Source organism: Pseudoliparis swirei, chromosome 1 (assembly GCF_029220125.1).
Source record: "Pseudoliparis swirei isolate HS2019 ecotype Mariana Trench chromosome 1, NWPU_hadal_v1, whole genome shotgun sequence".
Lineage (NCBI taxonomy): Eukaryota > Metazoa > Chordata > Actinopteri > Perciformes > Liparidae > Pseudoliparis > Pseudoliparis swirei.
Window position 1 is genome coordinate 7,443,738 of NC_079388.1, and position 72,089 is coordinate 7,515,826.

The 72,089-nt window shown below is 43.2% G+C and overlaps 2 protein-coding genes across 3 annotated transcripts; one reads left to right on the forward strand and one right to left on the reverse strand.

The window, feature by feature from the left end:
- Positions 1-14,530: 14,530 nt before the first annotated feature.
- On the forward strand, positions 14,531-48,595 carry LOC130197376 (sodium-driven chloride bicarbonate exchanger-like). The gene is given in 27 exon segments (XM_056420040.1): positions 14,531-14,609; positions 24,871-24,952; positions 26,363-26,512; positions 28,903-29,041; positions 29,275-29,435; positions 29,606-29,794; positions 30,719-31,090; positions 34,433-34,548; positions 35,230-35,387; positions 36,107-36,194; positions 36,333-36,479; positions 36,816-36,919; positions 38,741-38,915; positions 39,651-39,784; positions 39,932-40,177; positions 40,662-40,785; positions 41,580-41,741; positions 42,902-43,015; positions 43,249-43,410; positions 43,604-43,855; positions 44,071-44,139; positions 44,574-44,747; positions 44,972-45,109; positions 45,938-46,062; positions 46,463-46,521; positions 46,524-46,566; positions 47,278-48,595. Coding segments are annotated over 27 exon segments (3,801 nt in total). The 5' UTR covers positions 14,531-14,573; the 3' UTR covers positions 47,360-48,595.
- A 2,655-nt stretch (positions 48,596-51,250) lies between these two features.
- On the reverse strand, positions 51,251-58,421 carry LOC130197403 (homocysteine-responsive endoplasmic reticulum-resident ubiquitin-like domain member 2 protein). 2 transcript variants are annotated; one of them, XM_056420068.1, is made up of 9 exons: positions 58,343-58,421; positions 57,239-57,577; positions 56,066-56,143; positions 54,681-54,794; positions 54,369-54,499; positions 53,952-54,050; positions 53,596-53,883; positions 53,323-53,437; positions 51,251-52,211 (listed from the first exon to the last, which is right to left on the reverse strand). In XM_056420068.1, exons 2-9 carry the CDS (start codon positions 57,383-57,385, stop codon positions 52,047-52,049), a joined length of 1,137 nt encoding a protein of 378 aa, XP_056276043.1. In that variant the 5' UTR covers positions 57,386-57,577; positions 58,343-58,421; the 3' UTR covers positions 51,251-52,046. The 2 variants fall into 2 exon arrangements, with proteins under 2 accessions (XP_056276043.1, XP_056276053.1); XM_056420078.1 differs by lacking the exon at positions 58,343-58,421 and adding an exon at positions 56,952-57,076 and having other exon boundaries at positions 57,239-57,323.
- Between the last annotated feature and the right edge of the window lie 13,668 nt (positions 58,422-72,089).

Consider the following 72,089-nt stretch of genomic DNA (forward strand, 5'->3'; position numbering starts at 1 on the left):
AAAGTACCTCACACTTAAACTTGGAAAACCATATTAATTCTAATAATTTTCTGGAGATTTTAATAGCTGGGGTCATATTGACCTCAAGGGTAAAATATGTTAGTAAATATAAAGGTAACAGGAGGGTGAAACATTGAATCGGGTCAAATTGACCCGAAGGCAACACAAGGGTTAAATAAGTATGTGTGCAGTTTTTATGATGCTCGAACTAACACAATTCTGGTGCTTTGTATTGACCTAAGAATTTGCATGGGCGATATGTATTTCATACCAATCATTGGAATCCCTGCAGTTTAAGTTCCAAGAAACATATTTGCTTATTTGTCTCTCCAGCACACATACAGTCAAACCCCAGCACACATGCACGCTTCAAAGTGCATCTATGGGTGTAAATGCCTCATCTAATGCATGTTGGCGCTGCATATGTAATGTCTGCCATCCTCCTCCTGGAATGAATCCTCACACCCGGCGACAACATGGCTGACACACACGGTTACAGGGACAGAGTACAAACGTCGGTCTCGGTGGCCACTGCTGCTCTGTCAACAATCCTCTTATTATTTATTTGAAGGATATTGCAGGCGATTCATGGGCGCCCTCGACAACTCCACAATAAAAACCTAGCAACAAGTCGATACGTTGCGTATTACTCAACCCGTTCATGCAAGAAGTACAGTAAACAATAGACACCTCGACAGCATGCTACCACAAATCCAGACCATGTCAACTCGCTGTAAGACCCGAAGAATTGACTTCCCTTGTTGCAACATTGCTCGCTACAATCTCAGTGATTGACTGGGTTTTGCTGCAGTAGCAGTCACACGAGGCCTGGGAGAAACAATCCATCAGTTTGTCGGATTCAAAGCGCTTTGGTAAAACTTCTCCTTGCCGGATGTGTGTGACCAACCTTCCCTCAGGCCGTCCAATGGAGACCACGTTGAGAGTTCATGTAAGAAAGGCCAAGGAGGCTCCGGAGACATTGTACCCAAGGAGGGCTGACATCTAAACACAGATGAAGGCCTGAGGCCGTTTCCTCACCTTCAGTCACACACTATTACTGCTCTCACTGACTAAATGTAGCCACAGGCAGACGTGTGTCTGGGTCAACATTTCTTTTAGATGCCACCCCCATTTAAAAAAAATAAGTACCCTACAGATGAGCACGAGTGAGACGGTGGCGATTATGTTTCCTCTTCACACTACATTTCCCCTTTCGATGTGTTGATAAATGTCACCTCGGTTAAATGCTTATCAAGCCAGTTAGAATTACTGTGGAATTGTTCCCGAGGGACGGTTTGAGCCTCGTGCGGCCACTCTGCTGTACGGTGATCTATTCACGCGTGATCTAGTTAATGGCTTTTATTTGACAAAGACTTTCCTTAACATCTTGAGTTTAATGTCATGAGTCAGATCTTTTTAACTGGAGGAAACGATGGACACTGCAGGCACATGCAGGGCCACACTGGAGCCAGGCGCCAGGTCCAGTGTGCTATATTATATTGTAAAACTAGTCCGACACATACAGTACATGTACGGTACACAATGCCTGTTTCACCTGTAATGAGGACATGTTCTTTGTTTCAAGTAGAGGTTGTGGGCATCAACATACCCTATGATGCTGACAAACGCTCTCCTTTTGGCTCGCCCCAGGTGTCGATGTACACAACACGACGCTATATGCCGTCTCCCTGTCTGCTTTGGACCTGGTTCATCAGCAGTAAATGGGTGTGTGGTGGTCGGTTGGCTGGCGAACTGAAGGATGGGTGCTTGCAGGTCTGATGGAGTGAGACCCTGGTGTGAGCTGAGTCTCAAGTTGGTGGGGCCACAGAAGGGCGCTGAGTGTCGGCAGTGAGCGCCGAGGTGAGAGGAACCGGAGGCAAGGCCGGGCCCTCGTGTCGATGCCCTGAGACGACGCGCAGGCAGCGCCCTGACTCGCTGGTGCATGGATAACGTTGGAGGGAGTATCCCGCGGCTAAGCTGCACTTAACAGCACATTGATTTCAAACCCCCGTGTTCCCTCTTGAGGGCAGTGGGCCGCAACTCAACAGGCCGGACCCCCCCCCCACACACACACACCCTTTTCTTTTCCCCTTCTGACCACCACCATTTATCATCTCCGCAGCCTACCCCTCCCACCATCTACCCATCTCTGTGTCGATTTGGGTACACCATGCTGGTCACTGGCCTCAACCCCACCCCCACGTCCCCATCCCCACCTCCTCTGAGTGTCCCGGAGGACTTGAACAGGTTTCAGGGGCACTAAGGCTCCAGCAAGTCCCATGGTCTTGAAAGCGATGATTTGGATTAGGGCGTGCAGAGGCAGCCGCGTGGAATAGATCTGTGGTCAAAATCAATGCATTGGCACTTTGATGGAGCGCTCCAACAGATTTGGGGATGTCACATTCTGGTCTTTCTCTCCTGGCGCCATCAGAAGGCCTCGCCACTGGAGAAAAAACATCATCCACTAAACCTTCTGGGAGAGAGGGACTCTTCATTTCTACAGCCTGTGGGACAAAACATGACACAGTCAATATTCATTTGGTGGCTCGCACCTAACATGTTACTCTCTCCGAACGGTCGACCTCTTGCTGCTCAAAGCTAAATGAAAAATGTCTGTGTAACCTTTGCACAGATTCTATAGATCTACAGCCATTACTTCTGGATTTTACATTTGACATTAAAAGACAATTATTCCTCTATGTAGGTTCAGTATGACTAGTGCTTTTTTTCTTCTTTTTTTCTTTCTGAAGCTTCGAAACAGAAAACTTTCTCTCTCAGCATCACCACACCTCGCAGTCTGCTTCTCTTTCCTCGAGTCCCCCAGCACAGGTGGAGGCCAATGTGGTGCTTCTTCCACTTGTCTAACTTCTGACTCATCTCCCAGCTTCATTATGCGGATGCATGTTTCAGGAGCAGTACACAGCACTCTTCGGTGTGCGTTAATGGGCTCTCAGCATCTTTAAGACTCAGGGTACAATTAAGAGGTGATAGTTTGATCTCCCACCTCGCAGTTCTATTTTTGAGCTGCCGCGTGATTATGCTGGAGGTTGATGAGGGGGTGAGGAACAGGCCTATATTTAAAGGAAGACATCCAACTCTTCTGAAAGAACAGACTACTTTTTCTGTCTGACCACGTCTGATTACTGTTCTAACTGTACTCCACTGCAATATAATAAACGACAGGATCATAAAGTCATTTTCAAATAATGACCGTAAGGTGGTTCTACAGTTGATTCCTATTGGTCATTAACTTGTAATCGCAAAGACTAAGCACATCACATTGTATCCACTCCAATTTGACCTACCAGATTTTACACTAATGGTCAAAACACTTTCTTATTTTGTATGTTTAGTTTGTGATCATTCACAACTCAATCACAACATATTTATAATATTAAGTATTCTTTCACAGATGGTTTCACCGGACTAATTATTCAGCATTAAAGACCAGAAGTAAAAGATTACAACTGAAAGTGTTGCCTCTGAAGAGTGAATTAAATATATACATGTGCGGTGGCCGACTGCTGTTTTACACAGGAGAAATGGTTAGTACAGCATTGCCCTCTGCTGGGGAAAGTTCAATATTACAAAGTAACCATTATAATACATGATGAGCAAAGGTGGTTTTGTGGAAGATGAATTATAAACATATGCCAGGAGGGTGTAGGACAATAGGAATGATTTGATTTCAAATGTGTGCATATACAACGATTTAGCTTTCAGTCATTTACAAATGTTATATGTAAAATAGCCTGTACTAATTTAAATGAACTGTAATATCAATATCTGAGGATTTGCAGGCACAAAAGGCTATCATAATAACAGTAAATTCTTATATTAAATTCCTTTATAAAGTAGGTATGTGTAGATTTAAAAATCTCCAGTGTTTGAATGTTTAACTATCATCAAACTAAATACAACCTAATTAATCTTGTCTGTCCTGTTATCTTATATTTGTGATTTCATTATTTCAGTGAATAACTTCAGATCATAATTAACATCTTACAACAATGTCATTTTAATATTGGTTATTTCGTTTCTGAATGTTTATATTGCAGGCATATAGTGTATCATTTGTTTACACTAAATTGCGTGTGTTTGTCAACTGTTTGTGTTTGTCACAATTGAGAATAAAGGTATTCTTAATAGTGCTAGTGTAAATATATTTCTACATTATCAAAATAACTAAGGCTGGATACATTTTGATTGATGTCTTAGACCTGTCGGTTGGTAACGGTATTAATTTCCATTGTTTGTGTTACTTTGCCTTTAAGCATCTCTAAAGCTGAAAGACACACAGTTGTGATGGAATAGAAATATAGATCCTGTAGCTGCTTGTTCTAAGTCTTCATTCAGGTTATCGTGCCCACAAAACCAAGATACTGGAGACATGAATCATTTTCATTTGCAGTTAGTTTCGATATGAAATTTGGGGATCTAGACTTCTAAATAAGTTGTATTTATTTCAACAACTCTACTCTTTACAACTTAACCTACACTTCCAATGACCATGGTGGCAAACAGTCCCAGCAAGTTTAACGAAGTAAAAAAAATCACACAGAAAACCGCTTTCAGGAGTCCGCAAAGTAGCCCCGCCCCTCGTCGTGACGTGTTTAGATTTGATTGGCGAAGATCGCCGGGCATTGCACGCGGATTGGCACTCCGTCACTGTCAATCATCTAGAGGCGTGTCGTCACTGTGTCGTTAGGGAACGCATAGTCCGCACTGTTCACGCACTAGTCTTTACCGGCCCGGGACCTTTCCGTTACATCAACTGTTTAAAAATAATACAGGTAGTGGGCAGAAGACCGGCGGCAGGTGAAATGGACGAACCGTCGGAACAAATGAGGCCCCTTTTGAGAACAGTAAGTGCCCGCCCCACACAGTTAACCGTTGGCCCACCATTACATCTGTGCGGCTCTTTGTCTGTGTTTGCCCCGTGTTTGCCAAAGCAGCCGCAGAAGTCACGTTTTCCAGTGATGCTCGGGAATCAGATTCAGCGGGGCACCACCCGGCGGATGGCTACTATTGTTAGCCGGCTTTCTGCTTCTGACACGTGGCATGGATACAAGTTGTGTTCCGGTCTCCCGTTTAATTCAACCAGAGTCGTTCATTCAAACACACTTTTCATATAAACGGGGTTCTCTGCCGCAAGTTGCTTATTATTTGTTTAGTTCCTCTTTGCTTGTTTTCAGACAGCACCTGCTAACGTTACCGGAATAGCCGGGGGCACGAGCGGAGTCCAGCATGTTAGGTGCCGTTATTAACGTTAGTTGTGATTAATAGAGGTCCCGTTTTGACCTTTCGTGTGCCCACGAACTGTGAGCAGCTAAACATAGACATAAGTAGCTCACAGCTAGATTAAAGCCTTTGGTGTCGCCCCAGTGAGTCTGACGACAGGCTAATTAACGTTACGTGTGTCCCAGCTGTGTAGCATCCCCCCACTCGCGTTCAACAGGTCCACCTGTCTGTTACTACGTAATATGCGTCCCAGCTAACGTTAGTCAATCGATACGATCCACTGGTACATTTTACAGAGATACTAGCTTATTTTGCAGATCAAATCTGCCCAAAATAGGAGAGAGGGCGAGTGCAATCACTGGCACCGACAACTCAGTGGCAAGTCTGTGGCAAGTGCTGCTCGGTGCCAGTCCTCAGCGGCGTGTTTGCGACGAGTCGCCGGTGTTACGGTTCAACCTGAGACCCTGTTAACTGGCGACCTTCGGTCGAATGCGTCTGTTGTTGTCGTAGTTACGGCAGATGTTGATAATAGCAAGAGAACACGCAGCTGTCCTCGCGAATGCCGCATTGTTTAGTTCTACAGTTCAATGAGAAAGCTTCTCGTGTCGTGTCTGGTCTGAACATACCGGAGGAGACGATGTGGAAGAGAAAGCGTCCAGCGACTTGAAGCGTCGCGTGTTGTTTATGGGTTGAAACAGGAAGTTAGCAAACTGCCCTTCCTTTGAAATACATTTGGTCAAATAAATAAACACTTAATCAACATACAATTGGGAGTCTGTTTTGTGCAAACATGTATCACGTAGCATAACTCTGTAGTAAAAATAAAAATAAAATATATATAAGGATGTTACGGGATTCGAACTCATGTCTTTGGGAGGAAAAAAGGTTAATTGACGGGGATCTTACCACTAGGACAAGATCGACACATTTACTCTGTTCGCACAATTAAATAACCTGCACTGCGGTCACTGGTCACCACGAAAGGCAGAAAACCACCAGATCAACTTGTGACCAAGCACACCGCCGACCACCATGGAGCATGTTGACGTGAACGAAGGAGCACTCTACAATAGTGATGGCTTCTCAAACAAATATTCAGCTGTTTCAATTCAAAACGTCTTTAAAAGGCTGCACATTAATGACGAAAATGTTTGTGTTGTTGTCATGAGGTAAACATACACAATCTGGACAATAAGACCAGAAATTGTCATACATGTATGAATATCCAAACATTACACCCATATGTGATTGTCCAGATTGTGTATGTTTACCTCATGACAACAACACAAACATTTTCGTTGATCTGGTGGTTTTCTGCCTTTCGTGGTGACCAGTGACCGCAGTGCAGGTTATTTAATTGTGCGAACAGAGTAAATCGTGTCGATCTTGGCCAAGTGGTAAAATCCCCGTCAATTAACCTTCTTTCCTCCCAAAGACATGAGTTCGAATCCCGTAACATCCTTATAATATATATTTGTTGTTTTTGTACTACAGAGTTATGCTACGTGATACATGTTTGCACAAAACAGACTCCCAATTGTATGTTGATTAAGTGTTTATTTATTTGACCAAATGTATTTCAAAGGAAGGGCAGTTTGCTAACTTCCTGTTTCAACCCATAAACAACACGCGACGCTTCAAGTCGCTGGACGCTTTCTCTTCCACATCGTCTCCTCCGGTATGTTCAGACCATACACGACACGAGAAGCTTTCTCATTGAATTATAGAACTAAACAATGCGGCATTCGCGAGGACAGCTGCGTGTTCTCTTGCTATTATCAACATCTGCCGTAACTACGACAACAACGGATGCATTCGACCGAAGGTCGCCAGTTAACAGGGTCTCAGGTTGAACCGTAACACCGGCAGCAACACTTAAGTGGCAGGACGGCAGCAAGCTAACGACACTCGCTAGAAGCTGTAGGTGGAACAACCATTGTTGTTACGACAGATCAGCTGCCGTTAATCAGTTTTATGATCATAGAATGGAGAAGCTGCAGGTTTTTTCTTTTGTCATTGCCTAAGTGTACAAATAGATAGATAATGTATTTTTTTAGACTTACTTACAATATGCAATACGATATTGCTGTACAATACTGCTGTACTATATTGAATATTGTTTTGCTACTACTACGTTTCACTTTGTAATATATAACACTTATATACCATGATATATATAATGTACCCGCCTTTCTTTAATAAAAAATATATATATAATAAAAAAATTTACCATGTCATACTGTTATACCTCCATGAAATTCTACTTTGAGGAGATGCCACTGTTAGTCTAAAGTTTAAGCACTGGCACTCAGTGGCACTTGCCAGCAGTTGCCGCAGCTAGTCAAAAAGTGCCACTACTAGTTAAAAAGTGCCACAACTAGTCAAAAAGTGCCAGCAGACGGAGGGTCGGCCAGGCGCGTCTGTGACATGTCTGCGCAGTGACGAGTCTGCGACGACTCAGTGACAAGCTCCATTAAAGTGCCCGGACAGCAGAAGAAATCACTTTCATGATCACAGAATGGAGGAGCTGCGGTTTAGCTAGATAGATAGCTAAAATAGCTAGCTAGATACACAGATGGATATATATATATATAATTAGTGTCTTTTTGTAGACACTTACTTACAATATGCAATAAGATAGTGCTGTACGTTACTGCTGTACTATATTTAATATTGTTTTGCTGCTACTACGTTTCACTTCGTAATCTATTACACTTATATCCCATGATATTGTAACGTCTCGGATGTTATGGACTGATGACACGGAGACGGGACGACGTTATTAATCCTCCCTTTATTGGGCATCCACCAACACAGACAGCGTGCTCCTCTCAGGTCAGCAGCTCAAACGTCAACAACAACGGTTCCCGTCAACCACCCTTAACTCCCGTTTTCCGACAGGTTAACCCCGCCTCCCCTCTACTCCGCCAATCACAGGCACGCCCCCTCGACCAGCATGCACGGTGCCACACTGTGATTGACAGCCACTTCACAGGGTCGCTACAAAATGTATAATGTACCCGCCTTTCTTTAATAATAATAAAAAATAAAATATATATATTAGTGCTGTGAAAAATAACGCGTTAACTCAGTTAATTCAATTTCAGGTTTAACTAGTTTTGTTTTTTTAACGCATTTAACGCATGCGCAGAATGAGCTTCCAATCCGTCTGTTGTTGGTCGTCGGGACGAAAAAAAAGTCACTTGCAAAATGAGCTTCCAATACACCACTTCAATCTGAACTCTGTCCGCTCTCATGCAGACGGTCTGTTCATCGGTAATGATCCTTCCGCAGGTTCACCTACGGAAACCTTGTTACGACTTTTACTTCCTGTAGATCAGGGTCTCAACACGTCGATCGCGACCTGCCAGTCGATCGCGGCGTAGTGTCGGTAGATCGCATGACATTAAAAAGATTGGCCCGCCCCCTAACCAGTGGCGTCCCTAGGCTAAAAAACCTGGTTTTTAATTAGCCCCGAATGTTAATTTCAACAACAACAACAAAAAAGATTTGGCACACAAGTGGTTAACACCTCCAGGTCGCACGTGACGTCATTCACCCAAAACAGCGGAGTCAGACTGGCAGCAGGCGCACGTAACAGCAAGCTGCTGTCTGAGAGTGTTTCTATGTCTACACATTTCGCTGCTTCACTCCTCTGGGCTAAGCCCAGCGCCGCCGCTCCCATAACGCACATCGCTCTGCCGTGATGCGCGCCGACACATCCGCACACACAGGTGAGCACACTCTCACTAGAAAAACTCACTAGCACCCCCCCCAGCAATTAAAACCTCCAGAAAATTATTAGAATTAATATTGCTTCCCAAGTTTAAGTGTGAGGTACTTTATGTTTGTTTGTTGACTACCTAAATAGCCCTTTAAATAAATAAAAAAGTTGATATTTCTTATATGTTTGACACAGTGAAAAACAGCCTGGGGTCAAATTGACCCCAAAGAACACCGACATTAAACATTGAATGGGGTCAAATTGACCCGAAAGGTAACAGGAGGGTTAAACATTCTGTTTAGGATGAAGATGTATTAATGTTCCATCTGGAAGAAAACTGCTAAATAACTGCTGAGTTGCAGCACCATTGTATAGAAGAATGTATAAATGTATATATCCGTCTTTTGTCATAAATCTCTATGTTCTCACAAAATATACCGAGAATATCGGTAATATGTGATTAATCATGATTAATCCACAAAAACCTGTGATTAACCCGATTAAAATTTTTAATCGTTTCACAGCCCTAATATATATATATAATTTTTTGTTTTACCATGTCATACTGTTATACCGCCATGAAATTCATCTGCTGGCAACTACTGGCAAGTGCCACTGAGTGCCAGCGTCGCTAGGGGGATCTCGCCCCTACTGCAAAATAGAGCAGCCTTCCTGCGTGACATTTCCAAGTGAGGAAACGCTGCTAATTTTACGACAGGGGTTTGTCTAATTTGAGGGGAGAAATAGACGTGAACAATATCAGACACGTCAGGTAAAGTTGGTCACGTCCGCCAAACTCTCCAATTGAGCTATTTTAGTTGTGGGAGTAGAGACTCACATCCTGTTTAGTTATTTTTCCGATGCAACGTTTACCGCCACAGACAGAATGATGAGCATTAGACGCACAGCGGTGTGAGCAAGCCCAAAAGAAGTAACAGGGATTAGAGCTAAGTTTAAAAGGCACACTGGCTGACATCAATGTTGGTGTTGGGTTATCCACTTGTGTGTGTGTGTGTGTGTGTGTGTGTGTGTGCCTTTACACGTGCGTCTGAGGAAATTTGACCCCAGACTGTCCTATGAAAAGGAGTTGCTGGTTTGCTGTGCACTCCTTCCCCAGGCATGGATGGCAATGCATTCACTGACATGGAGCCCTGACATTCAACTGCTTGGTGCCTATGAATGCCAATGTTAAGGTATTGAGTCTGACATTTAGCTAGTGTGTGCATGTTGAACACACAGGAATCTGGTTTCAAAAAGAAACCTTTAATATTCAGACTTGCTGGTTGACCAATGGCACTCCTCTGAACTGAATAGTTAGCCGTTATTGTTTAGTTTGGCCTCAACTTCTGTACTTCTGATTCGTACCAGTTGGCCATGGGGATACTCGGCATGCAATGTCAATGATGTCATTGAGCGGTTGTTGTTTGGCTGCATTTATTCCACCGATTATCATCTCAGGCTGTTTGTGGCATTAATAGAAGACTACGTAGACAGATTTGGCTTTGTATTTAAGTGACCTCTATTAGCCTCAGTGTTGGAGATGATCTTCCATCTCTGCCTGCCTGTGTTTTGCATGTTAAACCTTATGAGTGCTTAGTGGTCAAAGATTAGAGCTATGCGCACCACACCATGTAGTTGAGACTTATACCAGAAAGATAGGTTAGCTATGGAAAAACTGAGGATATAGACACTGAAAGAAAACAAAGATTATAGTAGCGGTTTTATAGCTTGGACCATTTGGTTTCCCTTCCTGGTTGGTCAATGTGCATAATGTGTATAATAATTAAATTTGTCACTGGGACCCCGCAAACTCTGTTTTTCAACCATATGCCATCCATCCCTTATTTATAACCACTGATGTGGTGGAACTTTAATCAATCCCAGGTTACATTGGCCCGCCTTGCAGTGGGCCGACAGTGCCGGTGACCACCCCGCTGCGCAGCCCTCTGACGTCTGATCTCATTGAATTTAAGCTCAGGTGTTAGCCATCTTACCAGGAGCAGAGGGATTTGGGCGGCCTGCTGTTCCACTAGTGAAAGAAGCCAGGGTCGGCTCTATGAGCTGGACTATTATTGGCTCAGCACTTACAGCCGGGGTTAGTGAGTGTTTTATAAAGCTTACTCACCGTATGCCATTGCTTTGAATGGGCAATTACACATAATGAGCCTTTTTTCCAGTCTGATGGCTCTGTGCACTGTTCAGCTGCACTATTACGAGAAAAATACATAATTCTTACCGTACACAACTATAGGCTAATTGGTGTACACAACAGAGAGCCCGTTTGTTTATATTGTCCAAAATGTACTTTCAAAAAGTAGCATGTGATTAAACATACCACAAGCGGTTAAGTGCTTGTTGGAGGCAACGATCGAGAAAGTCCACTCCGTAGATTAGAAAGTGCCACAGCTATGTGTCCTGTACTTTGTTTCTTACTCACAGTAAAAGTCGTATTACATTTTTGGGATTCTTTTGCTTGTCAGGGCCAAATGGCAAGCTTTTCTAACTCCTGTGCCCCACCGTGACACGGTTCAATGCATTTTCAGTACATTGCCATGCTGCTTTGTAGATGAGAAAGAAGCCGTCGAGGTGGGGGAGAGCGTCATGAATTACCTTTTGCCACCCTCTTCTTTTTCTAACTAGCCACGGGATTCAGAGCAGCCTCAAGGATGCTGCTGGTCCAAAAAATGCCATAAAGGCTATTACATGAATGTAAACACAGAAAAGCAGATCAAAGGGCCCAATATTGTACTTATCGAGTTGGTAGGATGGTTTTGTCCACCAGGGGAACAGAGAGGATTTGAAAGTTCATCCAATGATAGGAAAATGTACGAAACCTCATCAACCCCAAGCTGCTAGCTGTACTCTCCAGTCAATCTGGGTTTTTGCTTATTATGTTTTCTTGATCCCAAATACTTTTTCTTGTGCATAATCACTGCATGTACACGTGCAACCCTGTGCCAAACAAACGTCAATGTCTTTCCCTTACGAGAAGCTACATTTACGGCTGTAGGGATTGATATGGTTAGTCGAAGAATTGATTATTTGATTGACAAAAAAAGAAGGATGCAACTTTTATGATTTGATTATTAGATTTACCGTTTCAAACGCATGTCCGATTCTCTTAGTCGCGGTTCTACAATGCAAGGACTTTTTCAGTCTTTTTCCCCCCCATGTTTCATGAAAGTTAGCTGGATATCCATGGGTTTTTGAACTGTTGATCAGCAAAGCTAGCAGTTTGATGTCGGCTCTCAACACTAACTTATACAGTGGTGGCCATGCTGGTAACCAGGCATCAGCCTTGGAGAGTGAGCCCACTCGGCCGCTGCTGTGCACTGCTCTCATCCAGTGGTGACGGACGATATGCCAACCTGGTTCCCCTTCAGGTACACACTGCTAACCCTGGTAGCACTTTTGTCATAGGCCATTTCTCAAAATGCGTTCTGGTCTGTATGAAACATAAGTTGTAGCCCAAGTACTGTTCCAATTCAAAGTCTGCATCTCGCCAAGCACGGTTGTGACTTCATCTGCCCATTTAACCGGGGATGCATTCTGAGGTGACTTGTCTTTACTGGGGACAGCCAAATATCCTAGAATGCATTTCACACCAGGGAACAATAGCAGAGGAGAAAATACACAACCAAAAGTTAACATTTTCTAAATTGTTGAGTCACGGAATGTAATTTTAGGATTTTCTTTTCAGGCAAGAAGTTAGTTGAAGCAACACATCTGTGGCCAGTTTGTCAAGATGCAGCCTACTTAAGAATATGCCCCGACGATTTTGGAGATGTGAGGTGTGTGGCCGCAGAGAACAGTCTGATCTCGGCAGGACTTCTGGAATGATTCCTGGCTCCGATGTCTCCGTAGCGGATAAATATGAGATATCATTTGGTTTGGAGGATCTAACAAGCACACGTGTACCTTCTTTTATATATATATATTAGTGCTGTGAAAAATAACGCGTTAACTCAGTTAAGTAAATTACAGGATTAACTAGTTGGTTTTTTTTAACGCATTTAACGCATGCGCAGAATGAGCTTCCAATCCGTCTGTTGTTGGTCGTCTCGAACCAGCAGCATGTCATTCTGTCTCTACGTGTCGCGTTAACACGCAGAGCTCGGATGCCGGCGTGTGCGCGCTTGCACCCCCCCCCAACCCCCCCGTCAACAACTCTTCTCTCGGCTCGCGCCGCAGAGTTCCGATGCCGGTCTGCGCGCATCGGGACGGAGCAAAGAAAAGTCACTAGCACCCCCCCCCCCCCCTTGTATGACATGTACGTTAAAAAGAAACGACACCTCCTCTTTCGTTGATTAAACAGTTTGTTGATAAACAACACTGTAATACACCTTGAAAGAAGTGCTATGATCAACAATGAATGGTTCCAGTGCGGCTGTAGCTCATGGGGGGAGTGGTCGTCCCGCAACCACAAGGTAGCCGGTTCGAACCCCGCTCTCCCAATAGTTTGCATGTCGAGGTGTCCTTGAGCAAAACACTGAACCCCCAGTTGTGCTACGCTCTGAATTGTTTTTTTACTTCCACACATTGTTGGCAATTTATAGAAAACAACAATTCCAGTTAAAATATTGTCAGATAAATCAATAACAGAAATTGTTTTTAGTTAGAGTGGCATTTTTTTTTAAAGCTCTTAATTCTTATGCAACTCCTTGTTAGCTTGAAGTCATTTCTTCCCAAAAATTGTACATGCACAATAGTGCAGTGTTGCTCTTTGTTCAGTCTCAAGACCTCAAGTTGGTAAGTCCAATGTGCCTGAACCCTTGGCTCAGAGAAGGTTCGGCCTTGAGATGGCACTCTTTCTGTTTAATGTCATGCACACTTTATACCCTTCACCATGGGGCTCTCTTCATTGCAGGTCCGGTGTGACTTTTGCCGTGGTCGTTTTGAGGTTACTTATAACCGACTGGCGCTGTTACGGACTCTGCATTCAAAGGGTCTCCCTGGACCGAGCTCCACGGCGCTTCTTTCAGTTAGAAAATAGTTCCTGCTTAGGTTTCAGGAACCTGCTCCTTTTGCCCTACTCTTGGAACAGTTGTGGTTTTGGACAGAACGCTAATGAGCCATAGTGCTTTGTCAAATTACAGGTTGTCGAAAGACGTGCAGCCTTCAGGCTGCGACGAGGATTGTGAATGTCAAAAGCCACAGATGCATTCGATGTCTCAATGAATACGCAGCGATCGCTCCTGTTTCAATTCAATGCATGCAGCCTGTGAGGAATGCCCGGCTCACACGTGGGCATGTTTCTGTTTCTCTGTGTTGGGGGGAGGAGGGGTCTTCATTTGTGACCCGAATACCTCTGCGGGGGAACATTTGAATGTCCTCCAAATGTGCGTGTACGTCCTCCGTGTGTATGGGTGTGTTTTTAGGCTCTTGGCCGGGGGAATAAAATATTCATGGTGGCATGGTGGGATTTGCCACTGAGCAAAGAGCACCGTGTGTTCTGAAGCGGCTGTCTCTCGTTCCCTCTCTCTCTCTCTCTTCCTCCCTCTCTCTCTCTTCCTCCCTCTCTCTGTATGTGTGTATAAAGAGATGAGCGGAGCAAGAAGGAACAGTGCGATATCCTTGCTGCCTTTGCTTTGCCGATGTTTTAGTCTAAATGGATGAACAGAGCGAAGGGGAGCATGTGCTTACGGTACGTCTCGTCCTCTCTGTGTGTGTGTGTGTGTGTGTGGTTTTATGTTTGCATGCACAGAGCCCGTGGATCCTGTCCAAGTGTAGAACATGAGTGTCAGCCACGCAGTGTTATAACTCTATTTGTTTTGTGTTGGTTTGCCTGCTTGTTGTCTTCTACGGTAGAGTGCAACTGTCTGTGCCAATAAATGGAGCAGGTGGTCAGCACACAGGCTCTGTTGCCTCATGCGTGTTTTGATATGGAAACGTTTCCTCCTCTACCCTTTTATCGCCTTTGGGGAACAGGAAAGCGAGGAAACAGACTGAAACAGTTATGGCTGCTTCAAGGAGCGGGACAAGGAGAACAGGAAGAAAGAGAGGGGGACATGAGTGTTGTTCGGGGGGAGATGTGTGTCTGCCAAGGTAGCTGAACACAAACAAGATGCATGTTGTCGATTAGAGATTTTTAATTTACATGAAATGCTTGTTTCCATTGAGTCCAGATAACATTAGAAAGGGCAAACATTACTACACCCAGAATGGAATATGTGTGAGTCAGAGAGAAGGGAGGGTTTCCATCTTTGTTTGCCTGCAAAGTCTGTTACATGTTTGGTAGTATTGGCTACATCCAATGGAGACGATTACAGGGCGTCCGCGGGTCCTTAAAAAGTCTTAAATTGCTTTTCCAAAAAATAAGGCCTTAAAAAGTCTTAAATTGTCTTAAATTCAGATTGGATTGGTCTGAAATGTTTTGGGTGTCATGTCATTACGAATATGAGGCAATCTGTTCCGCCAGGTCCGTATTTTGCTCCGGTTGCTCTGCGGTGTCTCTGGTGTCACCGGGGCCACGCCCCTTCTCTTAAAGGGGCCCCGCGTATTCGGTCCCATCCCCTACAACGTGAAGCATCGACTAGTTTAGAAAACATGGCAGGATGCAAGTTCAACAACGGCTTGAAAAGAACGAGTGTTTCTGGTCACGGTCGGTGAAATGCTTCTGAAGCTGCGTTATGTGTCGCGAGACTTTCCAGCGGTGGAATCTCACGAGCAGAGCAAGAAGCACAGAGACTAGCGAAGGCCGCCAGCAGCCCGCGGGGCTAGCTCCTGCTCCGCCGCTCGCAACGACGTCAACGCTACAACGCTGGAGGTCACCGGAGGAAATCCAACGCCGTGCAACAAAGAGCTCATCACCCAAGACCAACGCTGCAGTGCGTTCTTCATTCTGTTCCACGAGACTCTGGACCAGACCACCGCGAGCAGACAGCTGGACTTCATGTGCTCTTGGTGAAATGACCACGTCCCGTCAGGATCCTGTGGAGCTCATGGGCCATGACATCGCCCAGGACCTACTTCAGCACCTCAAAGTAAGTCTAACATAAATATATGTATTAACTAACCTCTTGTATATGAGTATGTGTTTCATATAGTTAAGCTTTACGCATGTGTCAAGTTTATACATACCTGCAAACTTGTCACCTTTCGGTGAAATTCACCGTTTTGAACTCAAAATAGGTCATCCACGTGAATCGTGGAGATCCGAAGAGTTTTTGGGGTCACCTGGCCCGCTGCCGTTGAGATTGCAGTGAGACGCGGAGAAAAGTGTGAAGTGTTGCTCTTCGCAATAAAACATCTTTGATGGGACGTGTCGCGTCTCGGCCAATCAGCGTTCAGATGTCCACAGCATTTGGGGGTTCAGGTTAGCTTGAATGTTAGTCCGCTACATCTACTCCTGTCACGCTGCACGGTGTAGCGATGCTAACAAAGTACCCGTACGTTAAACACGATGTGATTTAGCATATTTTTAGTGTCGATACTTCATTAAGAGAGCGATCAGAGCGCACGCGCTGCTCCGTGTCGAGCTGTCTGCGCACACCGCTGCGCAGCGCTCTCAGCGAGAGAAGAGGCACAGCTTTAGAGACTTCGGCTTAAAGAATAAAAAGATGCCAGAAGTGAAATGTTTCAGTCTGTAAAGTTGTGTAACTCTCCAGCTGCTCATCCTGATGAACTGTGGATCATCTGGTCAGAGACTAACGGCCTCATAGTGTATAATCAATGCTATGATGGAACCATGTAGTTTCATTCATATCTGGCTGTATTAAAACTAATATTACTGCCATTTGTTAAGTGTTGAAAAAGTTTGTAAAAAGTGAACCATACAGATGTTTTATTTATTACTATTATAGATAAATATACCAGTCTCATATTTATGATACCATATTGTTTTTATGGTATTGAATTCTGGTATCGGGTATCATGATATTTATGGCAGGTATGTAATATGTATAGAAGTTATAATATGAGTATCGTGACAAAAAGGTAGAGACAGAACAGATTCAGGGAAAAGTCCATGACTGTTCAGGCAAAACAAAAGGAAGTTGGTTCATGAATGACTAACCATATTATATATAATGACAATGTATATTTGTTACTACTATCATTATAGGGCTGAGTCAGAGCGGAGGACCTTTTGTTCTTAAACTGTTTATTATCATTATTTAGATTTGTGGTCAGAACAATAAAATGACTGTAGTTGTGGTTCTAAAAGCTTTGAGGCTTCAAACGATGTGGTGTGGTGACAACAACAAAAAATGAAAGTCACCTGCACCCCCCTCCCCCCGTTGTCACCTTTTTCACCCCTCATGAGTTTGCAGGTATGTTTATAACAGCTATGGATAGGCGCACTACACATTAATTAGACGAACAAAAAATAGTTTTAGAATGGTAGAAAGTAGAGTGGTGTTTACCTGTCAATATGTCTACATAGTGTTCACTAGGCTCAAGGGATGGCTCGCGTTGCTTAATTTGTAAAAATAGTTTTCATTCATATTGATCCAGTCTCTGTCTGACATTAATCTGAAGTGGTGTCATGAAGAGATGTGGTGACTGTTGTTTGGTTAATGTCTGCCTTTTTTTTCTTTTTTCCAGGAGAATGGACCAAATGTCAACTGGAAGTTTTTTTTATTCATATAGTTTGAAAAGGATTATTTTCCTAGTATATTCACAAAAGCTCAGGAGTAGACATGAACCTGTGCACAAACATCCATCACATAGAGACATGAGAACTCACTCGCTCACTCACACACACACACACATACATTATATTATGTATTTGCATTTTAAAAGCAGCTGGAATTGTTATTTACGTTATTTTATAGATATTTTTGTTCAAAAGGAACTGTTGCTTGTATTTTTTTAAATATATTTACTTGATGTTATAAGCATTTGTTCATGGGACCTAAATGTTCTGAAAATGTTGTATTAATAAATATAATTTACAACAGCAATGATATTTTTGTGTTATCCTTTCGCATTACACCATACTGTTCATTTTGAACAAACAGTGTGTTTAGATTAATGTATATTTCATCCTTTTGATTTGTATTACCATCACAAGTTAGGTCTTACATTTAATTTAAACGTGGTCTTAAAAAGTCTTAAATTTCACTTGTTTATTCCTGTAGACACCCTGTATTATTAGTATCTGTTTGTTTTCCGCCAAATAAGCAGTTTACACTTTAAAATTAAACTACGTCTTCACTCGGGAGACATCAGAGACGGGTCACAAGCGTGTGACTACCTCTGCCTTCTAAGTTTTGCCCTGCCTCATGCAGATGGGCTCCAGGGAGCTAAATAATTGAATAGCTAGCCCGCAAAAGCTGAATGTTGCTGCCTGATCAAATGATATCATCATTATCCGTGTTTACCTTCGTTATCCAGCCTCTGCTAAGCACCGTGGATGTTTGTGTTTTCCTGAAAAGCTTTTTCCAAATGATTTATTACTTGTGCGTATCATTTAATGTACATACATTGGTTAGCAGCCAACATAATGCTTCACATTGTCTTTTCTGTTTTCAGACATTTAATTGGTTACATAATTTACCATTATTTGGCAGTAAATAAATGTCAATATTCTCATACGTAGTATGCAATTGTGCATTTTGGCAGTGCAAGACGGAGAGATATCCAGTAATCTCGAGGGACAGTTCCCTCACGATGTAACACCTCTCTTACGTCGGTCTCTATTGATTGGATCTGGTCCCAGTAAAGCAAGGCTGGCAAGGAACCAGGCCTGTTGGGTGGCTGGTTGTTTGATTCACTGTCTGGTTGGTTAAAGAGGCATTTGGCAGCTCTGTGGTTAAAATTACTCCCACGCAAGCTTAATAACAGAGAGAGGTTAACCTTCATGTTGTCAATGAAAAAGAAAATTAGTCAACAATTTAAAATACTTTCTGGTTTGAGCCTCTCAATTGTCAGTATTCACTTTAATAACATATAAGATACAATTTAACATTTGAGTCACAAACCTTTAAAAAAAAATACTAAATGGAAAAAAAACACAGCCATCACAATTTTCCCTGTGGAGTTTTAAACCTCTAGGAAGTAGATTTTATTCTCTGAGTCGGTCACATTTTACTCGTGCATATGCACACAAGGATACACAATGATACACATGCATGTGCATGACATGACACATTCCTGTCAATTGTTTTTCATACTCACTGATCTACAGGTGCCCGTTGTGTGCCAAGATGAGCAGCAATGTGCTGGCATATGCAGGAGAGAAGTCGACTGCTTTCTATAAACAAAGCTGTAAATACAACTGTCTTTGCCCAAAATAAAAAGCTCTTAAAACTAAAAGTTTTACTTTTGAAAGAAATTTGTTACTTTTGAAATTTTTCAAGTCACCACTATCACTACTAGTGAAATAGGAACAATATATACATCAAGCAGCTAATTATATGTAGTGTGTAATTGAGGTAAGGCAGATTTGAAACACAATGACGTGAACTGTGACATGAAATGTTTATTCAGCTCTGGTAATTAAAGAGAATAATACTTTATGGTATTGTACAACAGAATGATATAATATCTGAATGACAAACCTTGGTATACATGCATGAACAGAATTTCTCATCAAGCCCATCCTGAGCGTGAACATGTCCATTTAATGTGGGTCATATTATCACAACCTTCATCTACTGGGAAATCCTTATATAAAGTTCAATGGCGAGTTCAAATGGCGTGTTTTCTTTGCCATGGGATGGACACGCGGTACGCCTTGTGTTTACTCTTGAAGCTTCACGTGAACCAGAAATCCCCACTCGTGCATCGTACCCCATGTTGAACGTACCGCTCAGCTGCTGTAAAAGCCAGCAGATCCTCATATACCTTCGCTGGCTCCCGGTAACATTCAGGATAGACTTTAAGAGATTACTCCCCACCTCCAAAGCCCTAAACAACCGGGCCCCTCCCACCTTCCAGACCTCCTCCCCTCCAAGCCCCAACCCGTTGCCTCTGAAGACCATCAGGACCAAGAGCCGGAGCTGGGGCGACGAGGCCTTCTCAGCTAATAATGCATTCTTTCTCTCTGTTGAGCAGCCATGAAAACACTTGTTGCCAGTATTAGTTAGTTGTATGGAATTTGTGACAATTTTAGAAACTGCAGCAGATCAAACTGATGTTTTGTGGTTGGTGAGGCTCTCACTTAGTTAGCTTCCCCCTAAGTATTTGCTCAGTGAGTTACTTCAAGACATTTGAACAATCCCACCCCCACACGCACACTTGCGCACACTCTTCATCTAGTCTTCAGGATTAATTTTTAAAGCAAACTACAAACTTTTGCAGCAACATTTCAAGTTAGTAAGTGTAGTTTCATGCTCAAATTACTTTTAGTATAACTTGGAGGAACTTGGGTAGTTTTTGGTCCAAATGTATCATTTTTTTTTCTCATCTTGTTTGACTTTATATTGTTATTTGCTGACTAATCTGGCTGGGATCAGATGCATTTGAGTAATTTCATTCTAGGACCAGGGGCTTTCTGAGGCCTGAGATGGCCAAGACTTCTTTTCCCATGAACTGCTCATTGTTTAGAGTCCGATTAGCAACTTGAGATGGAAGATTTTATACTGTAGGAGTTGAGAGATGACATGTAGCTGGCAGTTTACATGCTGAATACAAAGCAAATTCATCGTCTGACAATAGCCGGTGGGTTGTGCTTTTGCATTTCAGCCAATTTATTCCACCTCTTTTGCTCCCCACATGGACTGTTTACTTGTATTCAACCACATCCTGCTGGAATGAAATACGAGACGTGTACAAACGGAAAGCAGCACGCTTCCGATGCCTACATCTTGTGTAGGGATGTATAAACACAGTATCTATTTTTAGACGGTAATTGTAAAAATCACATTGCTTGATGGTTGCGAATAAAATAAAAATGATATTGCTGTTTTGTTTTTACTCCCCCCACAGATTTTCACATTTTTATTCTAATGGTATTCCCACAAGACACCTATGTTAGAGAGAATAGAGAGTGAGGGGGCTGGGTTGGAGAACAGAAAGATAAGAGATCATACAGACTGACACTTCATGATTTGATTGTGTTGTCTCGGCAGGTTGCCCGTTGGTGTTGCCTACCTCTCTCTCGATTGTTATCTTAAGTGTTTTGAGAAAAGCCAGGCAGGGTTTATCTCGCACCGGACTCCACGCATGCTTTGGCTTCTTCTGAACTCGGCCTGGAGGTGATGTGGTGGTCCCTGGTGACCATCAGGGGGGCCTGTGATCACCGTGCTGCACATCTGTCGGAGCAGAATGCAGAATGTAACCCGTGAGTCATGTTTCTGTCGTGTGGCAGCACACACGTCTCAGTGAACAGGCCAAGAAACGCTGTGCTTATATTTACTAGGGATGCGCCGATCCATATCGGCCGATATTCCCATTATCGGTTTTGATCGGCGTTCTCAAAACGGCCGATCAGATGACGTAACATCTGCGAGAAAAACTATCAGACGTTTCATTTTATAGATTAAGCCCATACTTGTTTATTTGTTTATTATTCATTTGTTTATATTTGTTTCCATGTATCGTTATCTGGATCACTATCTAGCATTTGTTGTGCAGTCTCCTGTTAATTGAATCCAGATGTACTTGGACAATGTGACCTGCAGCTTTGTTTGGCACTCATGTGTTTCAGAAAGGTTTGGTTGGCATATTTAAAACAAACAATATTGATAATTATTAGACACTCTACATCCACACAGAAAATAAACCAGTGCTCTGCCCACAGTCATCACATCTATTAATGGTGCCGGATGATAGCTTTTCTTCCCCAGCTGGCAGTTCTCCTGGAGCCCAACCACAGTTGTGCTTTGTGGGCATAATGGACCATTGCCTCCCTGGCCTGGGGACAGGAGGTGATAGATAGTTTATATTAGACAGCGCTATGTGACGGGTTGCATCATGCGTTCTTAGATTGTACAAAGCAATGTGGAGTCGAGGCCGAATAGAGTTTTAACATATATGCATATAATACACCATAATGGTATGTTAACTGGTGTTTACAATGTACAAATAACAGAATTGTCGAAGAGGTAATTTTAGGAGTTTAGGAATAAGACCCATAAAGCAGGAATATTTTCACACTGGCTTTGTGTGCTGTGCTTGTAAACATTGGTACATGTGATTCCAGCAGATTAGGACATTAGGACTGTGGCTGGTAGCCAGGATTTGTTCAACGGTTGTTCTAGTAATTGATTTTAGTTTACTTTGTATTCCTTAGTTTATTTAATGTTTAGTCTTTTTCTATGAAAACAAAGTCTCTTAAATTAAACAAATAGCAAGACCATTAATCTTGTTTAATCTTGCATTTATTGAAATTGAAAGGTGTTTCAGTATTAATAGGACTCAATGTAATCTCTAAATGTGTCGGCGAGTGTGGCTTACACAAATGACCATGAGGAACCAGTCCAGTTTTAGTCACCCTTGGTCACTTTTACACGCCCTTGGCGTGCGGTAGTGGGAGGGAAATAACTCCAGTAACAAGAGACAGATTAAATTCTCTCAGCTCTCCTCTCAGCAGCTGACTTGTTACCATTCCTCACGAAGGCACTGTCGGAGAGCAACATGGCTCATTGTCATGCAAATCCACGAGCAACTGCGAAACGCAAGCACACAAGTGCACACAGACACAATCACAGATGGCATCATTCATCGTACGTGGGGTTCTAACAGGAGAATGATTATGCTAATGTGTGGAAATCTGAATGTCATTGAGGACATATCCACAGGAGGAAGCGACTAATGAAACGGGGAAAGCAGGACGTGGACATGGAGGACATGCTTTCTACCAGACTGAGAGTTCAGTGTGGTCTGTATTGTACGTCGGGGCGAAGACATAAACGAGACCCTGATGTCAACTACGTATCCCGTGTCTTCAGCATGTGGCTGTCATCGCCTTTTTTGTTTCCACTCTCCTGCTCGGCAGCAATGCCTCTCTGTGATTGGCTGAAGGAACTGAAAGGCTCATCCAATTGGGGTTTGTGGTGCATCAAAGAGTTTGCACACGAGGCAAGAGAGCAGTGCATTTGCAGTTGGAGCGGTGTCTGATCATGTTTTATGACTTGCGTAGAAGACCGAATGTTGGATATAATCACTTTAGTCTCTGTAGAAAAATACAGAAATGTATACAGAAATGTATTTTTAGAGTGTATTCTACAATTCTTATTAAGACACAAGTTTAAACAAAAGAAAGAAAGAACTGGACTAAACTTGCCATAACTGTCACAAACATATATCTTTAGATTGTTATCAGCCATGCTGTCGGAGCCCCCATTGGATCACTCCCACCCTGTGGTTTGGAGACCCTATATTTCTTCTTTTGATTCTCTCTTTCTGGTTTTAGTGACTGCTTTTTGGAGGTGTGCATTTCAATGGGGTGACATTAAGTTCAGTATTGGCCACACATGCAGCAGTAACTGGAGACTGTCTCCATGGTTGCCAAAAATATTGTGACCCTTACATTCCCAGTGAAACAGAAGTTAGTGAAACTTAAGCTTCCATACTTTCACATATTTCAACAGAATATCGTCAAGTTACAAGAGGGATTTAATTAAATTCCTACACATTTGATTGGACCTCTTACAGCCAGGTGGGTAGGCTGAGAGTTTAGCACAATACAGAGCTACAGAGGATTGTTTGCTCCACACACACCTTCTGTCACCTGTTGTCGGATAAGGAGGATGAGGATAGAGAGATTAAAGGGAAACTTCTATGTTCAACTAGGTCAGTGTAACTGGAGCACGGGCAGTACATCCAGCCGCCAGGCACCGCCCAAGCTTACTGCTCACCTGCTGGCTAAACCCCGCCGGGCTATTCACATGTCCTATGGCTGCTGCAGGCACAGCCGGTTTAAAAGCAGCAAGGTTTTCTTTGATTACGGTTGAATTAGGCCTTGCATTTCTCTCTCTCTCTCTCTTGCTAAGCTAAGACTGGGCTTCATCTCAAATGTTGAGGATAAATGGTCTGTCCTCACAAGTCTAGCAATGGGTGCTGTAATTGCAGTTTCAAGGCAATATAATTTGATTAATAATATGCACCTTTATTGCTATGCATCCTGACATGTATATCTCTAACTGGATCTTTCCATCTTTTCATTTTTCCATTACGTTGATATCAGGCTTATTATTTTCACTCCCTCGCCTTTTAATTAGTGTAGCCAGGCTCTTCACGATGCCGTGAAATTTGACCTTTCAAGGCATTTTGTTTTCTTTACTGCAACACATAAATATAAATCTGCACTCATAACCAAAAGCAATTAACATAGTTGTCGTGTTGAGGAAATGTAAGCATCTCCGTGCTGTGTTGTTCCCACCAGTCTTATCACAGCCAAGCCAATCCTCGCAAAGCTGCTCCGCTGAATGGAAAACCTGCACCCTGATAGACGGGGTTCCCACGCTCCCTGGATTACCTGGAAAACAGTTGACCAATTTTCCAGTCATAGAAAACACATGAAAAATAAGAGAAAAGATCAAATGTCCTGTAAACATGTTTCAACATTCTCCTATTGTCAAAGGATCTGTCGGAGCGCCCCAAAATGGATAACAGTCATCTGAAAGGGTGAACATATGTTCAGGATTATACTCGCGCTCAAAGGTGTTTATGGACGAGAGAACTTCAGATCATCACTGAAAAAGTCCTTGAAAAGGATGTCTGGAAAAGAGCGGGACACCTTGATGGAGTCGGGCACCTTTTCTCTTTTGTTGGTTCGACACATTCCTCTGCTACATCTTATCGCCAAGCCAACAGATCTCATATCTGTCATTCTTGTTCATCATCCTATGAAGTTTGAGCTAAATGCTACATTTTATAATATGTTTAGTCTGTCATTGCTCGTAACATTGTGCTTTATTGCAGCGATGAGACGTCTTGTTGAATGTCTGATCCGTCTCTTATCTTTTTATATACCTTCTGTCCCTTCTCTCACACTCTACCTCTTCTCTCGTTCCCAGGGTCTAGATGAGGAGGCGATAGTTGACCATGGGAAGAGCAGCTTCACCACTCACACAAACTATGAAAGGGAAGATTTGGAAAGTAAGTTTCAAGCCAAAGACTGAAATGTTCTTCCTGTCACAAATATGCTTTTTGTTTATTGATGAGAAGGGAAGGTACCAGTTTCTGCACATGCAAAATATAAATGAGTGTTGCCTTTTCTATTCTATTAAATGTTTATTTTCATTCACTTGCTGCTGGTTGCTTTAAGTCTGACACATCAGAAGAATGTGATACACTTTAGTGCTGGGAAATAATTAAATATTAGATATTTATAGGCCGTTTGATGACCTGATGAATCAATGAATATCGTAAGCTAATGAATGAGATCAAAAGTGTTGCTGCTGTTCACATGTAGAGAACGTAGTAGCACTCTCTCAGCCCACTGCTCTTTCTTTATGTGGGTCCTCCACACTTCATCTCCTCGATTTTATAACATCTCCATTGATCCCATTCTCCCCTTTAGTGACATCCCTGTTGCCCTGTGCTCTCTGTCAGCTGTTTATTTCCACACCATCCTCCTTTCATCTATGGTGTTTCTTTCTCTCTTTCTCTCTCTCTCTCTCTGTGTGTTTGTCTATGTTTTTTCTCCATCTGTTCGGCTCATGTGTACTCTGTACGTCACTTGTGCCTCGAGTGCTGCATCTTGGTTTCATTCCTTGTTGGTTCCAAATCAAAGTGTGATGACTCCTCTGTGAAAACATGTGCATTGGCAGAGAATGTAGGGCAACAATAGGGTGTATGCGTTTCAGAACACAGTTTCTGCGTGGCAGTAATAATAATGAGGGTGGAAAATGTCAATTTCTTACTCTGGTTTCCTTATCATGAGAACTACAAATAAATGGAAATAAGTTATTTTCTTCGGCCTAAATTTTAGCGAGTCTGTCCTTTACTACATTCCTGATCTTTTTTTACTAGCAGACTGGGACAGTAAAACTGTTCTTGTAGGCTTAAATTGTACCGTTTTACGATGTAGCCTTGGATTTTGCAATTGAATCATGTTGTCTATTGCATTTGGAATTCCATTCATTCTATTGCTGTCTGTGAATAATCTGACATAGTGCTTCCTTTGTCAGTTTATTAGCATCCATCTATGTGTGTGATTGACACGAGTTAGATGGGAGGCTTCAGGTTTTACTGTAGAACACTTCCCATCAGATTTCATTGTGTTGTAGGTGGAACCTGTTGATATATCAAATGCTATTGTCTTTATCTGATGTTACACAAACAATGTGGTATAATCTATTTAAAATACATGACCGGTTTCTTCCTCTCTCTCCTCACCACCTAATTAGTGATTGCATAATACTAAAGATGTAACTGAAATAATATTCCGTGTTTTATGCTATTTAACCTTTTCTTTTGTTTACATGGTGCTTTCCTGCTTTTTTTCCTTTTCCAAATTGTGTGTAAGTGAGTGTCTTATTGGTATTGCACTTTTCTTCTCCCCAGGCCACAGAGCAGTGTACGTAGGCGTCCATGTTCCTCTTGGAAGGGATAGCAAACGGAGGCATCGCCACCGAGGACATAAACATCACCGAAAGAAGAAGGAGAGAGACTTTGAGGAGGGGAAGGAAGATGGCAGGGAATCCCCCACATATGGTTGGTCCTAAATGTCTAAATGCCCCTTTAAGACTAAACCTTTTCATTTATTTGTTCTGTACTGAGTTTCTATCGGTTAGTACTCCATATTGCAGTTGATGTCTACGATTAGAGCCTTCAACTGTGTTTATTCATACATGCACAGGACCCTCTTCAGACGATGAACAGAAACCCTTGCTATCCACAATGGATAGACCGAGCTTCCATTTGGCATACTTTTTAAATATATTTTTCTGGTGTGTTTATTTTGGCAGTACACCATCTGCTACCTGTACAAATGTTCTTTGTAGATGCTTATAAAGCTGTGATTCGCTGGCCCCAAATGGCCATGGTCATGGAGTTTTCAGGCAATATGAATGTTATCTTCATTTTAAAATGCGCTAAAAGGTGCTCAACAATGTACATCTTGCCAGGTTATAGCACCACTCCTATAGTCTTCACTCGCGTAACATTTTTCAAATGTTTCTGAATAAAAAATTCAGCTCAAAGGTGTTAAAGGCCACTAGTGACGGCGCTCTAACACTGATTGAAGGCAGTGACATTTAAAGTGATCTGTGCATGCGTTTGTGTGAGAAGTTGCTACATCACCTGAACTGCAAGACTTGTAAGCATCCAAACAATGCTTTGAACTCTGAAGGGTTATCTAAGGCATTTCTCATTTCCCCTGTTTGTACATCCTTCGATTCCTTTCCTCGCCTTTTATTCTTGCATCTTAGTCCCACTCACAGGAGATGAAAACGAGTGCGAGGAAAGGAATTGAAGATGTATCAGCTGTCCTTTGTATAATGTATCTGGTGTATCTAGCATAGCATAACGGTGTTGATGACCATTTATATTTTTACCAATAATTTAATTCACAATGTGACGAGTGTACAAATGTCAAATTATCTAACTTTGTTTATATAAAACACATGTATGTCACGATTGGAGCTGTATAATTGGATGTAGCCTATATTTAGGATAAAAACAAATAGTATTAAGTTGAACTGTCATTAAGAAATAGGTTACATTTGTAGAAACCGGTCATGATTTGCTCTGTCACACCTGTTGTTTACGTCACGGGTGCCGAAAACAATTCCACCAAAGATACACCCATGTTTCCTTGCTTGTAGCTCCTTCGTCAAGCCTCCTTGCTACTTGAGATGTATTTTATGAATTAGAATGCCCGTCAAATTGAAGCGCTAAGATTGATTTCCGGGTCCCAAGCCGGTGAATTGAGGACACCAGCAGGCACAAAATGGAGAAATTATAAATAGCCCCTCATCCTTTAAGACCAAGCCAAACAAAACGGTCTTGGTCCTGTTCTGGTGTTCAGCACGGACTGAGGGCACAGAGCATCTGAAACGGCTCATTTACACAGTCAGACCCGATGCTACATGTCTGTGATCACATATAATGCTTGCGCAGACGCGCAGTTAAATGTTGCAACTTCATCTTGATTCCTGCCATCTACTCCAGAAATGACAAGCAAACACCCTTCAATGTCTTTATTATGAATCAACATCATGAGCTTTTGACCCAGAAACAATAATTGTCAATGGGTATATCAACTTTATGTGTAGTAAGTAACCGTAAGCAGCAGCAACATCAATATGAAGTGTACTCGAGTACGTGCATAATACACACCAGACCACCACACACAGTATGTGTGAAGTTCTGTGAACGGACTAAATCTGTCCTTTTTTGCTCCCAGTCATTCCATCTCTGCCTCCCTGTGTCGCTTAGTTTTTTAATCTGCGTTACCGATTTCGGTTTTCTCTTTTTGGTTCCATCTGTCCTGATATCTACCCTCTGATTCAATCAGACAGGAATAGAACATACCTGATGCACCATCTCAGCATCAAGGCTGCAGATGTATTCCTTCTTATGTAGTATAATGAAAGCAGTTACAGTGGTGTAGTGGTCTTTCTGCACCCTACCCCCAAAAGGTGAGATCCTATCTCCATCTTCAGAAGGCTTGAGGGAAGTTGTACTGGCCAAACACTCGCACATGTTTTTTTTTTAAACGAATCTCAAAGAATTTAGTTTCATCCTACTACCATTTCCCTGTTTCCACTTAAAGAGATTCTGTGTTTACATTCAGCATTACATAACAAACACAAAACACTTCCTTACTCATCAAACCTTTCCAAAGCGGAACAACTCAGATGTTTACTCGCATGCAGCATTTACCTTCCCCATTCTACTGGCACATTGCTGCATTTCTTGGTGCATTACAGCCACCTGCAGATTGGTGGAAACCGTTGGCAAGACTGCATCATGTCATGTGCAAAGAAATGTCAAAACCTCCACAGGTTATCTTTTAATTACAACTAATGCCTGAAGAGTTGTTCTGTTATTTTAACATTGTAAATATATGACATTAAATTTTATTGCCACCCTTTGTGCAGACACACCATCCCAGCGGGTCCATTTCATCCTGGGTACAGAGGACGATGACCTGGAGCACGTCCCCCACGACCTCTTCACTGAGCTGGACGAGCTCTCCTTCAGACACGGCGGGGCCACTGAATGGAAGGAGACTGCCAGGTCAGAAAGAAACTCAAGGGGCAAACGGCATGAAGTGAAAGCAACACGGAACGATAAACCTTTTTAAACTTGATCAAATAAACCTTTAAAATGGGGACACTTTTCTATTTTCTTTTGTAATGCTTGTCAATACATTATTTGACAGGAAATAAATGTGGACCAAAGCTGTTGCCATAGAAACAGAGTAACAATGAAAAGGTCTATAGTTCTGTTGGCTTTTTGTGTGTCTTCAGGTGGTTGAAGTTTGAAGAGGACGTGGAAGACGGCGGGGAGAGGTGGAGTAAGCCCTACGTGGCTACGTTGTCACTACACAGCTTATTTGAACTGCGTAGCTGCATACTCAACGGCACAGTCATGCTGGATATGAGGGTCAACAGTATCGAGGAAATTGCGGGTACATTTTTCCAATACTCACTGAAATATTCATACCATTTTACAGTTTTTGTTATGTAGCAGTGTGGTGACTATTATGAGAAAAACTCTGCAAATAATCTTCATTATTATAGTAATAGTATATTGAGTGGTCTTGCTGTGTGTTTACTCCCCTGTCTTTGTGCGACTCAGACATGCTAATAGACAACATGGTGGCGTCAGGCCAGCTGAAGGAGGATTTGCGCAACAACGTTCGAGAAGCCATGCTGAAGAAACACCACCACCAGAACGAGAGAAAGCTCAGCAATCGCATCCCTCTAGTGCGCTCCTTTGCCGACATAGGGAAGAAACATTCTGACCCGCTCTTGCTTGAAAGAAACGGTGAGATACAACAACACACTCGCATTTCTTTCTCCTTCGTTTCTTTACCACCATTGGGAAACTATTCCTAAAAACCTACTGTTGAAATCCTCCAACGCCATCGTCGAAGGTGGATGGTAAAAATGAGTAAAACCTAGAGTCTCAACCCCAATAATGAAAGAGAAATCTGGGTGTGACTCACTGCTAACCTGTATTGCTGGCCTGGCTGGGTATTGCATTAATGATTGCTTTCACTCCAAAGGTTGACACTCAGGAAATATTGCTTCACCTGCAACTGGATTCAGCATTGTGTGTTGGCATGGCCACAGTGGTGTTGATGTATGGTGGGCATTTTAAGAACCTGTGGTTTCTAAGAATGAAAGAAATATCACATTCTCCACTTCCGTGCCTGTGGTTCTTGTTGGGCTTGCAAAGGTCAAAATGATATATGTCACATGAATGGCTGGTGATGATGTACGACTTGTGTGAAATGAGTATGTACGGTGTAGGATCAATGACTGGTCTGTTGTGGTAGAGCACACGTTTGCTTACTGTGCACTGATTTCGTGCCGACTCATCCTCTCCTGCATGTAAATCTCTGAGTTTTGCAGTACCTCCGACATGGTGTCTGATCCGTTTGTCTGGAGTGTAAGTGAGAACAGCTGTTTGGCCATCGCGGACCCTCCGATACGCCTCACTGACTCATTCTTAGTGTCTTCTGCTCACACCCATGCTTTTCGCTCGAGCATGATTCTCTCTAACTACACCTCTGCTCCGCTCTTGCTGCCCACCCCTTCTAGCTGTGTCTCCTCCAGATACCACCTCTGTGATGTACTCCTACTTCATATGTTTTTCCTCTCTGCTCCATCCTTTATTCCTCCTCCTCGTCCTCCTCCTTTCTCTCCCTTCTCCTATCCCCCTTTCTGCCATTGTCTCCTCTGTTAGGAGAGGGCCTGTCCTCTTCCCGTCTCTCTCTCCACAAGCCGGGGGCAGTCTCCTCTGTAACCAACCTCTCCCAGAGAAGGGAGTCCAGGGTCTCCATCCTGCTCCACCATCTCCTGCCCTCTTCCTCCTCCTCCAACACTGGGCACGTCCCAGGCCCTGCGCTCCTCACCACCCCTCAAAATACCCCATCTGCCTTCCGCCGCTCCTCCCAGACCCACGGCGCGGGCCTCGGCCCTCAAGGCATCCCTGAAGTGGTGGTTTCCCCTCCCGAAGATGACGACCCACAAAACTCTGCAGAAGAGGCATCGTCACCGGAGCTCAACCGGCGACCATCCTCGGCATCGCAGGGCTTCGAGCTGCTGCCCTTAGAAGGCAAATATCTATGTAGCCTGCCAGTGTGAGTCACGGCTTGAACAGAGAACACTAGCACTAGCATGAAAGCTCTGCTCCCTGTTTAAGGGACAGTTTACTCCAAAATAAAAATGTGTAACTGTTGTGCTATTTATCAATATAGATTGTTTTGGGGTAAGTTGCCCAGTTATTAGACATCTCTATGGCTGATATCACTAAAACTAGAAAACTCGCACCAGAAATAACCTAGATTGATAAATGGCAAAACGTGTAAGAGAAAAAAGATTTATTTTTTAACTTTTGGGTTGAACTGTCCCTTTAACTTCCAACCCTGCGGCCATCTCATCAGTAACCCACAGCAAGGCTCACACGCTAAGACGCTTTCCCCACCGTATTTATCCACAGTTTGACACTTCTCTCTGCCTCATGATTCTTGCTTCTCTCCCTTCTGTTTACAGACCCATTCTTTTCTGCTAATATCGCTCCTTCTCTGTACTCTCCAAACTCTCTACTTCTTTTTTCCACTCGAACTTATCTCTGTCTCCTAACACATTTTCAAGACATTCCTCAGCGTCTATGACTTGCTTGGCCCGGTCCCCATTCACACCTCGGACATTGTCGTTGCATGGTTGTCATTCTCTGAGTCCTGTGATGTTTTATTTTCTCATTTAGCTTTCTTCCCCAAATTTTTTCTCAGTCGAGGCATTTCATGTAAGACTGGTTTAAAGGGATGTCCTGATATTTTTTCTTTTTCTAGAAGTCACTATTTTCTCACTTGTGTGCCATTACATTTTGGGTATCTGCTATTGCTTATCATATGTACAAATAGGTACATAATACAATTGCCCAATACGAACTTCATCGGTACATGATACAGTTGCCCAATACGGACAAGGAGGTCTATATTCAAATCAGAAAAGCCAACCTGGACTGGTTCAACCGCTTGATATCTTCAACAAGAAAATGTTACCTGCATGAGTGCTTTCCCATTAGCTTCCCACATAATTAAAATCATCAACAAGGAACTTTTTGTGTGGGTTTTTGCTCTGGAAAGAAGTGGAAGGGTTTCCATGAGCATCAAGACCCTTTTCTCATAAAGCTCTTAATCTGGCGAGCACAGAACAATCTCCGAAGAAAAATACCAATTCAGGATATGTTTTAAATCGCATCTATCATATTGGCAGTTCCAATGTCGTGCTCTTCCCAAACCAAAACTGGTCAGTTATTAATAGACTGAGTTTGCCTTTCCCTCGGTGCACCTGTGTTTGTCTCACTCTGGGAATGGCTCCATTTCAAAGTATGGGCCATTAGGTGGGAGCTGTATCTGAAAGGTTGGGGTGGTCTTATTATAGCTGAAGAGCGTTCTTTAATGGCACCTTCTTCTCAGAAAATACACACTATTTCACAAGTAAGCGTCTTGACATCAGTGTGTGGGTTATTATTCAGAAGTGGGTTTCAAGCCTTCATTGTTAAATCAGCTCTATTATATGTGTTTGTGTGTGTGTATATATATATATATATTATAATTCAGTAGTAACAGTGTGCTTGCTATTTTTTTTTAAATGTGACGTAATGGTATTGACTTGACCGCTGGCTATTTATACAGATACAGGCAATGGATCCATTGAGCATGAAGTCATGGGTGGAATACCTGTACAGGGGCCATACAGGGAGTACTGGCCATACAGGGAGTACTGGTACACCCGCGCCATGTTATTCTAGACCCTGTCGGAAAACTTTTCAAATCATCAGCATTTCCTTTTGACAGTTTTCTAAAATATTTGCCTTTTATTAAAGTATATTTTTAAGTGGACGTATCCAGACTAGTTGGAACCTAGTGTATGTACACACTCCATGTACATTAAATACATGCATACATCTGTACAACTACTTTAAAGATACAATTTAAATCAATATAATCTTTTCACTTTTAAATCAGAAAAGTCCCAGTGCTACCAGCTCCACAAGAGTCAGAAATGCTGTATAATGCATTATTTGTTACTGTTTTACATATGAATGGGGAGCGCTATGATGCCATGTTTAAAAAAGCAGTTTGGGGGAGCATTCCAGGGCTTAGCTTCCTGAATGAAGCATGTTGGCGATTGCAACCTAAACTAATCCCTCCCTTATTCCAAGAGGCTTTGTCGGGTATGTGAGCAATCATGCTCCTGTTCAGCAGTCAAAGCTACCCAGCATCCACTTGGGTTGCTCTACGGTACAGTTCAAGGGTGTGGATCACTGGCCAAAGCAAATGCTGTTTATATATGGCTCATTTTAATTGTGTTTGGGATTATTATAAATGAACATGCAGCATAAATGTACTTTGTTTTATGTTGGCTTGAGAACTTCCTGTAGAAGAAACCCCTGGTTAAAAAAAGTGTTTTTTCAGAGCATGGATTGCGAATGCTATCCTTTGATTCAAACTCACGCCTTCCTCATCTCATCTCATGCGCTCATGTCACCTCAAGTGCTAGCGTTTCCTGTATCTGGCACGGCTCGAATTGCATAAGCAATGTTGAAGTGTGCAGCCAATTATGCACAAATACCAAAGCATCACCACTTGAAGGTGCTGAAGTCTGAGGAAGGTGAACTGTTGGGCACATACCCCCCCCCCCCCCCTTCACATTTGGCTCAAAGCTGACATGAATCGAAGCATAGCCGGACTGACTTGAGCGTAAGAGTTATGAGCTCAACAGACGGGGAGCAAAAAGGAACAGTGCTGCGTGAAGTCTATTGTCTTCCCTATTTATATATTACAATGTAAATCCAACTACTGTTTTAGCTGATATAGAGCTTTATTAACTTTTACCCAAGTGTTATACATTTTATTACAATTAATTGTAAAGGAATGTGGTTGGCTAAGTGGATACTATTATAAAATATATTATTATTATAAAACGAGACAAACTGAGAAGTAAAGAAACAAAGTGGGGACATTGTAACTTACGAGGCCAAGTGGCTGCATATCATTGATGCAGTGATTCTTGTTCCTGCTCCTATGACCAAAACGATGTAAATATCACACAACAACTGAACTGATCTGTTTAACTTGTAGCATTGTGACTTTTTTTATTTATTTAAAGAACTCTGATCAAATATGAGTACGACACCTGTAGAATTGCTATTGCATTGTTTATCACAGACGAAAATGCCATGACCATTTATTGAATTCTCAGTAGAGAGAAAAATGAAAGACACATGGCACTTAATAAATAGCTTAATGTAATGAAATCAGAAGTTTCATTTCATGGTGATGCACACTGCAATCCTCAATGTCTCGACCTGTCGTTGCTTTCCAAGTACTGACGCAGTGTCCTTCAACACTTTGTCTCCTGGCCTTTCTCTCCCTCTGTCCCCCAATAGGACCACTGCTGTCTCCGAACTCTGTCCCTAACAAACTGGATGGCAACAAGTCAGTGGAGAGGAGACCTTCCAAAGTAGGGGTCAGTAGAGAAAGCAGCAGTGTCGACTTCAGCAAGGTAACCTAACCGAAGTACTGAGCACAGAAACAATCCATCATGGTGGAAAGGCCAATGAGTTCCTCAGTGTCTTACTTCAGTTTCTGGACGTCCACGGACATTAAAATGGTATGTGTTGAAAATTGCCTGAATAAGAGCCACCATCACATACCCCAGCGGTCCTATTGCAGGCTCAGTAAGAGGCTTTACCCGTAATAGACTAAGAAATGATCAACAAAGTAAAAGTCTTTCATCGTTATGCAACTGTGTTTAGTTTTGAAAAATCCTCCCTCGCATGGCCTTCACTCATCTCATTTTGTACTTCATCCATTAAATAAAATGGCAGGCTGCCATAAATAGTTATTATAAAACCATCCATTATGCCTGCCAACAAATAAGTGTGAGTAAGAGGATGCACAACAGGGACGAGCACAGTCTTTTCTACAAAGAAATTGTTGCTCAGATCTGCATTGCACATAAGAGATTTATTTAAGAAAATATGACGGCAGCTGTCTTCGCTCAGTACTCGGTAGTCCTACATATAACTACTAACTTTCCTTATCTTTAATTTGTTTTATCTTAATGCCCAACCAAACTGCATGTGTGTTTTTGTAAGCGAGTCCCTCATGCTTTCTCTAGGTTTGTCATTAGTATTTATTTGCTTATCCGACTCTTTCATTTAATTAGTTCCATTGGTTTCAGGTGGACATGAATTTCATGAAAAAGATCCCCCCGGGTGCTGAAGCTTCCAACGTACTAGTGGGAGAAGTGGACTTCCTGGAGAAGCCCATAATTGCTTTTGTACGACTGTCCCCTGCGGTCCTCATCACTGGCCTCACAGAGGTGCCAGTGCCCACAAGGTACAATCATTTGGAATTGAATGATATCATGACGAAAAACTTTTTCTCCAAAGATCTGGACTCTGGCGTTATTATTCTCTGGCAGCAATTTAAAGCAAACGGAGTCATTTCTAAAAGCCCTATTCACATGGGACTAATGTGACCTGGGGATTGACTGACTCTAAATACACACAGCCTTGTTTTCCCTCTCTTTAATCTCTTCACTAACCCGAATAACATGTCGTTCTGTGAAGCTCTAATGCTCATTACACACCAGTCACTTGGTAGTGCCTCTGGAAAAATGAGACTCACCTTTGGTTTCCGTTTCCAAATATTTGGGCAACATGTTTAAATTTGGCTCCGGGATGATGCGCTCTATAAGCACATTGGTGACGCCATACACTGCAGGCCGTTTCACTGGATTTCAAATAGTCAACGATGTCGGTGACATGTCAAGAAACTTAGCAATGTGTCATTCAGCAAAGGCAGGAAAGATGACTGCAAACATGAATGTAAACTAACATTAAACTACCATCAAAATATGTTTTATTAAATGGCTTTGCAAAAACAAGTATGTAGCTTTTTATAATATGTGTCATCCTCAAGTATATCCACAATGCTTTCAGGTGAGCATGAATGTGTGTTGCTTTAATTGTTTTAAGTGATTATGAGCTGTCGTGATCAGTATTGAGATCTGTGTTATTCATGGTGCATTTTATGATTACTTGTCTTTTTCCAAGGTTTCTTTTCTTGCTTTTGGGTCCTCATGGCAAAGGGCCCAAGTACCATGAGATTGGCAGATCCATGGCCACACTAATGACGGACGAGGTGAGACAAAGAAAGAGGTCTTTTTGGTATTTTGTTTTTTCAACTTGACATGTCGTGAAACTGTATAAAAAATCATGAGGTTTGTATATTTTTTATTGCAGATATGTTTAATAACTCCTCACAATATTCACTATGTAGATTTTCCACGATGTGGCATACAAGGCCAAAGACCGAATGGATCTCCTTTCTGGGATCGATGAGTTCCTTGATCAGGTGACTGTACTGCCTCCTGGAGAATGGGACCCCACAATCAGGATTGAGCCCCCCAAGAATGTCCCGTCTCAGGTTAATGACTTTTCAATGTGTATTTTTCAAAAGTGTGTGTTTGTGTGTTTTACAGACGTATACAAATTAAAATGCCATCGACAACAAACATACAGAGGTACTGATGCAGAGATCATTAACCTGCATGGTAACACAGTGCACGTGTACTCGACTTTACAGATGTATTTAAGTCTGGTCTCATTAACTGCAACCGATAAGCTTTTGCCTGTATTTCTGTACATCACACTTAACGTCTCCCCACTATAATCACAGTGCCCCCTTATGGATTTAAAGCATCATGACAGAAAATGAACTTAATTGTGTGAAACTGTTATTTTTAAATGTCTTGACCTGCAGATGAAGAGGAAGAGACCAGACCAATTAAACGGCTCTGCGTCTCGAGCTGGAGAGCAGGAAAAGGAGGAAGACCACCTGGGACCTGAGTTGCAGAGGACCGGAAGGTTAGTTTTCTAGGCACACCAATTTAAATGAGTTGTGGAACTTCCTCTCTACAGTAGTTTATATTATATCATTCACTTGTTTAACATATTATGTTGAGACAAAATGCTTCCTGTTAACCGGAGCTGCAGGAAAAACTCATCAAGCTTCTTTCCCTCTGGACAAAAGCCACTAATACCCACTAACCGCTTTAGTGGGAAAGGTTTTACAATTGGCTTTCATTCCTGGAACAAATTACTCGGCAGTAGTTGTGCGTCTGTACTAGCTCCAAGCGGCAGTTATGGAAACATGACACCCAGGTGGACGCGCTAATTGTTCTTTCTCATCTCAGCCACAGATTCAAACTGTCTCCATTCAAGTAGCGCTCAAACATTGTTACAAATTATAAAGAGACTTGGTAAAAAATTTAATTATGAATTAAATTTAAAAAATAACTAACCAGCTAAACTAATTCACTGGCCCCCATGCTGCTTTCTACTGTTTACTAACCTGGTTTTGAGGTCAAACTTGACGTCTACTCAAAGGCTTGATCGTCTACTTTATCCCGTGGGAAAGGGACTTGAGAGACTCAGGACCTCATTGTAGTTCCTTAAATTACAGTCACTCATTTGTAGTTACAATAGTTAGAATGTCCTTGTTGTAAACTAATTTAAATGACAATGAGATGTGTTGCAGTACGTTACAGTATGTTTCTTCCTGACCCAGAGCGTAGTAGTACTTGACCAATACGCGTTCAGTTAAAGCTTTTGGAATTATTTCTGAGATTAAAGTAGAATTTTAAAATGTATGAAATGTAAAAAAATTGATACGCTCAACATTACTATGCGTTTCAAGCCGGTACATATCTAATATTCGCAGTTGTGACATTTATAGGTAACTCATGCTGGGTCTCTGCAGACAGTACACAGAGAGAGAGAGAATGTGTTTATTTAAAACCTCAGACAGAAACACACACACACACACACACACATCGGTTGCAAGGCACTGTATTATTTACAGTTTCCCTCTGCTTTTCATCGCTACTATAAAAGGCTCATGCTACTGGAGGACAAAGGAGTGCAATGACGTGTAAGAGGGCTAATATAAGGAAAATCTATCAGAAACCGGGGCTGAATAGAAGAGACCATGGGGGTTGTGGTGGCAGGCAATAGAGGTTATTCCAGAGGTGTGGGGGGCAGGGGGAAATAAAATGTAAGAATACCTTGAATAGGTGTCAGGAAAGAGAGGAAGATATACAAGGTGAGAAATTAACCCTTTAAAAACAAGGTAAAGCGAGGCAGACCGAGGAGAGGGCAGCACTGTCGGTGTTTAGGTTTAGAGGTTGAGTTTGCTGCAAAGATGCAAACTCGCGCCTCAGCATCCATTTTAATTCAGTGTTAATAGCTTTTTTAATCAGTTCTCAAGGAAACACTTCCTACCGATTTACTGTCAAATTGGCTTCAGCACCTAGAAAAGATCAATACAATCTCATTGTGTTAAGAAACTGCATTTTAACGAAAAAAAGATTGTGTTAAACACACAATTACGATTTACAGGGTATTGGTGTTAAGGGACCTGCAGAGTCACTTTTGGTAAATGACGGCAAACCTTTTTGTTCAATTTGTAACCATTACAACACCGGTTACCTTTTATCTTTTGCACAGTTTTACGAGCCATCTGAAACGATCTCAATGCAATTGATCGATGGATCATTACATACTTTTCATGTGATTTATGTGCCACTCCACCCACCTAACACACTAATGTGTTATTTAACCATGTATGTTATTATGTAATATCATGCACTCCTACTTGAAAATTCAAACCAAACATTCGTCTTCCAGGATATTTGGCGGTTTGATCCTGGACATCAAGCGGAAGTTACCGTTCTACTGGAGCGACATCAGAGACTCCTTCAGTCTGCAGTGTCTCGCCTCCGTCCTGTTCCTCTACTGCGCCTGCATGTCCCCGGTCATCACATTTGGAGGTCTGCTCGGGGAGGCAACAAAAGGCAACATCGTGAGTCTGAAAGCTTGACTCTCAAAAGTCAATACTTGTGCTTTTCATGAGGCCAGCGGGAATCCGACCCCTAACCCCTGGTGGTCTAGGTGCCATGGATACGTAAACAACCAGAACATGGTAGAATTCTGCACTGATATCTGAGGAAAGGCCATAATACAATGTATAAGTATAATTTCTGCTGGCACTCTGTCAAGTAAAGTCACCATGATCTTTCACCCACTTCTCCGTGCTATCACATTCTCATCTCTCTGGATCTGTCACTGAGGTCAGAAATCACTGTCCGAAGTAGGATATGATGAATAATCAGCCTCCCATGCACTAATCTGTTATCATAATGCAAGCTATATAGTGTCTCTCTTTTTATCGCTCCCTCTGTCTGCCTCTCCCTCCTTTTTAACCAGATGTCCTTACAAGGGCAGGGACCGTTGGCATAGGCACAGTCTGTGTGCTGGTGTGTGTGTGTGTGTGTGTGTGTGTGTGTGTGATGCGTCTGAGTAAACTCGGCAAGCGAGGGCTACACAGATATCTCTTCGGACAAGTCAGTGGGGCAGAAACATTCAAACTGTTTTTTTTCGAGCCTCTCCGACCCGAATGTCTGTTAAATCAAAAGTGTCTGTTCTTTCGGGCTCTCTTGTTCACTCTTCTCCTTCAGTCTCTCCCTCTCTATCCTCCTTTGGGTGGTTTCACCTCCCGCATCCCCCCTCACTCGCTCCCTCTCCTGTGTTTCTGCAGAGTGCCATAGAGTCTCTGTTTGGGGCCTCACTGACGGGAGTGGTGTACTCCCTCTTCGCGGGCCAGCCCCTCACTATTCTTGGCAGCACGGGCCCCGTTTTAGTTTTTGAGAAGATCCTCTTCAAGTTCTGCACGTACGTTCAAGCAAGTTTGCTTCATTATACCGAGTCAAAATACTGACGAAACCAAATGGTCCGCAGAGTGGTCATCATTTAGTTTGTGAATGTGTGAACCTGAATCCATTCTCCATCGGTTTCTCCACCCATGACTTTCCTTCCCAGGGACTTCGGCCTGTCCTATCTGTCGCTGCGGACCAGCATTGGTCTGTGGACAGCCTTCATGTGTCTGGTCCTGGTGGCCACAGACGCTAGCTCCCTGGTCTGCTACATCACGCGCTTCACAGAGGAGGCCTTCGCCGCACTAATCTGCATCATCTTCATCTACGAGGCTCTCGAGATGCTCTTTCACCTGGGGGAACACTACCCGGTCAACATGCACAACAACTTGGACAACCTGACCCTGTATTCGTGAGTACTCATGTCATATTTAGTTTTATATTATTCTTTTATTTATTTGTGTATCTCTTGTTCAAAGAGTTGGCTGAATAAACTGAACATTTCTAATTAATAACATGTTCAGCATATGTGTATTCTGTTTAATCGGGAGTATGTATTTATTCAGTAATTCAAGCAGACCTGATGCATTCTTCAGATCAAGATGTCATGTTAAATGCTAAAGGTCTGCATCAAGTAGTGTATTATACATAAAGGTCCCATGAAGAATGCACTGCTCTTGTTGCTGAAAAATGGACTGAAAATAGTTTGGGCTCGAGCTGTTCCCAGTTCATGTCTTCCCACAGCTCAGAGGGAAATACCCCTTTGTCAAATATCTCATTAAATATGACCGATGCCAGTAGATTTGCTGCATCCTGTGTTTTTAATTGACTTCAAAATGAAGCAAACTTAAACTTAGCATCCGTACTTGGCTCAGCATTTGTTCTCCCGTCCCCAGGTGTCAGTGCTCTCTACCGGTCAATGCCTCGGAGGAGCTCATGCAGAAGTGGAACATCACGCAGAAGTGGAACATCACAGGAAACGGCTCAGACTCCATCCCATGGAGCAGCCTCAATGTTTCGGTGAGAGCAGCACACAATGATCTGTCCTATGCAGGAGACCCTCCCATGTATAGGATGTGTTGATCAGACAGACATCATCGGTCTATATTTTATAATGTACATACACTACCGTTCAAAAGTTTGGGGTCATCCAGACAATTTCGTGTCTTCCATGAAAACTCACTTTTATTTATCAAATGAATTGAAAATTGAATAGAAAATATAGTCAAGACATTGACAAGGTTAGAAATAATGATTCATATTTGAAGTATTAATTTTGTTCTTCAAACTTCAAGCTCAAAGGAAGGCCAGTTGTATAGCTTATATCACCAGCATAACTGTTTTCAGCTGTGCTAACATAATTGCACAAGGGTTTTCTAATCAGATATTAGTCTTCTAAGGCGATTAGCAAACACAATGTACCATTAGAACACTGGAGTGATCGTTGATGGAAATGGGCCTCTCTACACCTATGGAGATATTTCATTGGAAACCAGACGTTTCCACCTAGAATAGCCATTTACCACATTAACAATGGATAGTGTGTATTTTTGATTAATGTTATCTTTATTGAAAAAACAGTCCTTTCCTTTGAAAAATAAAGACATTTCTAAGTGACCCCAAACTTTTGAACGGTTAGTGTACACTTGCCCCAACTCACTAATTCACACCGACTAAGTTGTTGACATCAATGTAAGCGCTACAAGAAGTGTGACCGGTCTGCAAAAACAACAGCTACCAATAATTCGGTCCGTACTAGAACAGCTTAACAAGTGTTGTATTACAATACTAACCTAATACTACTCTTTCTGTAGATGTGTAATACACTTCATGGGGAGTTTGTGGGTCCAGCCTGCGGTCTTCATGGGCCCTACATCCCAGATGTTCTCTTCTGGTCCCTCATCCTCTTCTTCACCACCTTCTTCCTGTCTTCCTTCCTTAAGCAGTTCAAGACGGAGAGATATTTTCCCACCAGGGTGAGGCGTGTGCTACATTTGTTATGTGTATTCTTCTCTAGGTACTGCTCGTACTAGTCTTAGAGATTTAATAGGTAACATTTCCACAATTAAATGCCTAAACCTATATGTTATGTATTTTCTTGGGTTGCGTTCTTACGTTAGCCTAAATGTTTCCAACAATGTTCAAACCCAGTAAGCTCTGTGATAGGGTTCACGGTAACGGTGTGTTATTATTTGGTTGCCTGTCAATAGTGTCAGATTCCATTTACCACAAATATGTCTAGAAAGGATCAGTCCTGTATAAAACTAAGTTTATCTGTGTCCTTGAGAGTTTGTGTTGGTCCGACAGCGTGCGGTCATGGAGTCATCCTGTATCTCTCCATGTGGGATGGTTGCATTGTGTGACATGCCAATTTGAATGCAGTTTGGAATTTGCATTAGATTGTGGTTCTAGTTATAAATTCATGAGTCTAAGTCAAGTTTTTTAATATCTCTAATTTACATTAAACTTTTCTTTTGTGCTGAGTTTGTGTCCCTGTGGACACAAGAGTAAATCTTTATTGCTTCTGTGCAGCAGAATCCCCTCAGAAAACCATTTTACTGCAGCAGCGTCTGACATGGTTTCATTGGAGTCATGTTGATTATCATCGGCTACGATTGTTGTTTTAACAATGGAGACGACGACTCCAATGATCCCGTGCAGGGCTGCAAAATTCGAAATCTCAATATGGCGTTTCAAAAGACCATCTTTTATTAAACATTGTGGTGCTGCAGTTGTTCCTGGTCTACACATCCTATTTATCAGACTTCAGACAAAACAGCTTTGTTTGGTACAGATCCTCTAAAACTTTAATAAAAATGCGAATAATTATGCTTCTTTATTGCAAATTATATCGCAATATCAGTGCAGATCTAGCTTATAAAGCTTCTCACGCTATGTACATGTTTACACTGTGTCAGTCATCATGCTGTAGCAGTCTGTGCAGAAAGAAGAGACTTCCTTGCATCCTCCCACACACTACCAGCATCACGTGGTCTTCTGTGTGTGCAGGTGCTGGTATTGTCTGAATTGTTAGGCTTAGACTGTTGACAATGTAATTATTACTTTGACCATCAGTAAAAGGCTGTTTGACAGTGGAGAATAAATCGCTGTGTTGCATGTGTGTTGTGTCCTGTAGGTGCGATCCACTATCAGTGACTTTGCTGTATTTATAACCATCATGGTCATGGTGTTGGTGGACTATCTGATGGGGATCCCTTCTCCTAAACTGAATGTCCCTGACCGCTTTGAGGTAGGCATCTATTCCAACACGTGTGTCTGTCGTCATGCATGATTAACCCAAATTACAAGGGAACGTCACACATTACTGTTAAAGTCATTCTTATGTCAGCAAAGGTGTAAATGCTATTCTTAAATACAATTACTCTTGGTATACTAGTACTTAACTGATGTAAGCTTCTTCAAATGTTCTCAAATAATAATGATAAGCCTAATTTACTAAATGTTCCTGCTTTTTCCTCAAAGCCAACTTCAAAGAACAGAGGCTGGCTGATGGACCCGTTGGGGGAAAATCCCTGGTGGACGCTGCTGGTGGCGGCACTTCCTGCCTTGCTCTGCACCATCCTCATCTTCATGGACCAGCAGATCACTGCAGTCATCATCAACCGCAAGGAGCACAAGCTCAAGGTCAGAGTGGCATGTGGAGATTTACTTTTGTCAGTGTTGCATCTTAGTTACATGCAAGAATTGGAATTTCCTAGCGAGTGATTTATATTTCTTCCTTTGGTGGCATCTATTCTTACTTGAAGTACAGTGCTCCCCAGTTACAAACACGGTTCTTCACGAGCTCTCTGACTTATTTGCCCTCTCTCGTCCCCAGAAAGGCTGTGGCTATCACCTGGATTTGATGATAGTGGCAATAATGATGGGCGTGTGCTCCATTATGGGCCTGCCGTGGTTCGTGGCCGCAACCGTCCTCTCCATCTCCCACGTGAACAGCCTGAAGGTGGAGTCTGGCTGCTCCGCCCCAGGAGAGCAGCCCAAGTTTCTGGGCATCCGGGAGCAGCGCGTCACTGGATTCATGATCTTTGCCCTCATGGGCTGCTCCGTTTTCATGACGTCGGTGCTCAAGGTGAGATACGAGAGAAACACCGGGACGATTCTGGCCTCGCTTTATAGATCACCCTAAATGAGAAGTTCATCTCAGTAGCTAATTATCAGTTAATTCATTTAACATGTTTTCACTACGTCTTCTCAATTTGTCCTGGTGCAACAAAATATGCTCAAAGCTTTTCTAATCTGCAAGTTGAATAATGTATATCGTTGTTGTACTTCTGCTCTTTACAGTTTATTCCTATGCCAGTCCTGTATGGAGTCTTTCTCTACATGGGCGTCTCTTCCCTCAAAGGCATTCAAGTAAGACTCAAAGTTCAAGTTATTTGTTTTATTAGATATATCGCACAAGACAAATACAAGTTCAACATGGTACACTTCAGGCAAGTTCTTGTCCATCCCTTCAAATGGCCCGTCTCCAAGGTCCTGGACCATTAAAACCTTTGTGTAGAGCCAGACATCAATACACATATATTAATACTTGGATATAAATATCTCTTCAGACTCTACTCTGCTGGTCTTTAAAGATAATCTGCCCTTTTTATTCTAAACACAACAGCAGCCATCAGCAGTTAGTCAAGGTGAACATAAGTTTCCCCTTTGATCGTTATTCAGGAGAATCCCTCTTCTGACGATGGTATTGAACCCCCCCCCCCCCATCCCTCCTCCTCATCACCCCTTTTCTTTGTCCTGATCACTTCTTTTCTCTCTCACTGAGCCTCTTGTGTTCTCCGCAGTTCTTTGACAGAATCAAGCTGTTCGGCATGCCTTCCAAGCACCAGCCCGACCTGATCTACCTGCGCTACGTGCCGCTGTGGAAGGTCCACGTGTTCACGCTGGTGCAGCTCACCTGTTTGGTGCTGCTCTGGGTCATCAAGGCCTCCAGAGCCGCTGTCGTGTTTCCCATGATGGTAATGACCTCGGCACACGTCATGATATGTTGAAGACAAGACATGTCAACGTGTGTTCAGCTGTAAGAGGATGAAAACAAATTTGTCACCATGCATTAAATTAAGATATTAAAATATGTTTCTCAGTGTAATATATGTATTTTTATTCAGTTTTATGGTATTTTATTTACATTTCGTGATGTTAAAACATATTTATAATGGCTTCCTTATCCATGTCTCTTGAGGTTCTGGCGCTGGTCTTTATCCGAAAGCTTCTAGACTTTTTCTTCACAAAGAGGGAGCTGAGCTGGCTGGATGACTTGATTCCAGAAAGCAAGAAAAAGAAAGAGGACGACAAGAAAAAGAAAGCACGAGAAAAGCTGGTAAATCTGCAAGGGAATGTACAGTTGTTCTATTCTTTAAGGAGAAATGTGACATTTGAAGCACTTTCACTAAACGAGAGCATAAAACGGCCTTCTGACAGACCCCCTTGATACATAAACATCTGTGACATGATGCCATCACTGTAACCGCTCCACATTCTGTTCATAATGTCAGATCATTTTCAATTAAAAGTCTGGCTGCGTCGTACATTACACCTTTAACACAAAGTTGACTGGAGCAGCCTTTCACAGTGATTTCGTTCGTCCTGCCTTGACCCCCCCTAACCTAAATCAACTTTGACTTGTTTATGACACTTTATTCTAAATGTTCAAACTATGTACTGTATCATATGTATAGTCAATGTCCAAACATTAGATGCTACCATTTGTAGTATACTATATCATTACAGTCACTCACAATTTAGGTCAGTGCAATAATGCTTCATTTCAAGTGGTGGGATCTTGATCCATGAAAAGTGGATGTGAGTCACACAACTAAAGGATAAGGACCATAACCGGTGTGTAAATGGTCAGAGTTACAAGACCTTTGAGATATCCGCAATCTGGAGACCCTCCAGGTACAGCGGCAATGCAGCCATTGCTTTGGAAAGTAGAGGTAACATTTTATCCATGGCTAAAAGTGTCCTGACGAGTCTCCTGTGGTGCACAACAATGAAGGAATACTCTTACAACAACACCAACCTTGAGGTGGCCCTAAAAACTAGTTTCAGAGGAAATGAATATGACCGTTGTGTGTGTGTGTGTGTGTGTGTGTGTGTGTGTGTGTGTTACCTGGCTCACTGCAGTTGCTGCTCTTTTGTGATTTAGGCGTCCGCTGCTGTTTTCACTGAAGAACAAGAGCCCAGGCCGTACAAAGAGGAGTCCAGGGAGCTGAAGGCCGACTCTGAAGGCTCGAACCTTCTCAGCATCCCGGTGAAAGCGCTCTCGGAGAGGTAAGCGGTGCAACGGCGTGAAGCACACGTTGACGCCCAGCTGTGGCATGAAAAGCAGCTTTTTATTTAAAATGCTCCGAGAGGCATCAAGTGTTTTCTATTTGTAATCAGACAGAGATGGTGATGTTATGGTCTGACCCTTATGAGGCCACAAAACATTTTTTTCATGGTGTCTCAAAATGCTTTATGCCATCATCAATGCGAAAGGCCCACATTTCTTATTGACACATAAACATAAAGCATACATCATTATTTAGTAATCTCTGATTTCTATGCATGTTTGTGTCTGCTTGTTTGAACTGTCCTGCACTGAACCGCTCGTTGATTTGACGTCTACATGCCTGTCTTCTCTTTGTTTTTGTTTTGTGTGTGTGTTTTTTGCATTTTCTTTTGCATGTAGTTCTGATTCTGACCCCTTGGTTGTAAATATTTCTGATGAAATGGTCAAAACGTCTGCGTGGAAAGCAGTGAGTCATGTATCCAACCTGTGAAGCATAGCAGAAGGTAGCTATGCCATCTGACCCCCTCCCAAATGCATTACTTCTGATATTATAGTGTAATGTTAACAATGTTGGGGACTGCATTTTAGGACACTGCAAGATTATTTTCACACAGCAGTGAAATAAACATGAAGCTTATTGCTGCCTTGAGTATTTAATGCAGGAAAGAAATGTACATCCAAAATACAGTGAGGGAAAAAGCCTCGAGACTCGTTCCTTCTTGCATCCTGTTGCTACAGCTGTTGAGTGTCAACAGGAACTAACACTTTCTGAGGAAATCCATCAAATATTGTCAAATTTGATCTAGAATGGTCTCGACTTGCGTATTACTCAGTCCTCCCGTAACGTCCCCACGGTGTGCTGTAGGTGGTGAGAGCTCGTTCAGACGGCTCTGGTACGATCCCTCCTCCAGGTGACCATCCCAGTTCCTCTAAGCGCTCATCTCTTGTGTCTCTTCTTCATCTCTTGTGTCTCTTCTTCATCTCTTGTGTCTCTTCTTCATCTCTTGTGTCTCTTCTTCATCTCTTGTGTCTCTTCTTCATCTCTTGTGTCTCTTCTTCATCTCTTGTGTCTCTTCTTCATCTCTTGTGTATCTTCTTCATCTCTTGTGTCTCTTCTTCATCTCTTGTGTATCTTCTTCATCTCTTGTGTATCTTCTTCATCTATTGTGTCTCTTCTTCATCTCTTGTGTCTCTTCTTCATCTCTTTACCACAGCCAGGAGAAGATGGCCTGCGTTAGAGTCGACGTCAGCCCTGACTCACCAGGAAAGGGCTCCACGAGCGAGACCTTCCTGTGATGAACGGAGGCCCCTCCTCCCGCCTCCACACCTCCCCACCCCACCCGACACCCCGGCGAGCACCACCTCAGTGGCAAAGGGGGCAGCGCCCCCAGGCTGTGAGTCCCACTCCACTCCGAGTCTCGTCAGCGAGCGGCGCCGACGCACCGCAGAGCGCACATCTGGAGGAATCCTGCGGTTACTGCCCCCCCGACGCTCACTGTTTAGGAAGTTTCTCAAACTATCAATTTGTCACACTTTAAAACCACAGATGCCAAAGGCAGCCCTCACTGGTGAGGGCGTTAGACTGGTGGGAATTACTTTTGACTTTCATCCCAGTGTACATTCTAATTTCTGTTTACGCTTATTGTTTTAGCTGAGTACCACGCTGTACATTTGGGGGTTCTTTGCAGCTCATACACCACGAGTTGCCCTGTTCACATGTATTTTAGGCTGGATTAAGACCCGTCGACTAACTACACCAGCTTCAGAACTCGTTTGATAAGAAACTTTCAGGTACGGTCATTGCCAGCTGATTCTTTCCACAGATTGTATGGCGCAGTAAATGAAACCAAAACGGAGGTACATCAGATAGATACTACTCCTGCAGCACACACACACACACACACACACACACACACACACCTTTGGAGCATTGAGTCATCTCTTCTGTCTGCAGGGGAACCCTCAGTGTTGACGTCGGTCGGTTGTTTTCACTGTAAACCTCACTGTTCATATTGTTTGTTATATTATAGACATATTACGTATGTATTCTGTGTTCTTTTCATTTGTAACATGATAGGAAACCGACTTCAGAGGCCATATGAAGTCTGTACTGTACAGTAAGCACTTTGCCGGGATAGTTTCTTACCAAAAAATGGATTACAGTGCGTTAATATCTGCGTTAATTATCTTTAGAGCTGTTGTTCAAATGTCGGTTAAACAACTCAGGAATCTTGAATGATTTCTGACTGGTCACATGACGCATCATTTCTTTTGTCACACGGCAGCGAGAATTATGTGTCCACCATATTCCTTTCGTCGCTGGTATCGCAACTATTTTAACAAATGCTGTAAATCATAAGACATACCGAGTTGTTAAATTAAGAAATGAACCAGTTAGATGGACCGGTTTTTATACTGTCTGTATTCCTGTGATAGTTTGTACGTGTGCGTAGCGTGAACATAACTTGGTTTGTTTAGCGTCGCAGATCATTTTATGCAAAAATATTTCTTCAGTAAATGTATAAAAAAATATATATTCTCAGAAGTTGTTCTTATTTTGCTAAGTGCAGTCCTGTTTTAGCAATAAGTATTCCATAGCGTGCAATGGACTCATGAACCTGGCTAATATTCAGGCAGAGGATAATTGGTGAAATTATTCCTCTGTGTCCATTTCAGCGGCTCTGTGTGTAGCTCTAAACGTGCCTTGTCGAAGCTCTATGTGCAAAGTCTCTCACTGAGGATTCACACCTGCCGTACCGGTACACACCTGCCGTACGGGTACACACCTGCCGTACCGGTACACACCTGCCGTACCGGTACACACCTGCCGTACCGGTACACACCTGCCGTACCGGTACACACCTGCCGTACGGGTACACACCTGCCGTACGGGTACACACCTGCCGTACGGGTACACACCTGCCGTACCGGTACACACCTGCCGTACGGGTACACACCTGCCGTACCGGTACACACCTGCCGTACCGGTACACACCTGCCGTGCGGGTACACACCTGCCGTGCGGTACACACCTGCCGTGCGGTACACACCTGCCGTGCGGTACACACCTGCCGTGCGGGTACACACCTGCCGTCGGGTACACACCTGCCGTGCGGTACACACCTGCCGCGGTACACACCTGCCGCATGGGTACACACCTGCCGTGCCGGTACACACCTGCCGTACGGGTACACCCCTGCCGAACCGGTACACACCTGCCGTACGGGTACACACCTGCCGTGCGGGTACACACCTGCCGTGCGGTGCACACACCCGCTGCGGCCGTACACACCTGCCGTGCCGGTACACACCTGCCGTGCGGTACACACCTGCCGTGCGGGTACACACCTGCCGTCTGGTACACACCCTGCCGTGCGGGTACACACCTGCCGTGCGGTACACACCTGCCGTACCGGTACACACCTGCCGTACCGGTACACACCTGCCGTACGGGTACACACCTGCCGTACGGGTACACACCTGCCGTACCGGTACACACCTGCCGTCAGGTGCACACCTGCGTGCGGTACACACCTGCCGTACCGGTACACACCTGCCGTACCGGTACACACCTGCCGTACCGGTACACACCTGCCGTACGGGTACACACCTGCCGTACCGGTACACACCTGCTGGCACACGAATGCCAAAGACGGACCACCTTCAGGTTGCAGCAGTGAACCAGTGCTCAGCTTCTGTCGTCGTCGTGTTGTTCCTCGTCTGTGTGTCAGTCGTAGCCAGAGCCACCGACTCAACGATGTAACTCTACTTAACTTCCATTTGCAAATGTTACTCTGAATACCGTGTTTGTGTGTGCGTCTGTGTGTGTGTGTTCTACTGTCACAGCTCTAGTATTTGCTGACATTTTAAAGCTCTGTTAACGATATTGAGGTACTTTTATTTATTTATTTTAACAATCGGGGAATGGCAATTTCTTTTTTCTACCGTCAAATGAAGTCGGGGACATTTTGCCAAACCTCTATTTTTTTTTTTTTTAAAGAAGAAAAAATCTGAATTCAGCCACAAGTATTGCACAAGTTATTTCCTTACACACGAGGACCGTCTGATTTAAAAAAAAGTGTGAGCTGTCGATCGGTAGAATCAACACAACCACGTGACCATCCACCACCCAAGTACTTCTCATTGCAGAATATTTATTTTGATTAATAACCTATTTTCACATGACATCGGTTTCAACGTTGATGTATAAACTTGGAGGCGGATCATTGATGTCAACAACAGAAATGTGGAGATATTACTCAATCATCACTTGGTAAGAATGCAATTGTTCTGATGCACAACACCAGCGAAGCACTCGGCATCCTGTTTGAATTATGACTTCTGTCACGAACGATTTGGTGCAAAGCAATAAAAGTGAATACATGGTGACGATCTTCTGTCTTCTTTTTCAAAACCACGCCGGTGCCTTTATTCGTAGGTGATGCTCATGGGTTCTTACGTGTGTGGTAACTTTAGTCTATGGACTCATCACACTGAGAAAAAGCTCTTTTTGGGAGGTAATGCTCAGCCTGAAAAGATATGTCTCTCAGGACTTTAATTTGTAAACCTGTAGATGACCGGCTCTAATGTAGTCGACACTGTGGCAGCACCATCAGACACACGTCTCTAGTGTAGCTTATTGCACATATATAAGATTCGTTCTACTTTATTGTCCCCTAGGGAAATGTGTCTTCGGCTCCAAGCCGCTGCATCACGATCATCACGCAGAGAACAAAGATCGTACACACTAGTGCTTACACATGCTCATACATGTAAAAGCTGAAATGATATTTTATATTTATAAACTGTCTACGTTGCATAGTTTAAGGACAGCTTAAAGGTGTATTTTTTAATTATAAAATCTCCCACAAACTACATATTTAAATCAAGTCTTAAATACCTGTGATCAAACTTGCATATGTTGTAGAGAGGTTCTCGTCTGCAACATTTTCATCAAGCCAAAAGGTGGCGACAGATCTCTTTACATGCCGGGTTGGAAATTACACATTTGTGTGTAATCAAATTTTGTGGCTGCCAGATTTATTCATCCAGCCCTGCAGACACGCCGCAGCGCAGCGCTGTCGGCGCCTTAAGTGTCTGTGTAACCATGGTTACAATCGTTGACAGGACTGATTACACACAGAGAGAGAGAGAGCGCATTAATGTTATTAAATACACACACCTCGCTGCTGTTCTGTTTTTTAATAAACATGATTGTTATGGGTACAGAACGTGTCAAACAGCATCAGCCATCTTCACACACTCGAGGTGTACGTTTAGTCCAACGTGAAATCTGAACCTTGGCAGTGCAAAGTATCTCCTGTTGGGCCGTCAACATCTGATGCTCCTTTGAGGAGTGGAACATCAATTCTTCTACCTCACTCAGCTCTCACTCGTCAAAAAAAAAGATCACACTTCTGTAGCCAACATCACTCTGGGATACATTTCAACACTACACAATGTGTTCAGACACATTTCTATGAACTTCATCACTCATGTTAATTATCACAGGCGTTGCATGACTCAGGATTATTCTCTGAAGTTTAACTTTTGGACTAAAGTGGCCCTTTTTTAAATAAAATGTATTTGGATATAACCGCCAAAACAAACAAATCACATTTCAACAAATATTGCAGCTCAATGTTGTAAATATTTGTGTTAATAAATGTGCCTGTTGTCCCTATTTTATTAATGCAGAAACGATGCATTGGCAGACACTTATTTTAACTATGCTTTGTAGCATCACGAGTGATTCTTGTGTATAGCAGCTCACTTATTCTGTCACTTGACAGTTCAAAATGTTTTTTGTCCTCTTCACGCCAAATCATCAAATCAAGTCTCTTGTGTTAGGCTCAAAGTCTCGGACGCGTAGTAAAGTACACTGTTGGGGAACTAAAACACGGCACTGCAACAGGAAGCAGGCAGGATACTCGTCCTCTTGAAGAAGGAGCGTGTCCTCGTGGAGAACCGTGGAGAACGTGGCTCAGTTGGCAGCGTTTGGCCCCTCCGGGATGAGCGACATGAAGAAGGTTATGATGAACGACCACGTGGAGGACAGGAAGCCCGCCTCGGCGGCGCTGTTTGGATCCTCTGCTCCTTCCTCGCCACTTTCCCCATCGTCCTCCGAGCCGTCATCCATCGCTCCTTCCTGTACGGAATCAAATGACAGGAACATCAGATTCAACACCGACATGCAGCGCACTAGATTAGACATGTCTGACTAACATGTAGCCGCGATGTAAACTTGAGCAAAAGCTTCTGAAGGCTGAGTTACTCTCAATGTCTCACCAATTCAGACTCATTGTATGCAGATGTTCAAAAGGAGTCAATGTCCATGTTCCCTGGTGAAATGGCCGTGCGACCTAAAATCACATTTCCTCTTCTAACGGGGACAAAGTTGTTTTGTGTCCTCTTAGAAACATTCACTTTATTTTTCACCACATATATTGTAATTTGCTACACTTCAATTGTCATTTGTTCGAGTGAAAGCAAAGTGACATGGAGCAGTCCTGATGAACAAGGTAACAAGGTAAAAAGAGGAGGAGCAGCAGCTGGGGCAAGAGGAAAGTGGACGGTTTCAAATGAAGATCTCGTGCTTAAATATAAATAAAATAAATATACATTTTTATTAATCCCCAAGGGGAAATTGGTTCTCTGCATTTTACCCATCCTTAGTTATTAAGGAGCCGTGGGCTGCAGTGATGCGCCCGGGAAGCAACTGGGGGTTCAGTGCCTTGCTCAAGGACACTTCGACTTGCAGCTAATGGGGAGAGCGGGGATCGAACCCACAACCTTGCGGTTGAAGGACGGCCCTCTTACCCCACTGAGCTACAGCCGCCTTATTGGGTAGAACTGTACCGGGACGAAGTCCAAACAACTTCGCACCAACCTACTTTCTTTAAACCAGAATTCCTTCATAGAACTGCTCACAACAAGGCTGGTGGATTATCTTGAGTAACCGGGTCATAATCTCTGGAAAGAGACATTTCTGTTGAGTGTTTCAAATGTAACATTTCCCCACGAGCCGAGAGCCGTGAAGTCCCGTTGTGTTTGAGAGGAGGCCGAAATCTCCAGAACTAGGAAACTATTGGGTGAGATTCCAGCTGCTTATCGCTTTTACTTCGAGGAAAGCTCCTTAAGGTGTATTTACATTTTCTGTCAGATCCTGTAAATATCTGGAAACTGGTAAATCAATGATCGACTTGAACTGCAACTACAAACTCGGCTTCCTATAAAGTGTTCTGGTAAAGCGGAGCTACCATCTCCTGAACGTCCTGGTTCTGGAGCTCTGCCTCCACCTCCTCCTGATTGGCTCCGTCCCCAGGAAGCTGGAGCTCATTCTCCAGGTTGAAGGGAAACCAGCCGACCTGATGCCTGCACACACAGACAAACAGCTGATATTAGATACTTTTAACATCCTAATAACAATTAATATCCTATCCGTTCATTATTAATCATACATTTGGTCTGTGATAATTAAAACACATGAAAAGAATCGTGGGAGGTGGACGGCATAATGGAGGACCACTCACAGGTAGAGCACGAGCATGGCCATCATCACCATGACGAAGCGGCTGAAGGACGAGTAGAAGTACACGATACTGAGGAGGATGGCGGCGCGTGAGAACGTGTACACCCAGTCCAGCCAATCCCGGTTCAGCTCCTCCTCGTTCAGGATCTCCCCTCCCTGGGCGTTCATCTGGACTTCCGGGTTGCCGCGGCGATCCGCCTGAGGCCGCTGGCTCAGGGGGTCGGGCTGGTTGGAGGGAGTGGAGGACTGGTCCGGCCTGACGTGTTGAGAGGAGGCAGCCAGCAACTGACTAGAGAGAGAGAGAGAGACTTTTACTTTTGGGCTAAACAGGAACTCGGGGAACAAGCAGGGACTTACTAGTGCATGTAGTACTGCCGGGCGTACACCTGCTGCCACCACATGAGCGTCATGGGGCTGATGTTAGTGGGAGCTGCCTGTGAGGAGTACTGATTCCAGCTGAAAACAGAGACAATGCATTACAAAAACATTTCACTTGACACACACACACACACCTACTATTTGTCTTTCATTGTAGATATATTAGACGTATTAGTTATTAATGCATCAACCAACAGCCATAGTTATTATATAATCAGGAAACAGACCTAAATGTAACTTAACATGAACCCCAGAGGGTGAGATGTCCAGGAAATCAGAGGGGTGCAGTCCAGTGCGTGTCATGGGGCGTCATTACAGAGCAGCTATGGGGATTGAAGAATCCCTTCTAGGTTTATTTCCTATGTTCTACAACTAGATCTGCTGCAGTGAGCCTACCTGTGCATTAACTGTGGATACATCTGGTGGTACGGGAAGGGTCCAGTTCGCTGTCTGAGTCCATCACTGCTCTCAGCTGGAGGCGACTGGCCATGTTGACCAGTGGAAGGACTGGTCGAGTTTTGAAAGGGCTGAAACCAGAACATGAAATTCCAAGTTTATGGTTCATCTCGAAAGAAAGGCAAGCCCCTTTTAATTGTTTTCTTTTTAAATCCTCAAGGAGGTAGATCACAGCAGTGAGCTGGATGATGAAAGGAAACGCATTGATGATGAAATGAATAGAAAGGTGTGGTGAGCGCGTGGCTGACCCACCGCGGGACCAGCAGAGTTCTCCTGAGGCTTGTTACTGCGGCTGCGGGGGGGCTTTGGGGAGCTGGGGGGGGTTCGGGAGGCGCACACCAGATGGAGCATGTGGTACTCATCCTGCTGGAGACGCAAACACAGAGCGTCATTAAAACACAGAGGACTGCATGTTCAAAGAGAAGAACAAAGTGTGAACTTTATGGTCATTTTGTAATCATTTGATTCAGGCAGATATTTAAAAAGAATAATTGTTTTCATGGTATCTGTTTGATATCAGTAAATGGAGAACCACGACATGTCCAGTGGATTTTCACAATAAAATACCACCATATTGTGGGAAAATCTGGGACAATACATTAGTTTAACTAGAATGGGCACTCGGTAGAGCACATACCTTCACATATCACAAGATTGGGCATTGAATTATGAACATTTTGGCATTAGTTGCATGCCAATTGGATAAAAATTGACTGTGCTATGGTATATAAAATAAATAAATAAACACTTTTATTAATCCCCAAGGGGAAATTAGTTCTCTGCATTTAACCCATCCTTAAGGTGGAGTGGGGTGCGGTGGCCTGGAGGGCAATCAGGGCAACTGTGCCTGCAAAGGACAGACTGACACTTCTACTTGCAGGAGAACGGGAGAAACCCCAAACCTGTGGGTTGCAGGACAGCCCTCTTACCCCACTGAGCTACAGCCACCCATATAGAAAATGTTGACCTTTGCATGACCTTGACCCGATCGATCCCAAAATCTAATCAAATGGTCCCCGGATAATAACCAATCATCCCACCAAATTTCATGCGATTCGGTTTAATACTTTTTTAGTTATGCGAGTAACACGCATATAAATAAATAAATACACGGCGATCAAAACATAACCTTCCGCATTTTCAATGCGAAGGTAATATCACCATCCATCACACCTGAGTGTACCTTTCTGGATCGCGTGTTTGTGTTTCACTGTTAAATACCAGAGCACCTGGGATGCTGTTCCTTCTGGGAAGGCTTTCCAACCGGTCCGCAGGGCCACGGGAGCCTTTGTGAGGTCACTGTCCTGCTCACAGCCACATGTAACCGCTTCAAACGGTGTTTGATGGGGAGGTCAGGGCTCTGAGTTAGTGCTGTCCAAACCGGGGAAACTACTTCTTTATAGACCTTGCTTCGTGCACAGGGAGCAAAACATTATTTGAATTTGTTCTATCAGTAAGATTTATCTTCAGTGAGACGAAGAGACTGAGCCCAAACCACGGGAGCCAGACAGGTTTCCACTTGCTGACCGTCTGCAGTTGGTGAGATGCAGGCGGCGCGTTTGCTTCTTGGTAGCTTTTTAAATGATTAAACAAGCATCTCTCTAATAAACACAAAGTCCACTGTGGAGAGAACCTACCTTTCTGAGCACATCCTTTAGGGTAAAGTGATCCAAAAGCAGCTTCCCAGAATACACCAGCCTCTGGTCTTTGGAGCTCTAGAAAAGTAGAACAGGTAATTGGGTCACGGTATGTAACAGAATACAGTTATTTCCATGTTGTTCAACCTTTTCTGGAATATTGACAACAACGTCGACGACAACGAGCAGGAAAAAAACGCAAACTCTGCAATGTCGATGACGAGTGAGCGAGTAATGAGGATGAGATTATCGTAACCTCAAAAGGAATAAGTGGGTTTTAACAGTGGATTAACCTGGCACTGCATCAAGGTCGGCGTGTCCTCTGAAAGCCGACATTCACTCTACCGCCAGTCAGCAACTCTAATGGATTTCGTTCACATCCTGGCCGACTTCCCCTGGGTTCAAGTTGCCTCATCGTTAGATGTGCCAGTCACTGGACTCCAGAGCTTCTAAAGGGAGACGTTTGTCCCCGTGTGTTTCATACAATGATGATTGCATCAGAACTATTCCTGGGCGGAAAAGAAAGGGGGTCAAATCAGATTAATATCACAATACAGCAGGGGTCTAAATGTCTTCCTTTCATTGTTAGACCAAATCCACAGACTCCAGGGCGGTTTCAGCTGCTATGACTCTGGAAACCTAACTTTCACTTCAGAGAGTAGATCCGTGTCAATGGTCTGTGTGACGATGATAATTCAACCCGAATGAACTCAGAGGAACAGCCATCTGAACGTGTTGGACTTAATTAAAGTCTATAAAACCAGCCAACTCCATTTCTTCAACACAATTCTTCCGAGTGGACATTCGACAACAGGCAACAATGTTTTGTTATCTCATCTCACGCCACTCACTCCCTGGGTTTAAATTCTACAGACATTAAGCATACCATCGCATGTCGGAAGGGACCGAAGGACGATGGTAACAGCTTGTCTCTGATTGGATTTTTTTTTTTCATGATTCTGTCACCAATTTCTCTTCCTTCGTGTTTCTGTGCCGCACTGTACCATCAAGCTGTACAGGTGAAACCAAGAGCACACAGGTGACGCTCTTTCTTGTGCTTTAACAAAGGAAATCCGCTGACTTGGATGACAATGGGCCACAAGGTGGGCCAGAGAAGCAGACATCAGCCTTAATACATTGTTCTGGTGGCCCGGAGCAAAAGACAGAACTCACCGGTTTGCTTGGGTATACGTCCGAGATGTGCGCTTTGAGTTTCTCCACGGTCCAGGTCTGGCAACAGTTGATGGTGTGGTCATTGTACTTCTGGTTGGGTGCCCTGATGACCAGGATAACATGACTGTCCACAACACCTTGATCCATGACTCAAAACCATTTGTCTCAATGAGGAAGAAAGAAAAAAAGAGATCTGGACCCGTCCTGTCAGGGGTTTCCTGGCTCCAGGTCCTCCTGATAGTTGTCTAATGTGTTCCTGTGTCAAGAAACGAAGCTCCAACGTTATCGTCACGTCTGGTGTCGCTGCAAAGTGTTTCCTGTCATTGCGACAGCTGGAACCTCCAGGGGAGAAAGAACAACGTGAGGTTAGCGTGATCCTAATAACACAACAGCGACGTACGTTACAGACTATACGACGTGCTACTGTCAAATCATACACCTGGCACTGCGAACGACGTTACAATAACATCCACCCAATGATCCGTAACTGGTGTGAATGCGTCAGTCTGACATCCATTTTACACGACACACCGTGTAATGACACCTGGCGTTACGGTGTTATAAGGAGCTCGTGTGGGACACGGTGACGTTTAGCGACCGTTAACTCGCCGGTGTTACGGTTAAACAGGCGACCGTGGCAACCGTCGACTTCTCAGCCGAACGCGTCCGTTGTTGTCCTGGTTACGACGGCCGTTCGAAAAATAGGGTAGAGAACACGTATAGGTGTCCGCGTGAATGCCGCCTGGTTTAATTGTGTATTACAGTGTCAGACCCTCTCATATACATAATGATATATACTGTACATAACAATATGGCATTCACGAAGAGAGCTAGCTACGTGTTATCTTCCTGTACTCAACGAATGTCTGTAACTACGACAACAACGGACACGTTCGGTCCAAAGGTGCCAGTTAACACGGTCGCTTGTTAAACCGTAACACCGGTTAGCTAACGTTCGCCTGAGTAGGTGTTCTGCTACTAATGCTCTGTCAACTCAAACAGAATAAGTAGTTGGCTCGCATACTCAGCCAAGCACACTAAAATGTTCTAGTTTAATGAAGACGGTCGTCTCAAATTGAGGGGAGACATATCGTGTCTGCCTACCTTGTTTACCCCCCAGTGACAGCGATATGCAGCCTTCTTTTGACACAGAGCCCTGGCTGAACCCGGAGGGGAGTTGTCGATCTTCTTCGTTGGATTTCAGGATGTTGTCGATCTTCAATATTATTGGAGATTTACCGCCACCCACTGGTAGAAGTCTGAGCTACACGCACAGATAAGCGATCAAATCTAGCTCGGGCCATAACGATGAGCTATCTGTATAGTATGTGTCCATTATTTAATAAAATAACTACATTAGTAATTTAATAAATAGGAATATACCAAGTGATATAAATGTAATTGAAAAAATACTAAAATATACTCTGTATCACGCTATACAACTGAAAAGAGCCACAAACTACAGCCTCCAAAATAACCAAATAGCCAAGTAGAAGTCGAAATAAAAAATTAAACGACCTTCATGAGTGTTAGATTTATTGCAGGCCTGTCACCAACTGGTGTAATTTTAGCTCCTGTATCCTACCACATAAGCAAGCAGCTGAATATATGTTTACAGACATATAAACCTATAAACATAACTTTGGCCTTAAAAGAGAACACATTTTGGAAACAATAAACACGCAAGCATATTAATTAACTTAATCACTGACTGAATGAGGGATTGATTAGGGCTGGGATGTAACACCATGATGGGCTCAGATCAATTGCAGTTGATTCGATTTGACTGCCATCTGGTGGTGGCGCAGCGTTACTGCCACGGTCACTCTTGTTCATGGTCTGATCTAACTGTAAAGAGAACACGTATAGGTGTCCTGACATGGTGAAATAACTGTAGAGAGGGAAGCCGAGGTGTTTTAACAGGAATGATCGGATGATATGATTGAAGACAGGTGTGAAGATGAGGCCAGGGTACAAACAAACAACACACACACACACACACACATAACAGGGAACGAACAGGGGACACAAGAGACACAGGGAAAAGACAAAAAAGGACATGTACTGATTTCTGCTTACAAATATGTTGTTACAGTTTGAGTTTATTACATGTTTACCTCTTATAAATGCTAAATAGGAGGGTAACATGTTATCAGAGCATCATGTCTCCATCTTTTGATCTTGGATGAAGGCTAATAGCGCTGTTAACGTGCACAGCAGAGTGGACACTCCATATAGCGTCATATAGAAATGCCTTCCGCCATCTTATTCTTCTATTCCTCTCATCCTGTAAAACATCAGCTGCAATCAGAACCCTATGAGATTTTTTTTGTTAAGACGAACAACAGAAACGAGGAGATATGAATTTGTCTTTCAACATAAAACTGCCAATTTGAATGAGAGGAAATACACAGAAAACATAAAAATGAAGAGCCAACAGGTGAAGGTTTAATTCATTCATAAACCCGTAGGCCTACAGTTAGTCTCTCTGCCCCTCGGTGGCAGGAGGCGTGGCCATTCCTAGAGATAACTGATGTCTTCCGAGCTTGGATCATTTCTTCCTTCAGCAATATGAAGAATAAGTCTCATAAATGATGACATCACATTTTTTTCGTAAAGGAAAAGCTGTGTTTTAGTCAACAATGCTTTGACTTTTCTTTTGAACTGAACGGGTTTCCCCTTCTGTTCATAATAGGCGTTTGTGTTCGTGAACCAATTGGGGTTCAAATGCATTCATAATCCATGCGTCCAGCGGTCTGTTAATCCCTCTGTACTTTCCTTATAGCTCCTTTTGATTTGGGAAATCAGAAAAGTTTATCAAAACATATTTTGTTTTTTCCGCTCAATGCGATTACATTAAGAGCAATAAATGAGTAAAGATACATTATTTATCACCAGATTATTTTGTTCAGTGTGGAGGGGACTCACCTCAGTATTTTTAAACCTCAGGCTACGGCCCCGCTGAAGGCCTCAGAGTAGGGCTGCTCCATTATGGCAAAAAGCATCATGATTATTGAGAACAATTTCCTGTGAATTTTAGAACCATGCAGTGGACTGTCCACCCGGTCCGCCAAGAGCAGGTAGCGGCGAGGTCTGGGTAAGGGGTGCTGTAACGCTCACAGTCGGAGGCCCGAGGCCGCCTTCAACCCGGACCTTTCCAAACCGACGGTGCACCACCACGGAGGAAATGCAGCAAGGGCCAGCTCGTGCCGGGCTCGCCCATTAAAGACACATTAAAGTGATTACAACTAGGTCCTAAGAGTTTAAAGACGTTTCTCTACGCCTCAGATATTCTCCTTGACTCAGATCTCAGAGCAGTCGCTCATGTCATGAAGGATTAAATGCAGGAGCTTTGGTTTAAAGTTTCAAACCATCTCCGTCAGCCTTCGGCAGATGATGTCCTGGATGACAGAGATCGATATGCCCGTCACGTTGGTGCAAGCTAAAGGTCTGTTAGTCACCTCTGGTGTTACAACATGGATGTTACAGTGTCTGCCAAGATGTAGAGTGCTATACTCATCAAAGCAGTTTGTACATTTTGTGAAAAGATGGCATTTAATGTAGTGATTGAGATATTTCACAGATTCATTTAAATTATATCCAGTCTTTTATATGAAACCAATTGGATTGACAAATCCTTTGCAGACATCTGAAATGTTATTTTGTGTTTTTTTGGTCAGATGAGGCTATATTGTTGTTTTGACATTTGCCCTTTGAAATATCATTCATCACAAAGAAGCAAAGACTGTCAGTGCTGTCAGTTTGTGTTTCCATTCGTATTGTGCTGAAGATATTCTGAAGCTCTGGTGCCCACTCGGTATAGTTCACGACGGTGGTCTGCAATTAGTGATTCACTGCTGCGGAGAAAGTCACGGGCTCGGGGAGGAGGAGGCGTTTACTGCATATCCCGCTTCGACTGTTAAAGACCAAGTCAAGCTGGTTCAAACCCTTTTATGGGTGAAGCCATACTGTTAAGAGGAGCCCCTCAAGGTTTAGGACCATTAACAGAACATCCTGCTGGCTCACTGGGATTTAACTGTGTCTTTACATGGTGTTGTGATAGTGTACGGATCGACAGCTGTGATTAACAGCACAGCACTGCACTCTAGTTCATAATGATGTAAAAGTGTCCTTTTACAAGCACAGCATGAGTCATACACACCTCTCAGAAAACCTGTTGCTTGCACTGGGTGGCAGTATGCATTCACCTTTACACTAAAACCAAGAGGTACATTTACTTTGGATGAGCAGCATTCCTTTATGTCCTGAAACTATACCTCCAATCTGATCACACTTCAATTTAAAAATGTACATTTCCATGCTTACAACATTTGAAAGTGTGCATATGCATCCAGTGCGTGACATGTTTGTCTTCAGGGGCTATGCAGCATCACTTTTAGTAATTAACTGCTTTTTGCAGCCAATAATTCTCCAACATTGGCAAGCTGCGTCCCTGATGCCTATGCAATGTGCAGTTTGCTTTCATTGACGCATTCATGAACAAAACCTCTGCATCTGAGTCTCCACTGTTATTTTTTTACAAAGAGAATACACATTGCTTCATCTTAAATGGATGTTCCTGTGACACTGGATGCATTTCCGGTATCTCTCGTACCACCTTGAGCACTTTGATCCATTCTGCATAAACGATGTACTCTCAATGGATGCTTTTACACTGTCGTAGGCGATTGATTAGTCAGAGTGAAAGTGGTTGATCAACCTGTGCAATCCATCTTGCGTCAATAGCTGAGCATATCAAAGTGGAAAACTGAGCTGCGTGACTGTCGTACGCACACATGTCTAGCCGGCATGAAAGACGGCAGTCCCCATGGAAACAGGTTCACCTGCGGGAGATCCATAAAGAGATTTCCTGCTAGAGAGAGAGAGAGGGAGGGAGAGAAAACAAGAGAGGGGGAGAGAGGACAACACTTAAGAGTTGAGATGTATGACGTATTGTATATGCCCTATCGTCCATATCCAGTAAATACAGCATCTGCACATATAATGGCAGTCCTGCATGCCATTGTTCTGGTTTTTTCACCGTGGCCGTGTATCGTCGTGCCTTTATGACTCACCCGTCACCTTTCTGTTTTCATCATCAACTTTGAGATTTCCTTGTTCACCCGCTTGAACTAAGAATGACTTTCTATGCTAGTGCTCTCCATCCGCAGGAAGTAAAACAGGTACATATTAGGCAAGGTCGATTGCATGCTATTTAGCAGAGGACCCCCCCACACACACACACACTTGTGCTGAAAATGGAGATGAGGATGGGGGGGGGGGGGTTGCATCAAATGCATGATGCCCCTGTGCCATGGTGTCCTTATCAATCTCTGGGTGTGCACTGTGGGCAGGAACATCTTGGCAGAGACAACTGTGAGAACAAATGGTTCCCCAGGCGGGTAATTTAGTAGTTACACCAACTAAAAATAGTTTGTTGGATCCCCTCCTAACCAATAACGATAATCAGTGGGGCGGGTCATCCAGTGGCTCATTTTGAAGACATGTATTTATAGAGAACTGTGATCTCAAACGGAGCCCGCTATGGATGGAAATAGTTATTTCGTGAGTCAACGATTTATAAAAAGAACTTCTTGCATCACAGATATTTTTGAAAAACAGGTGTCTTATTCCATTTTAGCATGTGGAAAGGAAACAGAGATGGTCTCGTTACATAAATTTAACCTCAAGTCACATCAAAAGGATGTTTTCCAGGTCAAGCTTTTCAACTGTTTAAAGTAAACAATCCATCTTGCATGTTGTCTCCACACATCTATTCAGAAAACTGTTGTGACATCTTTCTGCCGCGCAGTTATTACCGCTTCGTCTCAGGTTATCAGGTTGCCATTGACCGGCAGGGGCAACCCCCTTTCTAAAAAACCCTTTCTAACATCTACAATGGCCAGCCAACGGCAGAAAGTGCAGCCCAGTCTCTTCGGCTGCATGGTTGAAGTGATTCAGCAGAAGCAAGACAGGTCTCTTCTGAAATTAGAGGTGATGATGAGGTGTCAGTTGAGGGAGCCACAATCCAAGACTTCAATGCTGAAGGGCCAATGGAGCGGGTGGTATTCAGCACAAATGTCAAGAAAGCCAACAAGTTAAGGGGAGAGAACATAACGATAACGACATATCATCATAAAGTGACCAAAAATGTTAGCCATGTTTTAAAAACATACCTGATTGCGAGCAGTCGCTTTTTTACTTAACTTAAAGTTTGTGTTGAGCCCTGTCGGGTTTTGTAAAGTGCTGCACAAATTGAGCTTCAACAAGAGTTTTGTTTATTTAGATATTTGCTAAATTGCCACTGGTGTTTACAAGGATACTTTATTTAAGGGGGTTGACTGGAAATAACATTTCAAAGCTCAGCCCCTTAACATACAAAAGATGTTCTGTTCTCCCTGTTAAGTGCCAATCATTATGTTACCACCCACATATAACAACATCAACAACATAACTGGCACACTTAATGATAGCATCAAGTTTATCCCAGCTTATTATGGAAGGCAAATCAAGTGTAAACAAGGCTAAAAATACTAAAACACTCAGTCAAATTGAACATGTTTTAAGTTTAGATCCAAGCGCACCAACGTGAGCACCTTTTCCACAGGTGTAACTTAGCAATTGTGTGCTAGGGGTTATTTTAGGGTCGACTCTTTCTGAAGTAGTTGCTATGTGGTGCAATTTCTGCAAATCAGGGCCCCTGACTGTAATCATGGGCCCCAGCACGGTCAATCTAAAATAGCTTTTCATTTCCATCCCTCATTCGTCGAAAGCAGGAAGAACACATCAACATCCAGACAGCAGTTCCCTGGGTGGACCTATAGTGGCCCTTCACTACATCCTCCAGCATCTGGACTCCCCAGGAACCTACGCCAGGATCCTGTTTGTGGACTTCAGCTCTGCTTTCAATACAATCATCCCGTCCCTGCTGCAGGACAAGCTCTCCCAGCTGCACGTGCCCGACTCCACCTGCAGGTGGATCACAGACTTCCTGACCGACAGGAAGCAGCACGTGAGGCTGGGGAAACACGTCTCAGGCTCCCGGACCACCAGCACAGGTTCCCCCCAAGGCTGTGTTCTTTCCCTCTGCTGTTCTCCCTGTACACCAACAGCTGCACCTCCAGTCACCAGTCCGTCAAGCTCCTAAAGTTCGCGGATGACACCACCCTCATTGGGCTCATCTCTGGTGGGGACGAGACCGCCTACAGGTGGGAGACTGACCACCTGGTGACCTGGTGCAGCCAGAACAACCTGGAGCTCAACGCTCTGAAGACAGTGGAGATGGTTGTGGATTTCAGGAGGAATGCAGCCCCACCCGCCCTCTCATCCTGTGTGACTCCCCCGTCGACGCTGTGGAGTCCTTCCGCTTCCTGGGCTCCATCATCACCCAGGACCTCAAGTGGGAGCTGAACATCGGCTCCATCACCAAGAAGGCCCAGCAGAGGATGTTCTTCCTGAGGCAGCTGAGGAAATTCAACCTGCCAGGGAGAATGATGGTACAATTCTACACGGCCATCGTTGAGTCCATCATCTGCTCCTCCATCACCGTCTGGCACCCTGCAGCCACAGCCAAAGACAAGTGCAGGCTGCAGAGCATCATCCGCTCGGCCGAGAGGGTTATCGGCTGCAATCTGCCTTCCCTCCAGGTCCTGTTCACTTCCAGGTCACTGAAGCGGGCCAGAAAGATTGTCGCTGACCCTCCCACCCTGGACACTCCTGTTCGAGTCCCTCCCTCGGGAGGAGGCTGCGTCCATCATGACCAAGACCCCCCGCCACACCAACAGTTTTACCCCGTCGGCAGACGGGCGCATCACGGGAACTCGGGACTGACTGCCTGTCACCCCAGGACTACCACCTCTTCTTCCACCTTCCTCTCTCCTCCTTCTTCCCGCTCCTTCCTCTTCCTCTCTCCTCTCCTCCTCCCTCCTCCTTCTTCTTCCCTCCTCCACACACGTCACTTTAACATGCACTTTAACTTGAGGCCTCCACACACATGCCACTTTATTTGCATGCACTTTAACTTAAACACACGCCACGCGTAACATACACTTTTAACTAAAACACACCACTTGAAGCACACACCCAAACACTTTCACATTATTTGTTGTCTTTCTGTCGTGTTGATTGTTGTTTGTTTGTCATGTCCAAATGTTGCACCTTCCACCAAAAAAAATTCCTCGTTTGTGTAAACATTCCTGGCAATAAAACTGTTTCTGATTCTGATTCTGATTCTGTGGTGGACCTGTAGTGGACCTGTGGTGGACCTGTAGTGGACCTGTGGTGGACCTATAGTGGACCTGTAGTGGACCTGTGGTGGACCTGTGGTGGACCTATAGTGGACCTGTGGTGGACCTGTGGTGGAATCCATATAGAAATGCACACAGAACGTATTCAGAAACTGTTCCTTTAACCCTTGTGTTGCCTTAGGGTCATTTTGACCCGAATCAATATTACACCCTCCCCCCGCCTTAGGATTAATTTGACCCCATTCAATGTTTAATGTAGGTGTTCTTTCGGTAGTCAACAAACAAACATAAAGTGCCTCACACTTAAACTTGGAAAACAATATTAATTCTAATAATTTTCTGGAGGTTTTAATTGCTGGCGTCAAATTGAACCCAAAGGGTAAAATATGTTAGTAAATATAAAGGTAACAGGAGGGTGAAACATTGAATCGGGTCAAAATGACCCAAAGGCGGGGGGAGGGTGTAATATTGATTCGGGTCAAAATGACCCTAAGGCAACACAAGGGTTAAGTGAGCCGCCAGGACTTCTGCTAGGTTGTGATGTCACAACTAAAGTTTAGACTAAGTTTAGTACCCTTTAGTACCCGGCTGCAGTGACTCTGTGAATACAGACTGGAGAAGGTTGACCAATCAGACCAGACTCTGCTTTTTTGGGAGGGTATCTGAAAGAGCAAAGTGCAGTACATTTACATCCAGGCAGACAGTATGAGAACATACATGTGTTTTTTCAACATTAAAGCACTGTTCCCTAAACTTTATTCTTCCTTTTGACCCACTTTTTCTTTTTAAATGCCAAAGCATCACAAGAAAAATCCCAATAAATATCTATAAATCGAAAATGGACCATTTTTAACACCATTTCCACCACTTTATTTTATCTTGACTATGTAATCCAGACATGTTGATGAGAAATACATTTGATGAATCACAACTTCCTTATATGCAGGTGTTCTTGAAAACATGTATAAATATTTTACAAATAAGACATTTTGGCAGAGTACATCCCATATGTATATTCAAACATAATGACGCTTTTAATTTTATATTCAATGTTATAAGTAGACAACAATTACCAGGACAATAGGAACATGCAGGCTCCCTGATTAGGCTCAAAGGTTCACTGTAGATGTGAATATTTAACAAAAGACTTTTCTTTGTGCCATTTTGGTATAACCCTGAAAAACATCTAACTGATGAACATGAAAGTAGTTATAATAAGTTACGGAGCTGTACTTTCATGGCTTCCATAACTTCTGGATACAATTCAAAAACACATTTACACCTCTTCAATGAAACAGCAGGTGACCGGTGATTGAATATGTTTGGGTCTCTACTTTTAGAGCAGGGAAGAGAACTTGATGCAGAATAAGAATAAGCGTTTCAAGCGTTCAACTCCCGCCAGTGCCTCAAGAATCGGATCGTGTATTTGAATTTTATGGTTTTGTACTTTTGGTAGGAGAAGAGAACTTGATGCAGTGTGAAAAGAAAACTTCATGCAGGTGCTGTGGCTTAGTGGGTTGAAGCGCGTGTTTGGTGAACACAAAGTCCTGCGTTCAAGTGGAAAAAAAAACTTGGAAAAAAACAATTTAATTGTCGTGAGCTGCAGTTCTAATACATCCATTTATGTAAAATCCCATCCCCTCCTACTCCCACAGTATTATTGAATTAAAAAGTATTATGCACATAAGTATGTTTTCTGTCATCCCACTGATGGGCACAAAAAAAAAACTAAAATGAAGTACAAGTGTGCTAATATGAGGCAGGACAGTAAACCCCCCTCCTCTCAGTCCTCCTCCTTTCCATAAGCAGAGGCATGAAACATGAATGGAGCTGCGGACTCCAACACGTCAATGGGCTTAACAACTCATTCGGAAAAGAAAAACACACACACAAACGGTTGGAAACCAGATTTGATGTCTATCGTTTGGTCGTCCATCAGCATTGGGGTAATGGCTGCGGGAAAGAAAAGAACGAGTCAAGCGGAAAGCTGCACTGAAGCCAAAGTGCCGTGCAAAGCTCAAAGTGTGTTGTCCTCAAGTTGCCGCTCGAGGACGGGTTTCCATGGCGACGGGTTCATAAGAATGCCGGACACATGTCGTCCAACTCCGCTTGAGATGTGAGCGAGGAGACCAACAGGTTGAATTGATGCACAAGCAGCCAGCTAATAAAAAATCATGTGTGATGGCATGCATTTGATTGTTCCAATACTGTGTTCACATATCTTATTTATTTCTTGGGGAGATGTGTGCAGCAGTGCAAAGAAAGTCAGCTCCATGACCCGTGAATCAAGGAACACTTTACATGACACCTTACGCATTATAGACAGGGGAAACCCCAGGTCTGGAAGCTGTAGAGAGAGATGCTATTGGAAGACCAGTGGGCAGCCTGCATATATATATATATATATATATATATATATATATGTCTGTACACACACACACAGCGAGATTATCTGTGCATAGTTAAATGTGTAGCACCACAGGTGCATTGCACTGTGTGTAATTGGTGCTTGATATTCCTCTGGATGCAGGCTGCCCACTGGTGTCCTCACTCCTTATAATAGCATCTCTCTTTACAGCTTCCAGACCCGGGGGGGGTCTCCCTTAGACTGCTTGACTGTAATGGACTGAGTAAGGTGTAATGTAGCATGTTCATCTGTTCACAATTCATATATATATATGCTGTATTTATTATAATCCTAGTTGTATTTATTATAATCCTTAATTGTATTCTACTGGCCCTATTCTGCAAAAGAAGACTCGACTCAGCCTCGCTTTGCAAGTTTTCTTGTTGCTCCATATTCTGAATGCAAATTGCAGCATTTAAATACATGTGGGAACATTCGGAAGTGGCTTTTTGACTTTATTATCTTAGGGATAACCAATAATTATCCTGCTGCACTTGACCTATACATGCTGGCTTTAACCTCCCCCATTGTCAGCCCCACAGAGCCTGACTGTTCCAGCTCCTCCTCTCCGGTCTGAGCGGGGAGCGTGAGCCTCCTGACAGCAGCCAGTAGAGCTGGTGAGTATCAGAGCGATGCACTCGGCTTCGTTCTCTCTTCTCCCCTCAAGGGCAGCCAACTTCCTGTTGCTGGGATACACTAATTGCAGCATTAGTATTCTGTATTGAGGCTTCACCAGACACTGATGGCCAGTGCAAGTCATCGTAATTACGACACCTCAGAGATCATTTTAGTGTCTCCAACCAATGCAACTTCCGTTTTGACTGCATTCATTTTGCTTTACCCACGTCTCCTCCTGACCTTCAAGGTAATGGAGGTGTCCTATGTTCTACTTCCCTCTTTCGATCACATCTATAGGAAATGTGCCTCTGGTGGATTTTGCAAGATCATGAAAGAACAAAGTGCCATTAATGGGAGTTAAGTTGTTTAACTTGCAGCAGGACACAGCCGTACCATTAGATACAGTATTAAACACCGAGTAAAATATCAAAACGAGCAAATATCAGTTATTGTATACACCTTATTTAAACTTGTTTGCAGTGATAGGCCTATTCTGTTGTGCACTGATATTATCAATTTTAATTAGCTAATTGTTCATTTAACTGCCGTGCTGCCTTCACTAGTCACACTCTTTGTGGCAAATTCATTTAATGTATTCCAGGAAAGACATCACCACAGCAACAGGGCTCCGACAAGCTCAGGGTTCCTCCATATGTCGGACTCAGTTACCGTGACAACATGTTTAGTGGTGAAGTTCCAGCACAGAGGAGCTCCCTGCATCTTAATGCCGAATACTAAGAAACTTCCGGCAGCGATCTGCGGTGTCAAACGGAGCATGCATGAGCGTGTGCAGGCTGTGTGTTTACGTGCACATGCATGTGTCAATGAAAGGGTTAGTGCGCACAGGCGTGGGCGGTTATTCAAAACATCAGAGTGGACGGTGCTCACTCAGTGACGCAGTAGATCTGCTGCAGCCTGCGTTTCTGCCTGACCTGGCCAAAGGCAGGCGGAGGATTTGTGTCATTCTGAGAGTGAGGTGTCTATCAGACATCAACAAGCCTCGCTTTGTTTTGCTTCTTGCAGTAGGCCCTACTTCCTGAAATTGCTGTTCCAGACATCCACTTGCTATCTAAGTCTGCAGAAACGTTCAAATTATTTAATTTGGATAGTTTTGCAGGCAGATCGTGATTCTTTGCTTTTTGCATGAATGAAACCTGAAGAAAGCTTCACTCCTCCACTCATTACAACTTCCTGCTGTTCACCTGCCTCTCTGCATATACCTTCTTTTTTTCCCAGGGATATGTGCGTCATCCAACCCTGTATCACAAAAATTACGTTCCCCCAGACCTAAAATGCAATTTGCAGTTTCGTTTGACTGAAACGTATTTCTCTCCAGATTACGTTTGTATTTGACGTAGGCCTATTACAATTACGTCTCTAATCAACGTATCTTTGCCGTTTGTTGTCTCTCTTTTCTACAATGCTGTTATGAATTGGAAAAAGCGTCCTCTAGTCTTATTTATTATTATTTTATATGTTGTTTCGCCTGCGTATTATGACAGCAATAAGCGTTGTAACGGATCATATGAATTGGCGTGAAGACTTACTGCTGGTGACGCTCCTTTATTTTCTTTCTTTAGGTGACAAAACATTAATTAAAACTCGTAAACTATCACCACCTCATCACCACCTTAACAGATTTAGCCTCATACGGGTCCAATCCAGGGGCGTCTCTAGGATTTTGATACATCTGGGGCTTAGCCCAGAAGAGTGAAGCAGGTGAGTGAAGCAGCGAAATTGTTAAACATAGAAACACTCTCAGACAGCAGCTTGCTCTTACGTGCGCCTGCTGCCAGCCTGACTCCGCTGTTTTGGGTGAATGACGTCACGTGCGACCTGGAGGTGTTAACCACTTGTGTGCCAAATCTTTTTTTTAAATTAACATTCGGGGCTAATTAAAAGCCTTGGGACGCCACTGGTCCAATCAACTATTAAACTTTTTATACAATGCGCATCTGTCCGTAATCTATACCATAAAGTTCGGATTTTAACCTAAAAAAAATGCGCTTCCTTTTAACCTTTCAAAATAAAAGTCAGATTTATCTGTTAAGCGGAAGTAGAATAAAACGTCTATATTTATTCAAACAATACAATATAAAAGGCATACATCAAAATCAATAAGGAAAATGCTAAACAGTCAAACAACTCAAAACAATAAACCCTTCATGGCGTTATTTACAGGCGTGTTTACAGGCTCTAAACCAAAAACTATGTTCTAGGTTTCCCTCTCGGGTTAGTTCTGGACGTATGAGGGAGGAGGGCATGTCCATTTCCGCTTGTCACTTGCAGAGTCTTTTCAAAATGAACATCCATCTCAACAGGAAGTTAGGTTTAGGAAAAGAGCTTGGTAGACGTAAACTGAGCAAGTCATTAATAATTGCAGTTTTGAATAATAATTGCAGTTGGTGCGAACCTTGAGGGTAAATACTTTGTGTTTGATGTGACTGCTTCACAATGAAAGCCACCCCTTGTTTCTCCACAGTAGAAACGCCAGACAGCTCTGAGCTCAACAGGAAATAGTGAGGCTGATAGAAATGAATCCACAGTGGTGGACTCAACTATAATATATAGAGGTATAATTACTGAATGACTATTGCTGAAGAAATGCAAACAAAAAATCAAAAAAATGATAGCTTGAAAATCTGAAATAGTATCATGAGGGGGCCTGTTTACTTTTGAAAGTAATTCATATCGAGACGAATAAAAGTAATAACAATCGAAACGTAGGAGGGCAGAAAAATAAATAAAATGTGAGCACAAATGGCATGTGGTAATGCAACACAATATACTGCACTGCATGTGAAGGTAAATGTACTTGCAAGGCCGTATAGTCATTTGTGCATCAGCAGACCTTTTCTCTGATTTTAATTTGTCATAAAAAAGATGTCATTCATTACTTCCGGTTTGAAACTGTTTGCTGAAAAGCAAGCGCTTTGGCCTCCATGGGCAATACAAGTCATATTGAAGACCATTTATTTGTTTTGTCTGTCAGCGAACGCCATGGGGCAAACACAACAAACAGATTGGGATCATGTATTACCTCAGTGTGAAACACCTTGAGGTCTCAGCCTCTGAGGAAATACATGTAAGGTCAACTGATGCTCGAGGAAGGATCCGGACCGAGGGAAATGTAAAGGCTTGCCTTTCAACGGCGTAAAAGACGAGGAGAGGCTGAAAGGAGCGGAGCATCTGCAGGTGGAGGGAGATCAAGGTGGTCCGATCCGAACATTGTCAGCAACCACGATGGGCCGATGAATCCTTCGAGCCACGAGTCGCAGGCTTTCACCTGTCAGTATATTTCTGAAATGCTTTCTTTTTCATCTCATTGGGGGGATGTCTGGTTCTTTGAAACCTTTATAGGCCTCACAGAGATGTTGTTGATGTCATCACTTTACCCGGTCTATGAGTTAGCCTCATAAGACATGTATACTTTATGAAAAAAATGTTTCTCGTTCATAAAAAAATCGCAAAGAAGAAAGGAAATTGCTTCGTTTAAAAAAATGCGTATCAAATTTGATGATAGTTGACATTTCACTTAAAACCACAAATGTAAAAATCAGTAGGATTTATACCCTGGGAG

What these genes read in the sequence shown, in the direction of transcription:
- LOC130197403 (XM_056420068.1), bottom strand. Translation starts at nt 57,385, where the DNA reads ATGGATCAAGGTGTTGTGGACAGTCATGTTATCCTGGTCATCAGGGCA. An exon ending in AGAACTCTGCTGGTCCCGCG is followed by an intron (nt 54,500 to 54,680) that starts GTGGGTCAGCCA and finishes TTCTGGTTTCAG; the next exon opens with CCCTTTCAAAACTCGACCAG. An exon ending in GCCATGCTCGTGCTCTACCT is followed by an intron (nt 53,438 to 53,595) that starts GTGAGTGGTCCT and finishes CTGTGTGTGCAG; the next exon opens with GCATCAGGTCGGCTGGTTTC.